This window comes from Pollicipes pollicipes, unplaced genomic scaffold (genome assembly GCF_011947565.3).
Source record: "Pollicipes pollicipes isolate AB1234 unplaced genomic scaffold, Ppol_2.1 Scaffold_7231;HRSCAF=8579_pilon_pilon_pilon, whole genome shotgun sequence".
In the NCBI taxonomy this organism is placed as follows: Eukaryota; Metazoa; Arthropoda; class Thecostraca; order Pollicipedomorpha; family Pollicipedidae; genus Pollicipes; species Pollicipes pollicipes.
Window position 1 is genome coordinate 20868537 of NW_023597034.1, and position 56334 is coordinate 20924870.

Here is a 56334-nt window from a genome sequence, read left to right on the forward strand (position 1 = left end):
GCAGTGTTTAGTTGGTACGTCCGGTGTACTATACAGTAGGACGGCTGCAGTCTTTAGTTGGTACGTCCGGTGTACTATACAGTAGGACGGCTGCAGTCTTTAGTTGGTACGTCCGGTGTACTATACAGTAGGACGGCTGCAGTGTTTAGTTGGTACGTCCGGTGTACTACAGTAGGACGGCTGCAGTGTTTAGTTGGTACGTCCGGTGTACTATACAGTAGGACGGCTGCAGTCTTTTAGTTGGTACGTCGGTGTACTATACAGTAGGACGGCTGCAGTGTTTAGTTGGTACGTCCGGTGTACTATACAGTAGGACGGCTGCAGTCTTTAGTTGGTACGTCCGTGTACTATACAGTAGGACGGCTGCAGTCTTTAGTTGGTACGTCCGGTGTACTATACAGTAGGACGGCTGCAGTCTTTAGTTGGTACGTCCGGTGTACTATACAGTAGGACGGCTGCAGTCTTTAGTTGGTACGTCCGGTGTACTATACAGTAGGACGGCTGCATGTCTTTAGTTGGTACGTTCCGGTGTGTACTATACAGTAGGACGGCTGCAGTCTTTAGTTGGTACGTCCGGTTGTACTATACAGTAGGACGGCTGCAGTTTTAGTTGGTACGTCCGGCTTGTGCTATACAGTAGGACGGCCTGCAGGTTTTAGTTGGTCCGTCCGGTGCTGTTTGGCCTATTACAGTAGGACGGCTGCAAGTCTTTAGTTGGTACGTCCGGTTGTCCTATACAGTAGGACGGCTTGCAGTCTTTAGTTGGTTACGTCCGGTGCATCTTACAGTAGGACGGACTGCAGTCTTTAGGTTGGTACGTCCGGTTTTGCTACTATACAGTAGGACGGCGCTTGCAGTCTTTAGTTGGTATTCCTGGTGCGCACTATACAGTAGGACGGCTCTTCAGCTGTTTAGTTGGTCACCGTTCCGGTTGCTATAACCACAGTAGGACGGCTGCAGTCTTTAGTTGGTTACGTCCGGTGTGCTTACTTTACAGTAGGACGGGCTTGCAGTCTTTAGTTGGTACGTCCGGTTGGTGTGCCTATTACAGTAGGACGGCTGCAGTCTTTCGTTGGTACGTCCGGTGCTATACAAGTAGGACGGCTGCAGTCTTAGTTGGTACGTCCGGTGTACTATACAGTAGGACGGCTGCAGTCTTTAGTTGGTGCGTCCGGTGTGCTATACAGTAGGACGGCTGCAGTGTTTAGTTGGTACGTCCGGTGTGCTATACAGTAGGACGGCTGCAGTCTTTAGTTGGTACGTCCGGTGTGCTATACAGTAGGACGGCTGCAGTCTTTAGTTGGTACGTCCGGTGTACTATACAGTAGGACGACTGCAGTGTTAAGTTGGTACGTCCGGTGTGCTATACAGTAGGACGGCTGCAGTCTTTAGTTGGTACGTCCGGTGTACTATACAGTAGGACGACTGAAGTCTTTTCAGCTGCATGGCCAGTCCCTTAGCTTTGATTTTTTTATTATTTCCTCTTCTTGGTCAGGTCTCGTTTGTAACCTTTATCGCACGATGTTTAAATCCTTCCCTGAACAAATTCAGCCTGGCCACCTCTGTGCATTTGTTGGTGAAGGTCATGCAAGGCACTTTCAGGGCTGTTACCATAGCAGTCGCACCCAACATAAAACACCAAATGCTCCCGATAGACCATCTTAAATGAAAAAAAAAATATGAAAGAGCGACGCCATCAAAGCACTATCCGACGTGTTGACACGCACTCGGGAGAGAGTCAATTTGACTCCCCGAAGGTTTTTCCGGAATGGTTTCCGAACAGCGCGGCGTAGTCGCTCCAAGCTTTGCGCAGTTGTAGACAATTAAATAGTGGATCGTTTGGTGGCAACAGTTTAAATGTTCCTTGTAAGGTTACTGACCTACGGCAGGTCAAAGTCGAACCATGGATTCAGCGAAGTCAATTTCTAGGGAATCATTCAATCTGATACAACAACGGAGTGTTAGACGGAGCCATACATCCCTGAGACACTTTCTTAGGCAACACAACAATTGAATGAACAGATTCCGATTACCTATGGGCAGGTATAGAGGTCAGATCAAGGCGAAAACAAACCTGCTCTATTACTCCAGGGATTGCTATATGTGGTAATTTTTGGTGCTCATTTCGAACCTATTGATAACAGGAACCGCATTATACATCTTCCATGGACTTCTTAAAGGTCAAAATAGGTCACTCACCTAGAATGACTCCGTTCAACATTTTATTTTGAAACATATGGTCTAGCGTAACATTTGTCGCGTATTCAAATGCAAAACTCAAAAGGAATCTTATATGATTTTGGTCACCATGACCCTTGGAAAGGTCAAACAAGGGCAATAACCTCAAATGAGCATGTGACCTTTTGCTTAGAGCAGGTATCTAGGTTCTGGGGTACTTTGGAGATTAACCTGGAGTTTGACCCGGAGGTCATGACCCAGGAATATCAAATTTAGACATTAGTTACTAAACGCAAACGCCAACACGCCCTATGAATTTGGTGTCTCTTGCTCTCTTAGTTCCTGAGATCGCAGGTTGCGGGGTCAAATTGACTCCCACCTCACCCGAGCAAAGGATGTCCAACCGGCCACACGTGCGCGTATTGACACTGCACGATTTTTTATTTTTATAAAACCTCGTCTCGGTGTAACCCGACGGCACAACGGCAGACAGTGGAGACCAAACATCCGCCCGTCACCTGCCCGACAGTCAGGACCACCAGAGATGCCCTCACCGATACTGGGTCCGGTCAGGTCACAGTCGAACACGTCCACCTTGTAGGAGAAGGTGTCGATGTAGTACATCCGATCGCCGCTTGAGTTCCAGGCCAGCCCGTTGGAGCATGTGACGCCGTCCAGCACACGTGTAGCGGCGCCCTCGGGCGATATGTAGTACAGCGCCCCGGCGCCAGGTGGCAGGCTGCCCGGCTCACTAGTCTGCAGGCCCATCGAGCCTGCCACGGCGACCAACAGGGTCGACGCCGAAACTTTGGAAGACTCAAATGCAGTGGTATGTAGATGCGCATGAGAAGCATGAAACAGCAAATATGGCGCAGTTATGTCTGCTTCTTCCAAGTTGAAATATAACTCACGCCGTGACATGTGATGACACGCATTTCTGCAACATTGTTTCTGCGGTATGCTCTAAAATCATGCCAGAATTCCTGCTTTTATGAGTGATGTCTTCCAGGTCAGTGAGGGCGGCAACGTCTTCCCTAAAATAACAGACAAAGCGTCTCATGAACAAACCAGTTCTCTTACCAGCCCACAGATTGCCTTGGGGATCACACTTTCCGTCGTTGAACCTGTTGGTAGGCCTGTGGTCATCGACCTGGACAAAGTCGCGGACCGTGTGCTTCCCGCCGCTCCACTCGAGCACCGAGAGTGCGCGGCCCGTGCTGATAGCGTAGGTGTCCGGCTGGCTCTCAATCGGCACCACCAGAGACGTCTGGCACGCGTGGGGGTTCGAGGCGTCGTTCTTGAAGTCTGAAAGGATGGCCCATTGCGACTCAGCTCATCCGGGTCACCAGTCGGCTAGGTCAATCAGATTAGGTGAACATTACATTTGACAGGCCAATCCGCCGTTGGATCAACCATAGCAGGTGCAGCGTCGCATGACTCCACGCCATGGCCGGCTGCAATGCGCGTGCTGGGACTGTTTGATTATCGGCATCACAACGGCCGCTCAGCCTCGCATAAGATACGTCCTTATCCTGCCGTATATCATCGGCAATCACATCGTAGCAGTCTGAAGTCCCTGCACATTCACGGACTGATCTGCGGCTTTCGCCAGGGCTCGGACGCTGCGGCGCTCACCGATGTGCAGCTTCTCCTCCACACAGCGGCGCTCGTCCCATCTGTACACGTCCTGTCCGGGGATGTCGACGCTGAGGAGGCGCTGGGTGGGGGCGTCCCAGTGGGGGCCCTCGCCGCACTGGCGCGGCCCACTGATCCGCTCCAGACGGGCCATCCTGCGGCGCAGGCCTGACGTCACGTCCCACTGATCCGCTTCAGACGGGCCTTCCTGCGGCGCAGGCCTGACGTCACGTGCGCGACGCACGCCCCCCTCCCCCCCCCCCCCGCCCGCCCACGCTCCGTCCAACCGTGCCAGCCGATCCCACTTCACTTCAACAGCAGTGTTAGCGCACGTCGCGGTGTGAGGGCGGGGGGGGGGGGATGTCAGCGCACGGTTTCGGGCTACTTGGTAGATTCAGCAAATCACGAGGGGTTTGGAGGGTTTGAACACCAAAAGGAGAATGTCAGCAAGGAAATCGCCTCACATTTTATGCGGCTTTCATGCGCTCCCAGACAAAAAGGCTCTGCTGGGATCTCTGCGAGACATGCCAGTATTTACAGACCCAAAGTCTTCTTGAGCATCCAAGCGTATGTTACATGGAATGCTATCGGAAAGTTCCTTTTCAAAAAGGAAAGCAAGTGATGTAGAAACTGGTCTAATCGCCCGTCCCTCGCCACCCCTAGGTAGTGTACTACCGGAGCCCACCAGCGTTCTTTCCACACCGAACACTCCAAAGCGACGGAACATTAGGGCAATGAGTAAAAATGATTATTCAGAACATCACTTGCCTAGCTATTTAAACAATGGTAGACTCTAGTCGTTACTCGCCATAACAAAGCTACCTCTTTAATATTTTCTTGCATCCGCCACCTGCGCACTTCGCGTTTACCCTCATGTCGGTATCAGATACGGTTCTACATAAGTGCTTCAATAAAAAGTCCTATCAAACGAGTGCTACGACGTTACGGCTGCTGCAAATACTTCGCACAAAATTGGTGCCACGCAATACAAATTATGTTGCAAAAAATGTACCCTTCCAAACTCTTTTGCAGTCACCTACGTAGTCATTGCTTATGCACGATATTAATTTCACTGGAAAAACTTGGACACGCTGTTATTGTTACACAACTACACGCATACTTAATAACCTCATGCCTGTCATAAGCGCACTGCGAAAACTTATTCAGTCCAGTAGCCTTGATCCAGTCTTTACGCATACGCAAGCTTACTTTTACTGCAAATACTTGCCATACAAAATGCGTGGACACTTAGCAGGGCGTAGAAACAGCGCACTGGTTGTTAGTGAACCCCAACTAGGCAATGCTACAATTCAAAGTTCGTGGTGCCCATGCGAAGGCAATTCATTACGTTACATGATTTTGTCGATTTACTGCGCTTGGCGCATGAGCGAAAGCCGTAGCTGTGGTAGAAGAATCCCGATGACGCGTAAAACTTAATGAAATATTAATTTTGTTGTGTAGCACTTGAGCCTTGCATAAGTCAAGGTCATGGAAGTCACGTCGCGTTTCAGTAAACACCAGGTCAAAGGTGTAGCTCCATATTCAGTTTCCATCCACCCGATATGTGCCATGGGAAGGTATCTCACATTGTAGGCAAACGCCGTGTTCCATGTATTTGGAAGCCGTCTCGGCCGTCTTTCCCTGCTTAGCCCCTTGACGTTGCATTGCGATTGCTGCGGCAGTGCATCATAATTTCAGTAGAAGAAATGTCGCTTAGCACCGTTGCCGTCGTGGGTCTGTCGATCGCAACATTCGCAGCAGCAATAAGATATTGGCGCCATGGAGTGGGCACTTCTAGTCTGGAGGGACCGCCCGTCCACGTGCTCCCATGTAAACGTTCCCTTCTGCATTCTGGTGAGGGCTAAACTATGGGCTGGAGCATTCACGGCTATAATTCTTGCAGCATGGCCTGTATCGCGGTGTACAAATGTCGCGTATAAGTGTTGGCCGAAGAACTGATATCACAGATTAGTCAACTGCTGCATAGGCTTTGCAGTGAACATGGTGATATGAACTTTTGTATTGGAAGTTTGTCATAAGTTTTCAAGTTTGGTCTCACGGCACTAAAGTCGCATGTAACTTGCTGCAGGAGAAGAAATGTCGCATAAAATTAATGCTGTATAAGTTTTTGCTGTAAAGATCATGACATGTTCTGTTGGAAAGTTCAAGTTTTGTCCTGCATCACTCACGTCGTATATGAGTTTTCGAAGTAGAAGTGCTGTGACGTAAAAGTAAAGACTAAAAGATCTTGCAGCGAATGTAATCACTGGCATAAGTTTTTGAAGTATACATTTTGTCCAGGAGCACTTTTGTATAAGCCATTGCAGTAGAAGTGATGCCGCGTTTAAGATTTGTGTGCAAAAGTTCTTGCATTATAAGCAATGTCACGTATAACCAAGTTCGTAGCACTCCTGTTTTTGCGGTAGCACTCCTGTCAGTAGGGGTTTTTGCCGTAGCACCCATGTCCAATGTCATGACACCATTAAATTAGTTCTTCTGACGAGCTTGGTCGGCTCAGGTTTTGGTGACATTGCATTACAAAGGTTAACCATGGCAGGCCCTTCCACTCCTTTCCAAAGCCTGATTAGAATCGTGCAGTAAAAAAGTAATTTCATTGCTGAAGAAAAGAAATGAGGGCGGTAGCAGACCAACGTTCCCCTACCTATCTTAGCACGAGCAGGACGATTTGGACTGCAGTTCCACTCCGAAGTTTCGTAAGCAGCCAACCGGTCTTCGAAACACAGTGTCTATCTGTCTTGACACGATGCCTGCCGCTCAGCCACTCGGCCGTCTCACTGCGCCCTCGGAAAGCCGCCAATGCGTTTATCTATAACTATGGCGATTAAAGTGCAAAAACCGCGCGATAGCTGTCACCTCCCCGCGCCTAGATAGGCATTTAGGGTGTGTCAGCGGGCCGTGCGTTCATTCCTCCCGTTTTCGTTACCAAACAATTGATTAGAAGAAGAGCAGTTTCGTGAAGGACTGACGCAACAGTAAACACCTAGAAGCTCCTCTCAGAAGGAAGAGTGCAATGCGGAGGGAAGCAGGTCTTGAGGAAGAGGACGCGCCGACCTCATCCCCTGTCCATCGACACGTGACGACCGCTGAATCAGCCACCGAGTGCCGACGCCTGGCCGTCAGCAAGGAATTATTGGGTTGAAACGGGAAATAGATGTAAATATGAAGACATGGTCAAGATCAGTGCCGAACAAAACGATATCTAGTTTGCTTTGTGAGGCTATGGGGTAACTGATGAAAGCATCACTCGCCCCATTGCAGAGCTGATGTTTACGTAGTAATAAGGGGAGGATGAGTTAAAGCGTTTCGTGCCTCTTTGCGATGTCCACATGAGCACGAGGGTCTTTTAATTTTAAGATCCTAAATACGGGATTAGTGGTATGGACATTTCCAGGCCGTTTGGTATGGACACTTCCAGGTGTAGTATGGTGTTCATTCAGAGTCTGCTGATTGATTAAGGTGTGGATTAGATGTTCAGAATCGTCCCAACTCAACGCGAGAAGTATATATTTTTGTATGGCTAGGGTAGATCAGCCCACACTCTGACAGCTTTCGATGTGCAGGGACGTAGGGCATAGGTAACGAAGGGAGGAAGGATTAGAGGTGACCCCCCCCCCTCCCCAACTTTCTGAATGTTTAAAATTACCCCATTGGGATTAACTAAAGAAAAGAAACTGGGTGTCTTCCCCTCTTCCAACTCGGGAGACCTACCGCTGCCGCTGTGGGTATTTACACATGATCTCTTAAAGGTTGCCTGATAAAAAGTCGAATGGGAAAGGTCTAACAAAGAAGTCAAAGCGAAACAGTCCACTGGGATGCAATTTGACAAAGGTAGAGACAGATACGAATAGAAGTTGACAAGGATAGAAGTTGACAAGGAAAGGAATTGACAAGGATAGAAGTTGACAGGGATAGAGGTTGACAAGGATGGAAGCTGAGCCAGAAAAGGCTGGATGACAAAAGTAAGAAGGGATAAAAGCCAAATCAGGAACAATTCGGAGGGCAAAAGGGCGAGATAAAAAACTGGACTGGGATGAAAGCCGATTTCGATAAAAATCGAACAACAAAAAGTGAAATAAAATAAGTTGAGGGATGGAGAATGGAATGATAGCGATGTCGCCTACTGCACCCGGTTATGCCCCTGGATATCAATGGGATTCTATGCCACATCGGTGAGCTCTCTAATCCAGGCCCGCCCGCTGTCACCCGGAAAACGCTCCCGGCGGCATCAAAACGCCGCACCTTCACGACCGAACCCTGCGCAGCGTGCTCTGAGGCCGTCAGGTGGCTGGCCTTGCTATGATTGCCTATCTAACGTCTGCCCACTCTCTCTCAGCTAGCTTCTGTCCGCTCTCCCAGCTAGCTTCTGTCCGCTCTCCCAGCTAGCTTCTGTCCGCTCTCCCAGCTAGCGTCTGTCCGCTCTCCCAGCTAGCGCCTGTCCGCTCTCCCAGCTAGCATTTGTTCGCTCTCTCAGGTAGCTTCTCTCCGCTCTCCCAGCTAGCGTTTGTTCGCTCTCTCAGGTAGCTTCTGTCCGCTCTCCCAGCTAGCGTTTGTTCGCTCGCTCAGGCAGCTTCTGTCCGCTCTCCCAGCTAGCGCCTGTCCGCTCTCCCAGCTAGCGTTTGTTCGCTCTCTCAGGCAGCTTCTGTCCGCTCTCCCAGCTAGCTTCTGTCCGCTCTCCCAGCTAGCGCCTGTTCGCTCTCCCAGCTAGCGCCTGTCCGCTCTCCCAGCTAGCGTTTGTTCGCTCTCTCAGGTAGCTTCTGTCCGCTCTCCCAGCTAGCGCCTGTCCGCTCTCCCAGCTAGCGTTTGTTCGCTCTCTCAGGCAGCTTTTGTCCGCTCTCCCAGCTAGCGCCTGTCCGCTCTCCCAGCTAGCGTTTGTTCGCTCTCTCAGGTAGCTTCTGTCCGCTCTCCCAGCTAGCGCCTGTCCGCTATCCCAGCTAGCGTTTGTTCGCTCTCTCAGGCAGCTTTTGTTCGCTCTCCCAGCTAGCGCCTGTCCGCTCTCCCCGCTAGCGTTTGTTCGCTCTCTCAGGTAGCTCCTGTCCGCTCTCCCAGCTAGCGCCTGTCCGTTCTCCCTTCTAGCGTTTGTCCGCTTTCTCAGTTAGCTTCTGTCCGCGCATCCCAAAATTCGCACATGCTCTTGTTTGGCTGGGATGGCAGTGAGCGACAGAGGCGCCCACGACCATGGCGACGCACGGCCCGTCGTTGTTAATCCCGATTTCTGTACTTATCGTCGTGAACAACCCCGTGGGTGGTCCCCGCTGTTGGTTTCTGGTTCTCACTCCCCTCCTGAAAACTAGATCTTGGGGTCCTGTTCTCGGCTGGCTATTTTACGAAACGCATCCCATGGTTCTTGGATGCCCTTGGCTGTTTTGCGAACACCGCACCCCGGCTCATGGCTCTCGCTGATCATTCATGGTTCCCATTGGTTCCTTCTCAAACGCCAAAGCCAAGTTCCTTGTTCTCATCAGCATTCCGCAAACACCGGACCTTGGTTCTTGGTTCTCACACAAACGCCAGGCCCTAGTGCATATATTCCACTAGTTCCTCACACACACAGCTCTGGTTTCTGGCTTACAATAGTTCACTCAAGAAAGGCCAGATATCGGTTCCTGCTTACCCTTGGTTCATTCGTTAGCCTTAGAGTGAAAATGTTGGAGGTCGCCCACGTTTCCAGCTGATTGTGCGATGATGTCACATAACCAAGAGTTTATCATTTCCAGGTGCTTGTAGGACCATAATAATCGGTGGACGTATGGTTACAGAGATGCAGTTTTTGCAAAATACATAGGACTGATGGAGAGAGAGTAGGGCAAGGTGTGGCTCACTATCATTTCAGAGTCGGGAGCAGGGATTAAGTTTCTCAGGCTTTGCGGGACCTGAACACCCAAAAATTATAAATGATGAAAAAGAAGAAGAAATGATAAGTAAAAAGTCCATATTTCTGGCTGGGAGCGCGATCCCCTACCTCAAAAGAAAAACAAACACCGCTATAGGGCTAGCTATGTAAAGTAAACCCTTTTCGGATAGTTTTGTTAGACTAGTCTCAACAAGCTTTCAGTGTGTGTTAACTTGATGCGAGTCTGTCTGCATATAGTTAAACACACGCGCACGCACATTAACATGGTGTGTATTTATGAAAGTAATTGGTTAAAAGGCGGCTGCATTTCAGTATGTAACTGATAATCACCCTGCTGTATGTGGCGTAGTTAATATCAATCAGCGAAGGATGCGGTCAGAATTTACTCAAGGAGCCAAGCACAGATCTTGGGCCGAAACATTTGCTGAAAGTGACCAAGTTGGTACTATTTGGGACTCTTGCAAAACTTATCATGCTGTCTTACCCATCAAATCCAATAACAGCCCCCATGATGTCGGATCCCTTGGGTGCTTTTAGTCCGCGAATTTTCACCTTTGAATGTCATGGGGTTGAGGACGGGTCTGAAGGTTATGGCATCTTCAGGCTTATGTGCGTGCATGCGGCACTTACCTAGTTTGCCATCAAGTGACCTGTGCCGAATATATTTTAGGCATGTTCTTTTCTTTTGTTGTTAGGGCAATGCCATTAAGACTACACAGGTGAAAACGCGAACTTGATGATGAGCATGTCAAACACGAAGTTTGGTAATGCTCATTCATTAGCCCTCGACCTGATTCGCCGTTTTTTCCTAACGCAGACTGCTGCAGGTGGGTTGCGTGGTTGCGGGCGCAGACTGCAACGCAAATTGTTGCAATGAGACCCCTCCCCGTTTCTAAACTAACGTAGGTAAAGCGCGAATAAAAAATCATCAGATTGGTCTTAACTAGAGCTCACAAACGGGAAAACTTTTATTCCAGATAAAAAAGATCAAGAGTCAAATATTCCCGAAAATCGAACATTTTCAGTTTTATGTGCTCCTACGTACGAGGCCATACCCCGAAATGACACTTGATCCGAACAGACGTGTCCTTTTTCTAATGGTGAGTACAACGGTGTGTTATTTTATGTATTTTGAACATAAATTTATCACGCAAGGTTCCGTCAATGTATCAGTGTCACCTTGTCACACTTACCGTCTGTTAGGTGCCATGTAGTGTTCAGAAAAAAACATCGACTTCTAAAAAACAGGAATGCTACGAACAAGTTTCTCCCCCCCCCCCCCCTTTCTCTATCAGTCCTCGTTATGAAAAGCGGCGAGTCCGGGCTCCGCAACCCGGCATTAGTGCTTCTCAACCCTGTGCCGGACACGCGGCTGCTCCAGGGCCGAAGGCGTGCTCGCTCTAGTGCTGAACAACCACTCCTGTGTCAGACACGCGGCTGCTGCAGTACCGAAGGCGTGCTCGTTCTAGTACTGAACAACCACTCCTGTGTCAGACACTCGGCTGCCCCAGTGCCGAAGGCGTGCCCGTTCTAGGGCTGAACAACCACTCCCGTGTCAGACGCGCGGCTGCTCCAGTGCCGAAGGCGTGCCCGTTCTAGGGCTGAACAACCGCTCCCGTGTCAGACGCGCGGCTGCTCCAGTGCCGAAGGCGTGCCCGTTCTAGTGCTGAACAACCACTCCTGTGTCAGACACTCGGCTGCTCCAGTGCCGAAGGCGTGCCCGTTCTAGTGCTGAACAACCACTCCTGTGTCAGACACTCGGCTGCTCCAGTGCCGAAGGCGTGCCCGTTCTAGGGCTGAACAACCACTCCCGTGTCAGACGCGCGGCTGCTCCAGTGCCGAAGGCGTGCTCGCTCTAGTGCTGAACAACCACTCCTGTGTCAGACACGTGGCCTCTCCTGTGCCTGATACGCACCCTCTCCAGTGCCGGAAACACGGCCGCACTAGCGCCGGACGGCTGCCGTTGTACCGGAGATGGGGGCTCTCATGTGCTGGAACGCGACCTGTCCAGTTTTGGCACGCGGCGTTGCCCGTGCCTGACGGCCGCTCCTGAATCGGACACGCGGCTCCATCGGTGCCGGACAACCGACCGCTAGTGTGCCGGACGTTCGACAGTCAGTGATGGAAATAGCGACGCTCCAGTGAGTGGCTCACTGCCGCTACAATGAGGTGCTGGCGCCGCACGCTTTGTTATGCTACAGAACATTACAATGGCACATTGCGGGTTAAGGCAATAAGTATTTAACGCATTGCTGTATTTTTATCAGCTCGTGACAACTGGCCGTTAGATTACAGGTCCATAGCTGGGGCACATAGTGTGCTGTACGTGAACATGCCCATAACAGGCCAGCGGGGAAATGTTGAAGGCGGTTATAATATGCACACCGCCCAAATGCTACTTTAAAAAGTGGCGTTTTTGGTACATAAGCGATGCTGAAGCCCGAATCATCACCAAATGCTCAACAAGGTCATCTTATAACCAAAAAGTCGCAGCACCCTAAATCCAAAATAATCAACCAATCTTGCTAAGCACGGCTCGTTACATGGACATTGACCAGCCATTCACGTAACCCAGGCCATGAAAAATTATCCAGTGTTGGATTTCTGGTTAGTTTTTGTAGATTGAAAAGTAAGAGCTCCTCAGACGCGGAACAAACATGCTATAAATCTGATTTTTGAGCATTATGGAAAGCTACGAAATTTTTATTTCAGACACTGCACTCATAGACATAGCCTATAGCCGTGATATAAAACACCACAGCAATTCTCAACTCAAGTTCACGTACTTCGTAGCATCAAGAAGAATATATAGCCGGTGACAAAGCGGTGGCGAGCAATGTTTTATGGGTGGATTAAGCACTGTAAAATTCTTCTCCATCACTAGTATTGCCCCAGTATGTCGTGAGATAGTGCATGGAGTTTGCGATGTGCCATTTATGGTTGTGATGCTGCCGCTGACCAAACACGTTATCGTCTTTTTTCGCACATCCGACATCTTAGGCTTAATCCAAACCGACGTGTTTACCAGCCTTAAGCCTGCTGCGCCGGCCATTCATGCGCTAAGACCTACGTCTGAACCACCAAAGCTTTCGGCATGGAAAGTAAATGATACTTTAGTGCAAATGAACTATCCAAAACGAAAATATTCATGCTGTTTATGACTCATTACACGTAGTTTATCTTTGTTTTGTGTGGCCTAACACTTTTATCACTATATTGCGACGGTTTTTGATGCACTGGCTCCAAGTGACAACCAAGGCTGTTCCAAATTTCATTGGCAACAGAGAAAACACTTGTCCGCCCTTGAGAATGCGCACAGAGGATCCTCACCTTACACATAAATGCTTTTATACGCGATGTTCAACCGCACGGTATACCTTGTAACTGCTCTAGGACTGTACAACATATCATCATCGCGCACCCACAATATCACAACCATCGACTTCAGCCGATGCACTTTTGTCATGAAGAAGGTATGGATTTCACCTTTCCTATCGTGCTCGGTGAGGAACACCACAATCTACTGTGCATCACTTTTCTTTTTTTCTCGCAACTAAGCTTTTCAAAAAGTTGTTATCTCATTTCTTAGTGATGAGCTAGCATGAAATTCATTACACCTCGTTGATTAGGCGTCATCTCGAATCAACATACATGGTGCGAAATCGCCCGCTTAGTCAGAAGCACCTCGAGCAAAATAAACTTCGGCGAAAAGGCGCTCGGCTGTAACCTGCACAACTTGCTCAACATTTGTTGAGAGCCAATTGAGGTGCACTATATTTGGCAGTCGTGCTTACGTGCGCCAGATCGGAACGGCTCGAGAATATTTTTCTTGGCCTTCAACGCTGCGTGGCCTATGGGGCGGCAGGCTTTAAATGACGTTTCTATGACGCCACGCATGCTTGAATGTCCTTGAAATAGTCTGCGCGAAACAGTCTGCACAGCTTCTCGGGCGTGTAGCTCAGAGGCTAGTGTTTTAGGTCACATGAAAGGCAGGACTGTGAACTGCACTGAGTTATCTTAGAAATGGTTCCTTGAGTTCGAAAGTCCCCCTTCGCGCGCGGGCGGGGTCAGTTTGACCCTCCCCTGAGATAACTATTTGTATTACATTAGAAGATGGCTGGAATATATAAATATATACATATAGAATAGGTACAGAAGATAGCTAAAACACCAAAGTCATAGGGCGGATTACCTTCCACGTATACTCACTTGTTTCAAAATTTGAAGTTCCTAGACCATGACCTTATGGTCAAATGAGGCGAAACACGGCCAAACTCCAGGATGCTGTCTCAAGTGCCCCCAGACTTCCTCTTATAACCGCTGTGAAGCTAGATACCTGCTGTAAGCAAAATGTCAGTGAGGTCAGCCACCTTTTTTTACCTTTGCATGGCCAAGGTGACCAAACATCCATGAGATGCTGCTGTTATTTTGTCATGCGTATAAGCGCAGGGATTACGATAGGTGAGGTGTTCCCCAAAGCAAGATGTTGACCTGGGTCATTTTAGGTCTGGCCTACCCTGATCTTTAAAAAGTCCACGTCTGTTGAACACGACTGTTGCGATCCCTGTCATTCATATATCAAAAATGGCCACTAGCAACTTTCTCATAAAAGCGAGCTCTCGAGTAAAAAGCAGCTTAGTTTTGACCTCGTTCTGACTTTTATACCTGACACTAGGCCAATGGAAGTAGCTGTAATGCTAAATTTGACTGGTTTATTTCCTAACAAACTAGCTCAGATGTATATGGCCTCATTTCACACTCCGCTGTCGCATCGCATTGAACTATTCCCAGAAATGCCCTTTGCTGACAGCAACGGCCTGACTTTGACCCGTCATTGACCAGTGATCTTACAGAGCTTTCTCCATTTTTTACATTAAAAGATGCGCTATGTAATTCTCTACAGCTATGCAATGTTCAACGCGGCTTTGCCACGCTGCTCGGAAATCATTCTAGAAAAATCTTGGGGGGTGGAGGGTCAATTTGATTCCGTCCACTCGAGCGCGTGTTGAGGTATAATTGTTGTTGAATTCTTGGTTTTCCAAATGTGCTTTCGGCATTGACAACGGTATAAGTGCATGCAACCTGCCGTGGTGGCAATAAACTTGTGGTTGACAAGTATGTGAAAAATAACTAAATAAAATAAATGAACCATGCTTCGTAGCAGCAAATCAATCTGCTCTGCATGAACGTCTGGTTTGACCTTTGGGCTATCAGAAGCGGGTTAGAATAAGATTCGATTTCGACGTCTTCACACTCATCGACAACCCCAAAACGATAATGCTTAGTAGCAGCCTCGGCCTCTGTGGCGTCCAGGTTTGCAGCGGGAAACAACGCGACCGCAACATAGCGGTGAAGTTTACACCACCTCCCACCTGAGCGCTCAGAAACTAAGAGAGCTAAAACACCAAATGCGCAGCGTGTGCTGGTCTGTGCGTGAACTTTTTGTGTCAAAATTTTAGGTTCCTAGGTCCTTTGGTTTAAATAAGGTAAACAAGGTCACATTCCAGGTGGACATACAAAGTGCCCCAGACTTTTTCATGCAACCACCGTGAACCTAGAAACCTGTTCCAATCAAAACGGCCACTGATAATATTTTAAGGCCAGTAGCCATGTCCGACCTTTCGTCTCGTTGACCAACATCACACAAGACTGCTTTGGACAAACTTTTGCATTTGAATAAACGTCAATGATTACGCTGGGAGGTATGCCATAAAACAAAATGTTTACCTGGGTCATTTTAGATAAGTGACCTATCCTAATCGTCAAAAGTTCATGGAGATGTGCAATGTGGTTCCTGTTACTAATAAATTCAAAATGAGCACCAGAAATTACGCCATACAGTAAGCCCTAAATCTTGTTCAAGCTCAAAATGTTGTAAATCTTGCTAAATGTACGAATTACAACACCAGGAGCAGTGCGGCGGATTCAGAGGGGAAGGGAATGGGTCACGAGGTCACGCCTCGAAGATGTCCCACGATGGGCTCCATAGTGGTCCTTAACCAGCCAAATAGACACAGTTTTTAAGCACAAAACGCAACAAACCTGGGCGTCTCTGACCCGCCAGGTGATCACGAACAGTCGGAAATGAAAGAGAGGAGTGCACGAGCAAGCAACGCAATTCTTTGCTGATTGAGAGCGTGGTGATTGCCGAGATTTTGAGCCTCATTGCATTGTACAGAGGTCCTTCGCTGTTGCCAGGGGCTCTATATGTACACTAGCAGGGACAATCCGATTGTTAGGGAGCCTTCCACGCTGTCATTGATTTTTTTTTTGCATTTTCTTGGCGGGTCCCACGCTGTTGTTGAGCCCTATCTGCTAGCATGGTGAAACAATGCTGTCGATCAGGGGCCCTCCACGGATTCTTCACATTCCCTGGAAGACCCTATACGCTATAGCCGGGGGCCCCACAGGTAAACATGCCGGGGCACTCTCGGCTTCTCATGGGCCTTTCACATTGGTCTATGCTGACCTACCAACACACTAGCGATATGCTCATAGACCCTCTACGCCGATTTAGGGCCCTTCCAATTTCCTGTCACTCGCGGGGGCTTTCGCTTCTGTCAGCGCCCCACCTGCAAGCTGCTCGAGCACGTTCGATCGTTCGGGGGCCCTCCACAGCGGGTCTTGGGTACTTCCTATTTGAATGGAAGGCCCTGCGCTCAAATCGGGTGCTCGTCCTTTGATTTACTATCTGGATGCCATCACAGACGCAATCTTCTAGCTGCATGTCTACCCGGAAATTGAAGATGTTTACTTATATTGACGTACTTGGTTTTCATGCCTTTCGTAAGTTATTCCATTACAAGTGTTATTTCTGAAATGTCTAGGATCCGTACCCAACTCCCATTATTACGTGGCACAAAACGTGATCAATCTTTAAAATTTACACAGCCTGCATAACATTGATTTAGAGCCAATTGACATCCGTGATATCCAGCAATCGTGCTCACGAACACCAGATCTATGCAACTCGATTATTCTTTCCTTGGCCTCTAGCGCCGCATGGCTGGTGGGGTTGTAGGATTTGAATGGCATTACTATGGTGTCATGCATGCCTGCACAACCTCGAAAGTCTGCACGAAATAGCTTGCACGTCATCGCGGGCGTGTAAGGCAGAAATCAGAGAGTTTTAAGTCTTAAGGGCAGGGCTGTGAACTGCACCGAATGATCTCGAAGAGGGTTTTTTTTACTTAAAAAACTTAATGTGAACACTCCCGTTAAAGGGGGCATCCCACCTTTTGTACTTTTTCTTATGGTTACATCAGACGCATACGACTTGATCAGTAATACCAGTTGTCTCCAAATCTTTCTCAGCCGCTCAGAATTGCGATTCAAAGTAGCCGAACCTGTGGGAGAAACCTTTTTTGACTACTCACCACTATACAAGTTAAATAGCCTTTCTTTTCCAAAGTGTAAGTTCTGTAATGTTTGCAACACTTATGTGCCAAAATGTTTGTGTAATAAATGCTACGAAAGCTTGAAGCACTCTGTGTAGTCAAAAAGTAAAAAAAAATGCGAACATGAAGCTATCTTCCGTGAATTCAAAGAAATGTTATCCTATGGCTTTGATTTCCCCCCTATGGCGTTTACCAGCGGCTCTTGTAGTTAAACACTTTGACTTTCAGAGTTAGAGTATCACGTTACCGAATGTGACACAATGTTTGAAACATCCACTGGCCCTTGCCCGCTGGGCCAACCACAAACATCCACTGGCCCTTGCCCGCTGGGCCAACCACAAACATCCACCGGCCCTTGCCCGCTGGGCCAACCACAAACATCCACCGGTCCTTGCCCGCTGGGCCAACCACAAACATCCACCGGCCCTTGCCCGCTGGACCAACCACAAACATCCTTTTATTCGCATCATTAGAGGTGCGCACGGAGACCACCATGACGGCGGCGGTCGCGACTGCAGAGAAGAAGTGTGGAACTGCTGTAAAAACTGCTGTAAAGCCCTGTTGACGTAATTTGGGGTGGGAAAGAACTAAAATTGAGATTTCTTTATGTCTTCATATGCTTAGACTTCTGTCATTCCTATTCATTGCCAAGGTTCATAAGTACCATACATAAGTGTATCGCCAAAGGCTTAAAGGCAAGTGCTATTCACGTGGCGCGGAAGAGACAGGCTGACTTACGCAACCTTGACTGGCGTCGGCGTGCCTCGTTTGCTCTTGCTCGGTTTACCTCATAGATGTGCTTTTGGAGATAAGTGTTGGGCTTGTTTGTTTGATTTGTATTGCTGTATTTAAAATGCGTTTTCAAGTGTGTTACGTGCGATGCGTTTTTGAGTGCATTAGGAATATGTAAGCCTCTGAGTAATGTGAATGGAAGCAGTTTTTCATTTTTTTCCGCGATTCTAGTGAAATATCGCTTTCTGGCTGTCTCTGGCAGCTTCCAAGAAAGTGGTGCAGTTATTTAGGACGACACTGGCACATTTCTATGATTATCAAACCACAGTATGATCGTTTTAAGTACCAAGTAGACCAGCACTTCTTCTGACACTTGCTGCATTTCATACACCCAGTATTGCTTTTTTTGCCGATAGGCAGGTGGGAGTCAGAAGAGCATTGACGGGGCTAAGTCTGAAAGAGGAGTAGTGGGTAGGCCATCTAGAGTATGCAAGTTGGCATTTCTTATCAACTATGATGTTACCTATAGGTGATATTACTACCATCGGTGCCTGTGAAGTTATGTGCTCAGCATGAAAATGCTGTGAAACGTTCTGTATACTTGGATTGTTTTTGGTCTCATGCAGTACTAAAACAAGAAAAATATATTTAATGATATCACAGGTTGACGTTATTGACAACTAGCGGACATCGCAATGTTGCAAACATTTATGAAAAAGGTTGGGTGGCAATCCATTTTAATCGCATATCATAGATCCCATATCCTGTGCAATTTTTCATTATCACGGCATCTTTCTTAAAGTGCATCTTAGTAATTATACGTCATGTGATAAAAATAATTTTCATTCAAGTGATCAAATACTGAATTCATGCAGCTGTCCCATTGTATGCTTTTACGTCCAGGCCCATCAACCTACTGAATGAGTTTGGGTCCAACGTTAGGTACCATTTTTATGTGTCATTAAAAACTCTGGCTCAGTTCCAGTCCGACCATGTTCTGTCTTTGGCTTTATCGTAGGTATGTTGACGAATGCTTCTGTCTGTCTCATTCCTTGATTTTTTGAAAAGTAAGCATCCAAAGATTAGATTTACGATGGAAGAGGAGTCAGACGGCAAATTCCCTTTCTGGACGTCCTCATCCACAAGGAAGGTGGTCTTTTACGCGTTTCGGTGTACCGAAAACGTACTTTTACTGGGTTGGGCACGACTTTTTCAGTCCTACCACGAATTCATTCAAGCTTGGTGTGACATGGACAGTCATCTTTAGAGCATATGACACCATCTCTACTTACCAGTTCTTTCATGCTAAAGTCGACAATCTTAAGAGACATTTTTGGAACAACGGTTTCCCGTTGAATATCATTGATTTATTAATTTGTAGTTTCCTCGATTCTAGGCATCTCTTCCCGCCCAGAAGCTTTGACGTTCCGAAACTTAGGACGGTATTTTGTTTCGCCGTACTTTTCACCATTTTTAGATCGTGGATTGTTCTGATGGATTTTCTTTCAGCAGGTTCCTTCTTCAAACGTAAAGATAGATTACATAAATGCTGTCGATCGGATGTTGTGTACGAGTTGAATTATTCCTGGTGTGAAACATCCTGCATAGTTTCTGCCCTTCGGAACCCGCACAGTCGCATTCAGCAACATTTTGGTAAATCTATCCTGACGGGATTTTTTGCGTTCATTTACATCTCACCCCAGTTTTGGCGTCCAGTTTTAGTATCTTGGGTAGGATACCTTCCTCGCTTGATTTGAGAATCTTGGAGCCTCAACACATTTTTGAGAAATGTCCAGCGCTAAACAACATCATTTTATCATATCCATTATAAATTGCGATAACATGAGATGTTTTTTGTAGAAACCGGTGTTGCCGTGTGTCACTGCATGTGCAGATGTGGCATTTTCAGTTTGTCGGTGCGCGTTTTTAACTGTCATGGTTTACACTGGACGTGCTTGTTTTTTTGTCTGATGATGCAGCCATTGTTCTGGTAAACTTGCTGCGTGCAATATGAGAATATATATATATATATATATATATATATATATATATATATATATATATATATATGAGTGCGTTCACATGTTTGTTGTGCAGCATATGGATCAGCCACATCTGGTTTTATTTGCACGATATTTTAGAGGTCATAGCCTGAAACATTTCCCAGATGCGGGTAAAATGGCCCCTAGAAACCAGATTTAAAACCAAATTGGTCCTTTCAGAAGGACCAAATAAAAATGTTCTTTTACCCACGCCCGGCCGGGAGGAAATTTGACTTCTCCCACCCCTACGGTTTTGAGCACAAGCCAAAAACGAACGCTCACAGCGGCAGGAAACTTTCAATACCTGTTTATCAAGCAATTAAGCATACTTTGTGCAAATTTCAAGTTTTGATCTACCAAGATCAGTGACCTAGGCCGGGTCAAGGAGGTCAACCTCTAAAAATTGACCTTTTATCATGTTTTAGTGGGTCATTTGCCGTTGTTTACGCTTGGCATAATAAAAGAACGTAGTAGTACCTCTAAGTTGCATTCGTTCAGATTGTTCGGAAAATACGAGGTTATTCACCTGAAACCAGGTAATTTTTCATATCTGTTCGTAAATAAGACAAGTTTGTGCGTACTGTCATTCGTAAAGTTTTGCGTTGTATATGAGGAAAAGAATACAAGCTTGCATACGCAACGACGAATGACCACAGAGCACATTACATTGGTCCAGATCATGGCCTATTCCTAAAGGTACCCTCTGCAAAGCACATGCTGGGCTGAACATAGGCAATTTTGCAGTGTAATTTTGGACGCAGAATTTGAATGACCCACTGAAAAGATTTTTAGATATAGTCATAATGCATAATATAGTCACGGTACGTCACGGAAGATCATATGAGGTCATCCAAAGGTCAATGAGCTATGCTGTCAATAGCGGGGAGGGTAGATGAACGAGGGCAACGCGTACAACCACCTCCCTGCCGTGTTTGTAAAGCTGGTGACGTGTAACTTTATACACTAACGTACCTGTTCTCAGTTTGTTACAAACATATTGGCAAACGTCGAAGGGACTATGTATGATGTAAACAACAGCTTTATGATCTTGAGTGCCTGCAGATGTCTAATACACCATTTCTGACCACAAAAATGTATGGTACTGGTCACATAAACCCAGCTTGCACTTCAAAAATGTAACTTGGACGGCTTAAAAATTGACCTTAGTTGACCTCTGACGACGTCTAAATTACTCTGAAATGAAATTGTGTCAGGAATACCTTTTCCTACAGCTACAAGTAATAAAAAACACTTAATCAGAAGCACGATGTGAAGAAAAGTATCGTCCTTGCAGGTTCCTGGCAGATCAGTTTTGAGCTGTGACGTGGTCTGACCCGATCCATGTGGGTGGGGGGGGGGGGGGGGGGAGATGGCCGGAATGAACCACGTTACTGTTTTGTTATTGTTTACCACCTTATTGCTTTGACGCTTTTTGCCGTGCCTTTCATATGCGTCTTGATGCGTTACGATAGGTTTTAACTGCATCCATCAAAACGACCGTTTTTGACCCTCCGTGACATCTCATGACCTCACATTTGACCTAAGGTCAACAATTTAAGATGGTTTCTTTATGATTTGACGAGTCCTTTGAGAAATAGTATCTTTTTTCTCATGCGGTATATGGAAGCTGGAGGTCCCGGAGCGGGGAGGGGGAAGCCGACTTTCCCCCCGCCGGGCGCGGCCGTCTCAGACCCCGGCCGGGCGCGGGATAACACGCATCAGTCGGGTATCGATTTGGCCCGCCTCCGCAGGGTTCTAACAAAATGGTTTTCGAACAGCGCGGCGCAGCCGAGGCAAACTTTGCACAGCTGTTGATAATTTAATTAATAAGATTTTCATGTAAAGAGTTAGACGTTACTTGCGAGGTCGCTGACCTATGGTAGGTCAAAATCAGGCTGTAGCTGTCAGCTAAGGCAATTCATAGGGCATTGTCCAATCTGATTCCGCAACGGAATGTGTTAGACAAAACCATACATACCTGAGGTAGTTATTTAGGCAGTAAAACAACTGGCAAGACCGAGGTCAAAACCAACCTGCTTTTTACCGACGAGCTTACTGTATGAGGTAGTCTCTGGTGCTCAGTTCAAATTCCTTGATGAGAAAATAGGGACTGCACACTGGAGCAAATGGTATTCAACGGACACCCGAGCGCGTAACCGGCCACCTGAGCGCAAGTTAAGGCTTGCTTTGGGTAGAAAAGGGGTGACTGTAGTTTTCCGCGTTTCGAAAAACTCATTGTACCTTACAAGCGGTTAGAAAAGTTCCTCATTTAGGCGAACAGGTCACGTCTTTAAATGTAAGAAGACAAAGATATAAAGATAATTTGAGAGCGCATTGGATCATCTCAACATCAGCTGCCTGTAGTTATTTACAATTATGATGACTGTGTAACCATTAAACTTAAAAATAAAAACAAATTTAGCCAATTTAACTTTAGCAGTCATGATAGCTTAAGAATTCTTATATCTTTTATTGAACCAGAGGGCCTCAGAGACAATGTTGAACGCTGTCGAACGCCTTAGAGGTGTAAACGGTAACTAATGACGTCACCATGCCTCCGTCCGAGTCGTCAAGGTGACAGCTGCGAGCAGCACCGCCTGCATGGAGAGGCCTGACAAAATCCATACCATTGAAAGCAGAGTTCATCGTTCGAGGTCAACGGGTCAGAAGCTAGGTGCACACAACTCGCTCACAAAGGGCTGCCATGACGGTTAGGAAAGAAATGGGCCGGTGATGCTCGAATCGAGCCGCCATGTTGTGCCAAGTGAGGAAGCGTTGGCTAAGTTTAAGTATGCTCGTGTTTTTGTTTGTTTTAGCGGCGGCCCAGCAACGTGTTCAAGCCCACATGCGAAGGCGGGAGTGGTTGGTGCCGTCAGATGTGCCCGGGCAGGCCTGGGGATCGGACCGTGTGTCACGCACGCATGCGTCCAGCGCATGCGGTGAGTCGTAAGTGTTTGAGCCGAGCATACGGTGAGTCGGCAGCGCTTGGCCCCCAGCACATGGAACAAACGGGTAGAGATTATTGACAATGTGTGCGATAATACTAAGTGCGAAGCATTGCTCAGATCACAGCGAGTGAAAAGTCATAAGTTATGCCAGCAGGTGATTAGAGAAACAACACGAACTATTGGATCTGACGTGACAGGAATGATTTTGCATGAGCGCTGTTGTATGATCATGAATGATTACAAACCATGACAACATCTATTGATGTTTCGTCCAAAAGGACAATATTTGACGAGTGTCCGCCTTGTTCTCCCTACATCTCTCTGAACTGAAACTCCGCAACCCCAGCGCCATCTACAAAATAAGAAAGGGTTGTGATAAAGAGGAATTTCGTACACCCAGCACACCTAAAGAGACTGCCTGGCTAGGGGTGAAAAAGCGTCTTATAAACCAGCCATGATCGGAAACAAAAGCCAAAACTTTTACCAGCCAATTGGTGACAAAATTGCGAAAATAAAAGCCTGAAAACCTAACGCCTCATTGCCGCTGTATGGGACAGACCTGTGCAACTAGTGTGTCATTAGAACGCCCGTTGTTATTTCCAGCCTTGGCTGTGAAAAACACCAGAGCCCAAGCCAAAAATCACTGTCATGTTCAAGGTCAAAGGACGTGGCGGGGAAGGGCAGTTTTTTTAAAACCCAGTCTGAAGTAAGCGACAGGCTTTTTCATGACGCCTTATTTGTACAAATCTGTGCCATGCAGCAGCAATACGACGCTACTCCGTCCTTTGACCTCTTAAATTTGCTTTTTGAGCTTTTTACTACTTAATTGGGCTTTGATGTTTGACGCTTTGGAAGCTCAAGCTGGAATCGACAACGGGCTTTCTAATGATGTCTTATCTGTAGAATTCCGTCCACTATAGTGGCAGTGGAACGCTGCACCGGCCTTTGACCTTGATTATTTGTTTTTGGAGCTTTTCGCACTACAGCGGACTTAAAAGTCTGACACTTTGATATCCAAGGTTAGGATGGACCACGGGCTTTCTAATAATGCCTTATTTACACAGCTCCATCTCATACAGCGGCAGTGCAGCGCTTCTCCGTCCTTTGGCCTTGATTTTGACTCTGGGTTTTAGCTTGGACGCTGGTGTTTCGGGGAACCCAGGCTGGAATCCACAACAGGATTTCAAATGACGCATTATTTTTTACAAATCCATCCCACACAGCGGCAATGCAGCGCTACCCCACCCGTCAATCTCGAAAATCTGTCTTTGGACCTTTATTCACTACGGTGGACTTTGAAGTTTGACATTTTTTATAGCACAGGCTGGAACTGCTGACTGACTTTCAGATCAGATCGTTTTTAAAGGCATGAATGTCATACAGCGGCGGTACGGCGTGCTTACTTAGTTAATCGATATCTGGATGTCAATCTGGTTGAGGTAGAGGAAAATGGACGTGAGTGTTGTCATCAGCGGGTTGTGTTCGAATCTAACGTTCATTTGAAGCGGCATCGGTGGTCACCGCTAAATTTGAATACGAATGCGTAGTTAACTTAATAGATGTCATACTGGACCCATGCACTTGGGGTCGATATTGCGACTCATAATTTTAATTCGCCTCAGCATTTCGCTGCGAAATGTATCAGCACAGGTTGACCGTTGTTGGAAGCATAGCAATTGCTTCATTTTCCTGCTCATGTCATTATTCCCCTTTACTGGTTACTTTTCACGCCATGCTCCTTGTAACATATGCAGATACTGATGACATCGCGGTGATTTATCTTGCCACGTCGGATTGGCCGGAAAAACTAATGCACCCGTTACATGAAGAGCATCCGTCCTGAACAGCATCGCTGACGCGTAAAACGTGTTTGCCGATAAAGCATTTCAGGTTGTTGGTGTATACACGTTTACGATTATCCGTTTGCCACCTCGGGATCCTAGAATACGGCGCTACACGGACCAGAACCAACGCTGAGCACACTACAGCAGCGCAGAATCTGGGGCTTATTGCCATGGCAACCGGGATTAATTCTGTGACGGCATGACTTACTCTGAGAAATAAACCACGACCGTGATATCCGAATTCGCGGCTGCTCTCAAAGCCATAAACTCCACATTTGCGGAAACGGGAGACCAGGGCGTTCTGCATTATTGCCCTGTAACTTTGATTTCAATGTCGCACAAAAATAAAGTTAAACCCCTTTTGGTAGAAACGTTTATGTCTGAACCGGACATACCACAGAATAACGAATAAATTTGCGTTAAATACAGGAACTGAATCGGTGCATGCGGTAATGCAAAGTTCGCCGCGACCCCACAGAGATGAAAGAGTGCCTTTTCTGTCACCGATCAAATTAAGAGTCGTTTAGGGGTCCCCTGGAGCTAAATCTGTCAAAAACCCTTAAAGAATAATTATAAATGCGATACACCACATAAACAGACAAAATGTAGTGCGCCATAACCATGAAACATGATGGTTGAGATTAAACCAATCAAATTATCAAATAAAAGCATACTTAACATAACCAACCTGGACGTGCATTATTTCCTTTTCATTTGGGGGGGGGGGAGGGATTGTGTCTCCTAACCAGGGATGTAGTTTAAGATTTTTATTTATCATTTTGTTTTGCATTATTTTCATTTTAATCGAAATTTTTAGTGTTCAGCCCTCCAAAACAAACTTTGAGGAACCACACCTCGGCTCTCAGTTTACACCCCCACACCCCTGCTGAAAAGAAAGTGTGTCTTATCTGAGGAGACAAATTGTTTTAAGTTAATTTCGGAGGCAGACCCAGACATTTGTTCCTTCTTCCCCTCCCCTCCCCCCCCCCTCCCTCACCCCAGCTGTTTGAACGCCCTTGGGAACAACTGTTTGAAAGAGCAGAACTGCGTTCCTGTGGCCCTGTATTTACTGATAACATGACCCTACGAACACCTGAAAACAATATCACTTTCGGCCTTGGGACGTCAATGTACAATCAGCTGAAAATGTTGGCGACATCCGCTATCTTCGCATAATCATTGCCGGTGCAGAACTCACTTTCTAACATGATCCCGATTATTAAGTGCAGAGCCCATGAAATTTTGTATCAGCAGATGCCAGCGACATTTTTTAACACCTCCAGCACCTTCATTTAGGCTTATGTGCAACATGATGATAACAAACGCGTTTTATCTCACGCCTGCTCATCGATCAGTATGCTCAGTCTGAGATGCAACGGGCAGTGTGGGAGACATATACCAGCGATGCTCGGGATTTTGCGCCGAAAACTCAAGGACAGTTCAGCACAGCACATTTAAGTACAGGCCTCAAGCTACCGCCGTACATATGTCTACTCCAGCTAACGGCATTGGCCATGCGCTACGCAAGGCCAGCACGTGTTTTCATTCGTTGTGTCTTCATTCATCGTGTTTCCTTCATTCATGTCATAATGTGTGTTTTTACCCGTTATCGTATTGAACATCTCTGCTGCGAGCAGTCGAAATGTGCAGTCGTGCGAAAGCAATTGTAATGGTAGCCTTGAATCAGCGTGGTGCATGTTAAGTCCACTAATTGACCACAACACATTGCAGTGCTGCCCTGCGCGAAGCTCATACCGGCGATTCGCCTGCAAGTAAGACGTGAATAGAGGGGAGAACCCCATCGCCCGCCGGCTGACTCGGTCCGGTCGGGGCTGACGGTCTCCGAGCCGACGGCTGGTGCGCAGCACGGACCAGCGGACCCTAGCAGACCTCACACCTACTTCGGTGGCGTCAGCGCGACGATGCTACCGTTGGTGGCTGTTGCCGTGCAGCTGTGGCTGGCTGGGCCGGCGTGTTCGGCTCGTTCGTGCTGGAGGCGACGCCGTCACGTCTGGTTCGCGTGCCGCGGCTGACCACCAGCGAGGTGACGTTCACCGTCTACTGGGAGGGCGGCACCACATCGGCCTCGGCCGCGCCGCTGCCACCCGGCCACGCAGTCCGGGTGACGCTGACGCCCGGCACGGCGTGGCGCACCCGACTCGAGCCGGCCGCCTGGACTCTGAGCCAGGCCGAGCTAGCCCAGGGAGGCAACAGGACAGTCCGTGTCACCGGACAGTACCTGGGTCGCGACCACGTCGTGGTTGTCCTGGACGTAGTGAACGAGGCTGAAGAGCTCGCCTTACCGGCTTCGCTCGAAATGACCCCCAACAGCTTCACGTACCACGTCAGCTTCGTTCGCACTGAACAGTCTCTCGGCACGATATTTTTTGTCATATTTGTAGTGATTTTGGTATTCGGGAGCGGCATTTTTGGCATGCAACTTGATGTAGAGCTGATCAAGAAGGAGCTGCAGAAGCCCGTTGGGCCGACGGTGGGATTTTTGGGACAATTCATCTGCATGCCCCTGGTGAGTAGCTCGTGTTTTTTTAATCTACATGACCATTTTATTACGGGAGGTAATTTTGAATGTAACTAAGGAGGATGCGTCTAAAGTATCTGTGTTATATGTACTGAGAACAGTTATCACATTATCATCAACATCACGCGCCTCAATTTCAGATAAGGGAGGGTTTGAGTACACCGCATGTACAATCTTCGTAATCTTGTCTGTACAGCTCTCTTTCCCTCTATCCCTCTCCCTCTCTCTCTCTCTCTCTTTCTCTCCATCGCGACTCGCTGGCTCTCTCTTCTACTCGCCTCTCTCGTCTCGCTCTATCTCGCTACTCTCTCGAGTCTCTCCTCAGCTTTGCTAGACTGCTTCTCTCTCTCTCTCTCGCTCTTCTCTTATCTCTCTCTCTCTCTCTCTTTTTTCTTCTTTCTTCTTCTTTGTCTTTCTTCTCTCTCTCTCTCTCTACTCTCTCTCTCTGTCTCTCTCTCTTCTTCTCTCTCTCTCTCTCTCTCTCTCTTCTCTTCTCTCTTCTCTCTCTCTCCATCCTCATCCTCTCTCACTCATCTTCGTACGAGAGGTATCCTTAAAAAGCCTTAGGAAGATCTCGTCACAAGCGAATCGTTATTTCGAAGCGCTGGGTGTTGTGCACAGCCTACCGGCCTCGAACCCCAAGCGTATCCACGAAACCCACCTCATCGCGGACCGAAAATCAGTCCAGCAGCTACCGCAGACGCAAATTCCAGCTAGATCTTTATCCATTCCGCTAAAATACAGAGGCTGGTGAAGGCATTATGTGCCCAATTCACAATCTGACTCGGCGCTGAGGACTGAGTGACACCAGTTTCAATCATGAGGCGCACCTGCTGACTGTCGGGCCAGCAGCTTTGGACCAAGCCACCAATGCCGACGACCCAACCAGGCCGTGGGTGGCTTCAAGTGCAACTCTGTTGATCTGGCTCCCTCCAGAGCTCGGCAACCCGCAGATACATACCACGCCCGATGAAAGTCCGACCCACTAACGCTCATCGCTGTCTCTCAGCAGTGGATTGATGGAGTTTAAATATATGGACCCATAGACTTTAATCGTTCGCCTGGACATAAAGCCAGCTTATCTTCTAACACAGGCTGATTAAATGCTTCAGAAACTTACACTTGAGTCACAACCACTTGTACTGACTACGAGGAGTAAAATGGGTAAAGCCCTAGTACCAACCGAAAGCTCTTTCAAGCAGCTGCTCCCGGACCCCGATAAACGTGTCATTCAATCACAGTGTTATCATGGAATCAATTTAGCACAGGATCACATCCATGAAGGTTACTGAGAATTTAATAATCATGTGGCATTCGATTGAATGGAGCCGCTATCACCACAAAAATAATCAGCTTAACCTTCACTCTGGTGGGGGGGATTCCCCCCACCTTTCCTAAAGTTTTCTGTGGATGCCTCTCCGGTTTATTGTGCAATTGCGCCCAAGTTTTTCAGCAGCCTCTGAGGCATTTATAGTGCGTACTTTGGCACAAGCTAATTTTCCGCAACATTCCTGTTTTTGAGAGGCGATGTTTTTTAGGAACACCGCTCGATGACCAAGGGAAGGTGCGGGCGGTGGACGACGATGGCCCATCGACGGGAGCCTTACATGATAAACTATGCTCAAAACACATAAACCTACACACCATTGCATGCAAAACTAACGACGAACACGCCTGTTAAGATTCTGTGTCACTACGGAGCATGGTATCTTACATAGAAGCATGGAAACTGAGAATGTTTGATTTTCAGGAAAATTTGACTCTGCATATTTTTTTGTCTAGCATCATCAAACTTCTTACAGTCACGAGATCTAGTTAAGACCAGCCCACTGTTTTTTTTTTCATCATGCAGCTTATATTTTTACTCGTGTAGGCTTGAAGGCATTACCGTGCCAACGAAAGGAAAGGGGGTGTCAAGAAATCTAGCAGAGGTCATTTGATGAAAGCATGGGTAAGCATTGCATGCACGCACATAAAGCCTGAAAACGCCCCATCTTTAAAATCTGACATTAGCCCCATGGTATCCATAGGTAAACATTTTCTGGCTGCAAAATATCCAAAGGATCCGACATCACTATTTGCTGGGAGATAACTGGATGTGATGGGTAAGACAACGTGACAACATCTGAAAGCTGTATCACTTCGTCCAATAACCCGTTGCAGCATCATATAGAATAATTATCTGTACATTGCCTGACTTTAACATGACATAGTCAAGAGCCATACAAGATGCGTTTAATTGCTATATACCGAAAGATCGGTCATTCAATTGTTTACAGCACTGCTTAGGTTGGCGCGGCTGATCGGGACTGTTCGGAAGCTGTTTTGAGAAAGCTTTCGGGAGGTCACATTGACCCCCATCCAAGCGCATACGCATGGATGATATCGTAACTGACAGTGGCATCGCCACACTGACGTCCGAAGAATGCCCTCCCATCAGGGCTAAGCGCTAACTGTGCTCGTGTACACAATATATGGTACTTATTCATGTATAGCAACCATGTTATTTCACAACACGCCCTAACATACCTGCCATTGTTGTGTTCCATTTAGCCGAGTCCGGCTGTGTGGCATTAGTCCATGGACAGATGGCGTTACCATTACCAACTATGCCCTTCAAGCCTCAAGATAGATGTCAGCGAGCAAGCAAGCTGTCACTTTGCTCCGGGTAATGAAGCGACTTTCTTTTACATAACCAAACCATTTGTCCACCAGGTTGCCTACACCGTAGCCCGTTTGGGATATCCGCATGAACCGTTCTACCAACTGGGGGCGTTTGTAATAGGCATCTGCCCAGGCGGTTCGGGAAGTAACATGTGGACGGTTCTGTTCCGGGGTGACTACAACCTCAGCAGCACCATGACTTTCGTCTCCAACGTCGCTGCTAACGGTGAGAACTACATCGTGTATACTACTCACCTGACGCCTAGATGTGTGCAGGTACTGCTCGTGCTTCGCCGCGGCTCCCGCTGACGCCGGCCTCGCTCTGTTGGCAGCCATGATGCCGCTGTGGCTGTACACCCTCGGCCTGACGCTCTCAGCAGGCAGCGAGGACATCAGCATTCCGTTCTCGGGTCTCCTGCGTGCTCTCGCGGCAATGGTGATTCCATATGCAGCCGGGATACTTCTCCGACGGGCTCGTCCACACTGGAAGAAGCACTCCGAAGTAATCCTGGTACCCCTCACCCTGTGCTCGGTGATCTTTATTGTATCGGTAAGTAAGGAGCACCCAGGCACCACAGGAACGCTGCATCCCCGCAAAAAAACGCATACCCTATGGGGATCAGCGCGCTTTTCATGAGTCCCCACGGTTTGGAAGCTCAGGATCATCTAAGGGAGCTGTTCATTGTGCCTAGCGAATTTCTGAACGTTTGCGTAATAGACTGTTGAGAACCTACTCGTGCCAGTCTTTCTCGCGAGTCAAGCAAATATATTGCATGAGTAATGCTTCTATTGGCTGCTTTTTCACCATGACTAGCACCCACTCCACATTACAGTGTCCGCAGGTTCAACTAGCAGCAGTCTTACGTCCAGGGTTGCCGCTTTGCGTTTTTCATTTGGGTCATGCGGGGTATTTGGCGATAAAATTGCGAAAAACGATGCAAATTTTAACAGATCATCTCAGTTAGACGACGCTCAAATCCTAGTGCTCCTTCACGCTTACCGCGAAAACGTGTGTACACAACATTTCGAAACATTGAAGTGTCGCTGTATGGGCTACTTGAGGCACAACATGTCTCCAAACATGGCAGTTTCAATACGGATAGCTTTTAGCAAGCGATAGAAGCATACTACACACTATACGATATCAGTGTTAACAGTCACAGATCTGTGGTGACCCAGTCGTTTTCCAATGTCTTCAGATCAGTGCTTTTCACATACTTGTCAGCTAAGACTCACATCGCACATTAAGCAGCATGAAGTATCAAATAGCTTGGCTTATGACTGGTCGTAGGAAACGTTGCAGGCCTCAGCACCTTGCGACAAACGTGATCAGTTTACCACGCGGCGTTTTAGATCGTGCCATTTGAGATAAATGGCTTGAAATGCTCACGACGCGGCTTTGGTTTCCGTCAATGCGCTTTTTTTCTGCCGACCTGTTTTATTTGGCGTTCAGTGCAAAGATGTAGCTGTCGTTGGTTGTGTTCGTGTCGTGAGAAACTCTTCGGCTAGAAGGACGTAGCTTTTCGTCAGTTTTTTTTTTTTAACACGCGCCCGGGTGGCCGGTTGGATACCCTTTGCTCGGGCGTGGGGTCAATTTGACCCCGCCAGAGATGTCAAACTAAGAGAGCTGGAGATACCAAATTGGCAAGGTGTGTTGGGCTGTACGTGAACTCACTTGGGTCAAAGTCTTAGATTCTTAACTCATGCCTTTTTGGTCAAATAAGGTAAAACAAGGTCAAATTCCGGGTTGGTCTCCGAAGGGCCCCTTGAATCCAGATAACTGTTCTAAGAAAAAGGTCACGTGCTCGTCTAAGGTGAGTGACCTCGTTTGGCTTTATGAAGGTCATGGTGTCCAAAATCACACAAAACCGCTTTGAGTTTTACTTTTGAATAAGCACCAAATATTACGTTAGGCAGTATGTCCCTAAAAAAAATCCTGACCTGGGCCATTCTAGGTCAGTGACCTATTTTGACCTTAAAGAAGTCTATGGAAGGTGTATAATGCGGTTCTTGTTATCAATAAATTCGAAATGAGCACCAGAATCTACCCCATGCATCAAGCGCTTGGGTAAAAAAACAAGACGGTTTTGACCTTTGTCTGACCTAGACGCCTGACCTTAGGTCACTGGATTTCGTTGATTTAATTGTTGTGTCGCCTAGGAAAGTATCTCAGAGATGTATGGCTTTACTTAACACTCTGTTATTGGCTCAAATTGAGCGATTCTCCAGAAACTGACTGCTGAATCCATGGGCTGACTTTGCTCTGCTGTAGGTCAGCGATCTTACCAGATAAATCTTAATTTTTGACGCCAAGCGATCCACTATTCAATTGCCTATAGCTATGCCAAATTTGGCGCGGCTACACTGCGCCGTTCAGAAACCATTCTGGAAAACCTTCGGGGGCGGTTCGAGTTGACCCCCCCCCCCCCCCACCGAGCACGTATTAAGGCATTACACGGCTATTCTAAAGATTTGCCTTGGAGGGCGTCCCTGGTAGTAGCGTTATTGCTGACTCGTCGTTTCAGTGGTCGCAAGGTCACTGGGCTGCTGCGAAATTACCGGCCTTGTTGCGCGCCACGACCACATTGGCGTCCTCAGGGCTTTAAATGATCCCCTGCCACGGTGGCGGTCCGGTCACTGTTCACCGCTCGAGCCGCTGTGAGTGAGCGCATCATGAGCTAGGCGGTAGGCGGCGTTTTGTAACTCCTCCCTCCCCGGCTGTCCATATTGCGAATGGTGTTTTCATATCAAGCGGCCCGTCCTGGTATCACCCGCCGCCGGCCGTTATGACCTCCAGGAGCCGTGCTACGCTCATATCTCAACTTGACGAATGTGAAGAAAAGGGTTTTGTTTGACTTCGTAGGTCTTTCTTAAGCTCTTGATGTCATCATCATCGCCGCAACACTTCGTTTTTATCGTGTAAGGTGTAACTGATCGACTCGTATCAAACATTAAGCTGAACATATGGGGCGATTCGTAGTAAATGCATTGCATGACATGGGATTCAGGTATCAAATTTAGCGCCACTGTAATGTTGAACATACTACAGAAATATTCACTAAAATGCTCCAGTTTACCTTCGTTACATATTTCAACAACAAAACTAAATCATGATATTATAGCAGACACTAAGTTATTGGATTGCATCACACAATTTTTTCATAGCAGCCATACCATCGAAGAAAGTTGCATAAGCCCAGAAACCCAGCCGATAACACGCCGTTTCCAGTGGAAAACCCTTCCCCTGCGAGTACGTCACTAGGTTCATTATGTGGCTACGTTCGCATAACCAATAGACCCAGTAAACGTGCATTCAACCATTCAACGAAATATGATCATTCGGCAGATTCCACGCCGAATGCAATATGAACAGAGATGGCGTATGTCCTCCCTCATACACTGGTCAAAGACAGTGCTCAGCTCCACTCAGTCAGATACGAGTCTGCCAGGGATGTCCAAAACAGGAATATGGTCGCAACAATGGGTGTCATCTGGAGCAGCACGCTAAGGTTTTCGGGATAGCGCCAGGTTCGCGATGCAGGTAGCCACTGGACCCAAAGAGGCAGCTGATCGCAAGATTTCAGTATCTTAAAAGTAGGGAACATGCAGGCTAATTTGAATACCCAGACGTCTCCGTCGCCTAGATTATGGGCTGTCAGGATTAGCCCCATTGCTATGATCATCATCAGTACTTTAGATATTTAACAAATTGTATTGAACTGACCGCAGGGTAACAAGAAACATCTGCATACATGCATGAATACAGATGCTGTTTGCTGTGCGCTAACAGTGATCTCCCATTCCATAGGTGACGGTGTTTCTTAACTTGGAGTTGTTTCAACTTATGGACTATCGACACCTGCTGTTTCCGGCGGTGGTGGCAACCTCAGGGGCGCTGCTCGCAACTGGACTGGCGGTGGCTTTTCAACTGCCCATGAAGCAGGTGACTGGATTACAGAAACTGCTCCACAGCTGTATGTGGTTTTCAGCCGCAAAAGCTATTCCAAAGATCACTCTCTGCGGTTCGCAGTTATGCCCTCTGTAAGACTTCAGATCTGTTCGTTTATGAGCAAGGTGCACCCAGATCCGTGCGACTTTTACGCTGCCTTATTTGAAACAACCTGAGGTATATGATACCGTGCATACGTCACACAAATTTTGCCTCATCAGTGGTCACGTTGTGTTCAAGGTCAAGAACCAGGGATGGATTCAAACCAAAAACAAAACAAAACAAAACAAAACAAAGCAACACAAAACAAGCCATCGCTAAAAGATAAACCAGAGTACTACGGGAAAGGAGCAAAATACGCGTACATGATAAGCCATTTTTTCACACGCATAAATTTAAAACCCCTTACGGGGTTTTACGGCTCGTACGACAAAAAAGTTCCTAGGCGTAATCAAACGATGATGCCTTGAGGAGCAGATATACTAGATAGTCAAAAAACGTTGTCCAGACCAGTCTTTCGCACTCAAAGGCATACCGATAGTTTAGGTTTGATTTTTAACCACACCTCACGCTTGCATCAATGTCTATAGAATTTGGAACATTCCGGATTAAAAATTCTGACTATCGTCCTCGGGCGGTGTCTTAGTACTTATACTATCGGTTCCTCGGGGCGGTGTCTTAGTACTTATACTATCGTCCTCGGGCGGTGTCTTAGTACTTATACTATCGTCCTCGGGTGGTGTCTTAGTACTTATACTATCGTCCTCGGGTGGTGTCTTAGTACTTATACTATCGTCCTCGGGCGGTGTCTTAGTACTTATACTATCGTCCTCGGGCGGTGTCTTAGTACTTATACTAAATTTTGTGCTTCATTCAAAGTTTTCAGTTTACTCTCTGTCCATGAGCAGGAGCTTTGGAAACCTGAAAAGAGCTGGACGATGTTTGACTTTCAGCCATGCGCGCCTTCCAACCCGCGTTACTTCCAGGGAGTCTCTGCGATTCGAACCATTGTTTCTGATTGCGAGTCTGGTGCTCTACCGGCTTGGCTAAGCGGGAAGGCCAATCCCCTATAAAATAATTGGATTAATTTATTTCCTGAAATCGGCTGCCATTTTGGGCTGATATGTAATTGTGGCCCACTGATGTGGTTGATAACCAATGTCATGTGTCCTGCTTCCTGGACACATGGTCTTATTGGCACATGGCACATGGCATCCTGAACCAACGGCAAGGCCTCTCACTGTCTGTGGTGGTTACTTTATCCCATGCTGGTCGGTGATAGCTGTCTGCACATGCATGCTCTGTCACACCAGATTTCCGAATTTCACCTTGGATGGTTCCCTTTCTGTGCTCTTCCAGCCTGACCGACAGAGGGAGCTTTGTCTCTCCTTCGGGGGTGCAACCACAGCCTCAGTAAGAAGAATGGATACACAGGATTGACACAGCAGCCCCCTTATGTCGTAAGCCCCATTCTTGAAAAAGGCACGCGATTTCGCACACTTGATTTTGAGATGGTGCGATTTTTCATTTCGATTTCATTTCCGGTTTCTTTTTAACTGGGATATAAGTCAAAGAAGCTGCCGGCGATGCAAGAAGATGCAGTTCAGTCTGTTTTTTTTAAGCGATTGAACGGACGGAAGCTGGTGTTCAATAAATGCATGGAATAAATCACCAGGATAAGTGATTTTTCGATGGTGGCTACATAGTCTTTGAAAACCGACAGAACTCTGAGGCTCTGTCAGGAGTGTTCATAGTTTTACAGGAATCTTCAGGAACCCGGGGATGCTGACTGCAGATGGAAATGAGATAAAACAAATTAGTGCTGCTGTGGCTAACCCATGCTGGTCTGGGATTGATCCACCCTCATTCAGAATCGATCGGTATAGAGTACATAGCATAGTTTGGAACATGCGTAATCGCACGCCTTAAAAAGCAAAAACACGACGCCCAGTGTTGCTGTCTCCAAAGTCGCGCGGAGTCGACCCTGCGGCCAACACCACCCGGTGGCCGGTGGCTGATGAAAGTCATGGTATTTAGAATATGTATCTTTGTACGCTCTAGGTGCTGGAATCTGGTAGTGGAACTGAAGGAGTGTGGGCAAAATCTCTATTTTCGTGTTGCTGTAGCTGTGATCTGGTCAGGGTTCAATAGCAAAATTATGAAGGTGATATACACCTCACCGTAATCTTTGAACGAGATGAGCTGATTTCGAAATACTTTCGGAGACGAGACGGTCGTTTTTGACGACACATTTCACGACAGTCGTCCCCGCCCACTAAACGCCAGCCATCTTATCTGCAGCGGCCGACGCCGCTTGGTTTTACGGAAACTGGAACCCTGGTCGCGGCTGTCCCTAGCATTGCTAGCACGCTAGAACACAGCTTTTCAAGTTATTTTTCACACATCGATTCTGCAAGAGAGTGGATGTTGCCAGGCACACATGGGTTGCCCTTTTCTTCACTGTGACCTGATTCGATTCTCTCTATTGAACACATTTTCCGGGCAAGTGGCTCTGTAGGTACCACACCAGGGGCCAAATGATCATTAAATGCCAGGGGCAGAAGGGCCATTCCGTCCAAGGGCGAAGTGCCCATCGGCTGCCATTCGAGCGACACAGGACCTCGGAGCTGCAGGACCTTAGAGCTGCTACGGAGTGGGAGCGTGTGTGGACATTGCAGAGCTTTCGTGTAGTGTGCAGCTCAGGGAGTGTTATGGTATAGGTGTGTGTCTTAGGAGATGTGGGTGGTGTGCTATCTTTTTTTTAGTACTTTTTAAGGTGTTTCATTGTTATTTTTTAATAAATAGCCAAATTCTCTGGGTTTACCCCGTCACATCTGCGCCACCTTTGCATTTGGTCAAAACAGGTTACATTAGGAAATAGGTAGGCGTATTCTGAGTTATGGGGGTAGTGGCTGCAATTTTTGGTTGATACGAAAGGCGTCAAGTTATCTTCTTGTCAGTTGTATGGCTTAGTAGCCAGCAGTAAATGATGCATTCTGTCTTCAGATGATCTGTAGTATTACAGGTTCTAGTACAGTACCACGTGCAGGCAGGGTATTCAGCCAATGTGGATACCTTTTCATGGTGTAATAGTCTTCTTTCTGTATTTCAGTTCAGGTGGTCTCAAGTGAGCATGATTATGCTGTGTTGCTCTTATATGCTCCTTTAACCATTTGTGTGGAGCTCCAGAGCATGGGGCTGGGTAAGGCAAGGTTAAGCAGGACAGGCTTGATGAGGGTAATGCAGGGTACGGGTGCAGATGTAAGGTAATAGACACCGGGTATAATGAAGTTCAGCATAAAAACGGCGGTGTGAAACTAAACATACTCTGGGTTGCGATGTAGGTAATATTTCTAACTCATCCTAAATATTTGGAAGCCGGTGGCGGAGATAGTGTGGTGTCGGTGCCACAATAGTGAAGATACTTCAAATTTGAACGAGCGTTGTGCCTAGACCCTCTGAAAGAAACTCTCCAGGAGCTGTACACTTCTATGACACTGACAGCATGTATTGGCTGAAAGCAAGCGATATGTCAACCTCCCTGGCTGAACGTAGATTTTTGCCAGATATCAAATTGTCACAACATATTTTTCCTTCTTTTAAGAACATTGTGTTCAGCAGCTGGTGTGCGACCCCAATAAGGGGATGAAGGCTTGACTTGTCATGGCTGATGATGATAGATTGGTGGATGCTTTTGACAGGAGGTGAGACACTGGGAAATAGTGAACATAATATTGTGCGATTTCATGGCATCTAGGTTATTGATGTATGGCTTGTCATGCTCATATTTCAAATTTTGCTCGGGGTGAATCTTAAGAACTTTTTAAAGCCTTTGTTGCTAGCTTGCAGGGGAAAGATATTCAAACTTGGGATACTGCCCATCAGATGTGTAAAGTGTTCAACGATATTTTAGAAGAAGGTCAGGGAAGATTCATTCTCTTCAGGAAAGCGTGAGAAAATACCTCAAGGAAGCACCAATAACTGACACAGAAGGCGCGTAACTTGATAGCAGTGAAGAAGGCGGCATATGATGGGCAAAAAATGAAGGACAGAGAAACCTTCAGGGGAGTGTATAGGATCGCTACAAAAATTTTAAAAATAATCAAGAGGGATATCGAGGTAGCCGAAAGATAATCCGAAACACCGCTAGCATACAAGTGCTCTGGCGATATTAATAACTGTTTTCGATACTTCAGATTCAAATCTAAGGGATCTTCTGTGGGCCCCGTTGAGGAAGATGGTAAGTCGTTAGTGGATGACGGGATATTGTAGATGCTCTAAGTAGACAGTTTTCCTCGTTTTTTCGAAGACGAATGTGTGTGCTCTCCTTGGTAATAGACAAAATCCGACAGAAGGCGGTTTTGTAGATTTGGTGATGACCGAGGGTATGGCAAGGGATAGCTTGATGAAAATCAGGGTTAATAAGGTGGCCGAACCTGACCAGATACATGGTGAAGTACAGAATCAATGAGCTAGGGCTTTACCTTATGCTCTTATGTTTATATTTTAAAAAATCAGTGAGTTTCTCAGGATCCGAATTCTGACGCAATGCTAAGTGCCGATGTTTAAGAAGATGACCAAAAATGCATCACTAGTCAGCTAGATAAAGACAATAGCTTAGATGCTGTTCATCTAGATTTTAGCGAGGCGTTTGTTAACGTGCCACACCAGCGTCTGTTATACCAATTAAAATTGCATGGCATTGAGGAAAAAACTATTGCAAGAGTAATGGTTTGACTGCAAAACAGGAAACAACGAGCGGTGTTCTATGGTACTAAATATCAGGGGTATTTAGTGAAGAGTGGGTTTCCTCAGCGGTTCGTGTTGGGTCTTTTGCTTTTATAATGTTTATGAATGGTACTGTGATAGGATTAGAAAATGATGTGCACAAATTTGCTGACGATATTAAATAGGTAGGGGTGTTGAAAAATGCCGACCAGGTGAAATTTGACTTATAGAAACTAGTGAACTGGGGTTCTCTATGGCAGATGTGATTTAATTATGATAAGTATAAGGTGATGCATTTGGGTAGCTGTAGGGGTGAGGGCATTAGCTTTTAACGGAAAGACCGAGAGTTGGACCAGATTGAGGAAGAAAAGGACTTGAGGGTTATAGTTTCCAAGGATTTAAATGCTGAAAAGCGAAGTGGGTCTGCTTAGAACAAGGCACTTCGGATGCTGGACGTATGAACAGGAATGTCTATTTCAAGAGAAGCAATGTTGTCAAAAAGTTGTACTTGGCTTATGTCAGACCACACCTGGAGTATTGTGTACGGGCTTGGTGCTCATGCTTCCAGGAGGTTGAGATAAGCTGGAAGCAACTAGGATGATAAATGGGATTGGTAACTTCGAATGTAGGGACAGGCCTAAGGCCGTGATCTTGTATTCACTTAAGTATTGTAGACTTATAGAGGATCTGAAAGGCGTATCCCAGATTATGAAGGGATAGACAAGATAGGTCTATAAGAAGCGTTGTAAATTAGGTTGTGACTTACAGGGAACTACTTCCAAGTAGCAAAAGCTGGAAGTAGAACTATGAAGAGACAGATGTCATTAGTCAAAGAATAGTACATCATTGGAATGAACTGCCAAACGGAACTGCAGGAAGTTACTCTCTAAGCAACACTCTAAGATCTTTGGACAAGTTCTGTCTGTCTGAGGATCTTATTTAAAGCTAAATTCAGGCAGGTCAGGCGGTGAGATTAATGTTGAGCATGTCCGCGGAACCTAGGGTAGGTCAGCCTCGATGGGCCCTTGTGACTCTTTGTTGCTCTGATGTATTTACGTCTCTTTGTCTTTATGACACGGGAGCCCCTGCCGAACAGGAGATCCTGGGGGGCCGCGATCACGTATCGGCCTGCTCTCTGACACGGAAGACTCTCTGACCCGGACAGCTGGCCCCAGATCGATACAGAAAGCGTTATAGTTGCAACAAGATTCCTTGTCGCCCGCAGCCTGTCCGAATTGGCTCCAATTCTCCAGTTCGGCCTGAAGGAAAGTTCCATATCTGTGGATATTGAGGCAAGCATCTGGTATTGGCACCCAGGGCACGGACCTACTCTGGAGTAGCATTCATTGACAGGGAATCGAACAGACAATCATCCTGTGTGGATTGTAATGTCGCACGTGCTGTTTGCCACGCTTGCACGAGCCAGCAAGATGGATTTAGCCATTTCCAACTGTTTTCACGTTCTTTACAATATATATATATATATATATATATATATATATATATATATATATAGGACAGCTGGATGGACTGGTCTACTTGCTAGTACGTGAAGCCGGCCATCAGATAGGCGCACCCAAGAAACATGAACTAACTCGGACGGAGCCATTGCAACCCATGGGGCGAGGTCTCTGTGAATGACCGTGGAAGGAAAATTAAGGCTAGAGCCGATTTTAAGGGCTTCACGAGGATAAGATGATGCCAATGATCTTATAACATATGTTCCTTGCATTTCACCGTTCAACGGGTTACCCGCATGGGTAAATCTTCGCCACCGACTCCACGACCGCTTCCTACGCGGACGGTCCGCCGTGCTCAACCGAGCGATGGTGGAGGCCGCTACTCTCCCGTTTACCTGGCGCTCTAGAAACTGGCAGAGGTCGGCTTCAGTCGCATCCAGTGTGTACGGGCGACATCCGTTCGGAAAACCTGTGGAGCGTGGGCAGGCCGCTGACGACCACCGCCGCGGCGCCGCCGCTGTCCCGGATGGCACCGCCGCGCTCGCGTCAAGCACAGGCGATGCTGCTGTTCTATCTCGATAAAAAACGCCCACCAAATGAAATAAATTACGCTGACAGAGAGGCGTGGGTGTGGTGTGGTAGAGCTTAACTTGGCAAGTACGCTGGCTGGGGATACACCTCTAATTTTGGGGAAATGCGAAGCAGGAATTAGGACAAATAAGAAGGATAGGTAGAAAGAAAGGAGGATAAATTCTTCTAGCAAAATCCCCTCCATGGCCACCAATTAGCAAAAAAGAATAATGAACTTAGAATGGTCTCCACCTTCACCTTAAACTAACCGCAGACTGCGGCACTTTTAATGCCACTATGAATGCCATACACTTCTAACATGCCGTTAATTTTCATAACAAGCAAGTGTCTCAATTTTATGGCCTTTTTATGGACAAAAGGTACGGTTTGGAGCAGGGTAAATGGCAAATGAAAAAAGAAGGCACAGTTAACGGGTTTGCTGTCAGTCATCACATTGAGCGCTCCGCCAGCACGCGTGACATCACGCATAACAACTGACGATCTCGCTAACAAGAGATCGAACAGGGCCCAGGATTGTTTGTCAACCCGTCAGCAGTGAGTGAAAGCGCTACTAGAGTAAATAGGTCGTTCCGATCAATAAACGCCAGATCGATATGGTAGAACTTAATCTACGAACACGTGGTAGGAGAGTGGTATTTGTGTGCTGGCTGTCACGCTTAATGTATTTCTGGTTACAGCAATGACTAGCGATAATGTAACATCCAACTGATTGTTGTGAATTCATGATCGTTCAAAAATTGCAAAAAGTGTTCCACATTTGGATGTAATTTTGAGCTGAAAAAGCCACCTTGAGAATCATTTGGTGCAGCTCAAAGCCCTGTCCTTCTTAAGACCTCAAACCTTCTAGTCTCGGAGCTACACGCCCGCAAAGTTATGCAGACTTTTTCGAGGAGGCTATTTCAAAGTCACCTGGACGGCCACAACGTCATTATAACGTCATTAATATACTACCATTTCATTAACCATGCGGCGATCAAGGCCAATAAGAATATAACCGTCGAGTCGTTCATGTCTGGCTTTCGTGAGCACGACTATCAGATCTAATGGCCACCAATTGGCTGTTAATCAGCGTGTTGCAACGCATGATGACGTGTTCAAACAATGATGTGTTGAGAAGCATGCTTACTGAACAGAAAATCTGTGTTGTTAAGACCAGTCTTTTCCAATGAAAAGCATACCAATAATTGTAAGTGCGCTTATTTTATCATATCCGAAGTTTGCTTTAATATCTTCAATTGTAAAACATTTCCGTTAACGTAAATTCATGTCCAGATTAGTTCACTATCAGCACGGGTCCGGCGGCTGGTCTAATACCCTTCGCTCGAGTGCGAGGGCTCAATTGACGCCCGAGATATGGAAAAGCAAGGTACCGAAAAGCACAAAACTCACAGGGTAGGTTAGCCTGTACGTGAATTCGCCTCCATCAAAATTGAATGTTCCTAGATTATGATCTTTGAATCAAAATAGGTCAAACAAGTCAAACTTCTGATTGACGCCTCAAGTGCCCTAAGGCCTTATGCAACCGTCGCGATGCTAGATAAGTGGTCTAAGCGAAAGATCAGCGGTGTTCAGTTAAATTATTTGACCTTGTTTGACGTCAATAAGGACAAAGTGATCAAATACCCATGAGATTGCTCCTACTTTGCCATTCGAATAAGTGTTAGGGATTACGCTAGGTCGTGTGTTCCCTAAAAACAAAATTTTAACCTGGGTCATTTTAGGTCAGTGACCTATTTTGGCTTTTAAAAAGTCCATGCACAAAGTATTCCTCCTTTAGGAAGTCTGTTGAGGTCTCTGCCATTGGTAAATGCGAAGTAAGCACCAGAAACTACCCCAAAAACCATATTGTCGAGTAGAAAAGCAGCTTAGTATTGACCTCAGCCTGATCTTCATACCTGACTCTAGGTCAATGGCATTGGTTGTAGTTCTAAATTCAATTAGTTTATTGCCAACAAAACTTTCTGAGATACGTACCGCTTCGTCTAACACTCCGCTGTTGTATCATCTTGAATATTGCTCTGTGCTGACAGCCATTACCTGACTTCAATGCGTCAGCGATGTTACAAGATACCTCCAGTTTTTTTATATCAAACCATTCACTAATCAATATTCTACAGCCACGCAAAGTTTGGCGTGGCCACACCGTGCTGTTCGAAAATCATTCTGGAAAAACATTCGAAAGGTCACTTTGACACCGAACGCGAGCGGATGATAATACACTTAAAAATGAGTATGTCTTGACGTAGAAATGTCGCCCACCCTGGTGCTCTGAGGGTCGTGCGATGACGTCAAGCTTTTGCGTTGTTGTCACGTGCCTTTTGTGGACAGAACACTCTTCAGAATGTCTGCATGGGTTAGCAATGGCTTGCCGTGACTGTCGAAGTATAGGTGATAATGCGGTACGGCAGTGACTTCATCAGTGTGTGTGCGTGCGTGCGTGTGTGTGTGTGTGTGTGTGTGTGTGTGGTGTGTGTGTGTGTGTGTGTGTGTGTGTGTGTGTGTGTGTGTGTGTGTGTGTGTGGGTGTGTGTGTGTGTGTGTGTGTGTGTGTGTGTGTGTGTGTGTGTGTGTGGTGTGTGTGTGTGTGTGTGTGTGTGTGTGTGTGTGTGTGTGTGTGTGGTGTGTGTGTGTGTGTGTGGTGTGTGTGTGTGTGTGTGTGTGTGTGTGTGTGTGTGTGTGTGTGTGTGTGTGTGTGTGTGTGTGTGGTGTGGTTGTGTGTTGCAATCAGTGTAATAAGCGTGATCGGTCTGTAGCCAAAGGTATCAAGGCGGCTTAGACACGCAGCGCCATCAGCAAATAGCATTCCTGTTTGTGCTATTGATGTCTCCTGCTCTTTCAGCTATCTGTGGTTAACGCAGAACATGTACTTGCACTGAACTTATTTGTTAGAGTCAGACAAAATGGCTGGTTGCCAGTCTGTTAATCCCACGCTGTCTCCCTCGTAGGTGGTCACCATAGCTCTGGAAACTGCGATCAGAACGCCAGCATTGGCCTTGGTGTGTTGGGTGGACGAATCTCTGCCGTCGCCAGAACGGTGACATGGTGAAGGTGCCTCCATCATGGCTCAGTTTTTTCTGACCTTTATCATGTGTGCTGCCGCCCTCATCGTGTTCGAATCGGTCCGGCGCTGCCGACTTCGGTGCGCGAAGAACCGGGCACTCGGTGAGCAGACACTGGTGGGTCAGTTCAGGCACCAGGACGACCCGAATGTCTTGCTGAACTCGGAGCTGGAAGATCTCAAGCAGCCGCTGCAGCTGGAGGCGGCATGAGTGACCGACAAGCCGAGACGGGTCCGCTCCCGATCAATAATGACGGGAGCAAGGGAGTCGCCTGTTTATCGATGTTGCACGCGTGCATTTCAGTGCAAGTTCAGGGGCAGCGGCATTGCGCCCTGGGTACAGATAATGGTAGGCCTTTTTGGACACGGAAGAGTGCATTCGCTTTGTCCCAATGCAAGGTGTGACGTCCATAACTACGGCTTCTATGTGCGCTGTAAACTGTTTTTGAAGTTATTCTTTATTTCAAGGTATTTTGGTGATCTGCGGCGTTATCAATCGCATGTTAGTAGCCAGTGTCAGATTAATAATTGATGCTGACCATGACTATCCATTTCATCTTAACATGTTATGTCGGTTGGTAAGATTACATTTCCCAAGTGGACGCAAACGGCGAAAAGTCGTCCCTGGGTGTAGGGTTCATCCGTCCGTTTCGGTGACGTCACGACCCGCTGAGCATCCCGAGCGACTATGAATAATCCTGCATACTATGCAACTTTACGGTGCTTTGGGTATTCTCGTGGGCCCTCATTTGAAAATTATAGAGTGCTGAACAAGTTTGTTTCAGACGGATGTCGCAACCGCATCCTGGCTTTTGTCGGGATGGGCTTGGGGTGTGTTGTACGTTGTCGAACTATGACCCTTCAAAGCCGCAGTAGTGGATATCTTGCGTCGTGTGTCGTCACCTTTCACTTTGCATACCCAGGGCCGGTGCAGTCGGGACCGCGCCTGCCCTGGCTGGAGTACTATGGGGTGGTGCGTTTAGGTCTCTTCAGATAACGTAACAGCGCTGTCGAAGACCGACAGGTTAGGTTGTGAGAGGATTATCCGGATGGCAGCTGGGAGAGAACCAGGTGACAAGGGTCCATATTTGGCGGTGTGCCGTGATGAAACTTTGGGGATCGGGGCAACACCTGGCAAGTCGTTTTCTGCACAGCTAGCGTTCACTTAGTCCCTGATTGTTCCAATGGTAACTGCGCCTTGAGCGGCTAACTGTGAAACATCCTTATCTTGAAACATGCTTTAAATAACAGTCCTTTACAACTTACGTCACTCGCGAAAAGTTATTAGCATGTATAACGATATGCTGGTCATCATTCATTGAATGTCGACTGTCGGTCCCGTTAGATATGCTTTCACAGGTCGTACTAATGCATACAAGGTCCATCGCATTAACTCGGTGTTTGCTATCCATCGCACCTGGTCTCATGTGCCTGTGAAATATAGGTTTGTATAATGTGAATAGCTACAATGTTGACAATCATAAACACTCAAATTAACAGCACATGCAAATGTATTCATATTTACATGTGGGCCTACGGAACATGTTTTTGGTTGCATTTCATTTGGTGGGTTATGATGTTCGTGTTTGGATCAATGGTGTTTAGATGAATATCAATGTTGAAGGCTAAATACAGTATTGAACATCGTGGAAAACATCGTACGTGATCATATGGATGTGTTGCGAAATCCGATGAGATATCGAGCTGAACTGTTCGTCATCCGTGAATTATCGTCATAGCTTTCGGTAGGGGTGTAGAAGCCTCCCAAAATGTAAGTGGACCAAACGCTGCCTAACGACAATGCCTTCCATGCCTCATTGTATAGCTTAAGGAATTGGCGCGGCGAAAGTTTTTTTTGTTGGGCGAGTTTGCTCTGTTGATTCATGTGACGTTCTCTTCTAATCCAAAAGAAGTATCTTTACGCCTTATGACGTTGCAAAGCTTTGATGCTGATACAGAACAATCTAGGGAAGAAAGCACCACGCAATGACTTGCTATAACGACGTTTTACACCGCATAGTTTTATTGTCGAAGGCAAAGCGAAAAGGTGGCAATATGTCAAGGGTTCTGGGTTTGTTGCGGTTTAAAAGCACTTCGCACCACGCTGATAACAAATCAGAAAGTTTTGAGTATTCTACGAAAAATTAGTGCTAGACGACTCGTCGGCAGACCCCAACCTTTTGATGTAAAACTCACGTCAAGAATGGATTGTTCTTGGCCATCCGGGCTGTTCTCCCACTCTTATATTTCTAAGAACAGCGCAGCGTTGATAATTTATTGATCAACATACGTTCACACAATGATTTAGCCAAATGCAGTATACGTCATTTCCTGAATGAACTGCTACGTCCGTTTACAAGCACCAGTCCAATGGCGAGTAGAAGCTGTCTGCTCACACGAACAAATGGTGATTGCATGTCACCGGATCGTCATGGTAGTACACCTGTCAACTGCAAACAATCGGATTGTGGGTGTCTGTGAAGCAACGATAGACAGAGGCAGGTATAATCGCTTTACTTATTGTTCTACGTCCACATCAGTACTTCTAAGAATACAACACAACATCCAGTAACAAATAAAAACAAGGTCGTCGGCACGATGTGCAGCTTGAGACACAGCACATCAATTGTATCTTACAACTACGTAACAGCATTCATCCTGAGAAAAACAAGTAAGAAATACCATGAAATGATGTAGAACAGAACACGTTCAAAACTGGCGGTTATATATGAACAATCCAAGAATAATGAACCTTTAATGTGTCCACGGATACTGGCTAAGAGTTTGTATTTGCGTTGGACTTACACATATGACTATTTCTGTGCCGATCATTATAGATGGTGAATTAGGTTATAACTGGTCGTGCAAAAGAAGTTATCGGTTGTCAGACAAATCATATATGATCGATATCGGGGGGGATATTACATGTGAATTAGTACCTCGGGGGTTCTCCAAAGACTACGTTGCGCGTTTCAATCATTTTAAACCCCTTGGCTGCACAGCGGTTACGTTGTGAGCCCCATTGCGTTCCGTTGTGGGAAGGGTATATTTCAAATATATGTATATATATATTATATATATATATATATATATATATGTATATATATGTATATTTTGAACATTATTTATATTTGAATATTATATTATATATCATGTTCGCTTTGCCCTTATTTGAGTAAGAGGTACAAATTAAAGACGGGCGAGCTGGTTGCCGTCGCTGGAAGCCAGGGCGGCCGGTTTTAAGGCTTGAAGTGTTGTCTAATGATTTCGCCATGATTTAACACTACGGCTAAGTGCAACGTTACGTTGTCCGAAACCCTCCCCTTGTTGCGCTTCGGTTACGCTCCATCAAACCCCCTACCCTTCATGCGTAGCTTATTTAGCCCCTAGTCCGCTGAACGTTGATCATTTGAATTGCGTGTGCACAGTGCAATTTATATTGCAAATGCCAAAAGGCCCAAAAGCCGAAGACATGGACGGCGCCGGTCACAAGAAGTTGGTACAGGTTTGAAACCGCAGCGAGTATCTTTCAGTGGGGAAAGGTAAAATATCCCAATATTTTGAGAACAGTGTGGCCTCTGGCATACTAGCTATACCGCATTTCCCACCGCGTCTGAAAGCTTCTTAACCACATTAACTAGGAAACTTTAAACAAATACAATATGGCGAAGACATCAAATGAAAGCGACAGTGGTACTGCGAAAGGATGGCGAAGAAACACTGACGGCCGTGGATAGATAGAATGAGGCAACAACTTCTTTGGAGATTGACGATGAAGAGCATCAAATTAGCGAATTTTGTTTTCAATTAACAAAACTTGATTACGATCAACTCAATCAATAAAAACAAACAATGACAATGAAATGCACGAAGTGCAATGATTATCAGTTTTGCATTTTCGTTAGTTGATTTTTGCATTCGTATTTTTTTACTTTGCGTGGTAAACAAGGTTGTAGAGGCCTAACTGGAATATCATCGAGTGTTTGAGTGCATGACATTCGGAAGCTTGCCCTACTTTGGGGGCCTATCCAGACTGTCCTCTCCTCGGGCAGAGAAGGCTGTTGCCTGTTATCCTTTTTGAAATGTGCGCAATGTACTGCTTGCATCATGTTTTGCTCGAATATCGTTGGGATCAGCGTCCATGACAATCATCAACTTGTTGTAGAGAGGCCGCCCCGCCTCCAGGTGCTCGGAACTAGGATAATACTGCCCAAATCAGACTTGTAACATGTTACTGCAGATGTTGGAATAGTTGACATGGATAATCTGTTTTCCTATTTGTCTGGGACAGGTGATGCCGAAAGCGGGAATCAAAGCCAACTGTTAAAATCAGATCAAGAACATTTGGGAGGATTTAGTTAAACATTTGGTATGTTAATGTATGTCAGCCAAATAAACGTTAAATGGGCCCTCTGAAATCCAAGAACACACTTAACAATGCCGGGGATCAAAACAGGTGGGATATTACTGCTTGCATGAACGTAACACGTCCACGTGCCATCACCCATTCCATCTCCATCTTCTACAACTACAAACAACTACAAAGTTTGCTTTCACACCGTCGATAGCTGCCAAAAAAGTTAATGACATCGAATACGTGGTTCCCGGTCAACACAGCGATACAGCTAGCAGCGCTGGGCGCAAGCCTGGCGACATGGGAGCTGGTGCCCTCGGCGGCGGGGCCGGCACCAGCTCACTCCCAGCCGGGGACGCGGCGGCCGGCGGGCCCGACAGGCTGCCGGAGCGCCGGCGACGCCGCCGCCGCGGCGTACTGGCTCCGCCTGAGCAGCGCCCAACACGACCCGCCGGACATCCAGGTCAGAGGCCGGCGGGCCGGGCCGGGCCTCGCGCTCGGCGGCCGCCCGCAGCGGCAGCCCGAGGCGGCGCGGCAGCCGGGCAAGCGCCGTGTTGGCTCGGGGAGTGCTTACTCTCCTGGCTGGGTGGAACTGAGAAATGCGCGTGGATGAGGACATGCGAACGTGGAAATATCAGAGGCGTTAAATGAAAGAGGGGCACTGAAAGTTGTGCATACGGCGGAACTAATTATAGGCAGTATCACATGCGTGACAGGGCTATTCTGTTACCGAAACAACTCAAACGGAAAGTGAATGGGCCCAGGAGGAAGTGGCTTATTCCAAGGAATAAATGGAGACGGCCTTTCGTCTACATTTTCACTTTAAAGCGTACGAACAGTTCAGTGCTCGAAGTCAGTTGCGCCCGTTCACCAGGGGCCGATCAAGAAGACGACACATCTATCAGTTTGGCCTCATCTCCCGTCAAAGGAGCAACTAGTACAAAGCCCCCACACTGCAAACCACACGCTCAACGCACTACCTCACTAGTCGCCAGCACGGCGGCAGTTCAGGTCCCGCCAAACCACTTCACTGTCTCTCGTCGACCGATCGTCCACTCCCAGGCGTGCACGTGGGCGCGAGCAGGCGGCCGCCCCCTTGCCGCGCCCGCTCAAAGGCCCATCCACGCGACGAAGCCGGAGAGAGACTTGCCCTGCATGCGCCGCTGCACGCGACTAGTCATGCCGCCTGTCAGCCAGTCGGCGAAGGAACGACGCCGGTCGGCGCGGTTCGTGCCGTCCTGAAATGGGCCAGCCCCGTCAGCCAGCCAGCCAGCCAGCAGGCTCAGGATTGGCACATTGGCACAGGATTGGCACAGGATTGTGTGATTGGCGCAGGACCCTGAGTCTTCCCCGATTCCGCGGCCGGGTTCGCCCGCCACGTCTTACACTGAGCCGTCACACATAGCGCGGCGCTGGTGCGTTGGTGTTGTGGTCGTGGCTGCCTTGCGAAGTGAACTGAGGGCGCGGCTCTAGTTCATGCAGTGAGCGGTCGCAATCACCTTACCCTGACTGTGCAGCTCTGATAGGCGCGGTCCAGGTCTATGTCGTTCAGCCCCAGCTGCAGCAGCGCGGTGAAGGCACGCTCCAGCACGAACGGGTGCGGGTATTGTTCTCGGGTCAGCAGCCACACCGTCTCTGACAGACGCGCGTACCGGTCAGGCTCACCAAGCAGCGAAAGCGCAGTCAAAGGACGTGTGTCCAGGAAAAGTACTGACAGATTTCCAGCCAATATTGGTAGAGAGAGGGAGAGAGAGAGAGAGAGAGAGAGAGAGAGAGAGAGAGAGGAGAGAGAGAAGAGAGAGAGAGAGAAGAGAAGAGAGGAGAGAGAGAGATAGAGAGAGAGAGAGAAGAGAGAGAGAGAGAGAGAGAGGGATGGGTAGAGGTGCAGAGCTTGATACAGGGTGAAAAAGACACTCGGCCCAAATTACGGGAACAGCCCACTTTATTTCATGGGCGCCAATTCTCTTTGATTTTTATATCCCCTTATTTGTCCCCTCCCTGACACAGCATGCCATCTGACCGAAGAAGTTGAGCTCAGATCGACGAAAGCGACCACCCGCAGACGCAAAATGATAACTTACCGGCAGAAGGGGGTGCAACAATTGGCACACGAAGCCCATTTCGGCTTATTGGGCTCTGGCTACAACGGGGCGGGGGGGGGACGTTCGCTATCGGGGCCCCCGGTTGACACGGGGCCCTTTCATCGTCTCGCTGTTGACAATTTCTATTTTCATTTCTCACATTGCATTGCCAGCTCTTTCAACGCTGCCGACTGTGCCAGCGTGCGTACCCACCCCGTCTGTTGAGGAAGTTATTGCCGCTGCACTGGTACTCGATAGTGAAGTTGGCGTAGTCGGTCGCTATCACCTGGTAGTCTTCCTTCCTATTGTCTGTAAAAGAGCACTGCATCATACTAGCCATGGAGCGTACCCACATGAAACGCCCAGATCCTTTCACATATCCTCCGTGTGTGTCATGTCGCATAGTATGACCCTCCACCTATGTGTGACAAATCAAATTACGTAAAACCGCACTCTGGCCTCGGTGGTTGGCGCGCATTTTGGCTATAACATTTAGTTTGCTGTATAAACTTGCTACAATCTGATTGGAAAGAAACAGGTTATGGGTTTTACTTCAAAATTTTCTTTTTGTCAACATCTTTGTGGACTGGCGTTGTAGCTAGGCCTTCACCTAGAGGGGGAAGGGGAACAAGTCGGACAAGTCACTAGTCTTGACCCCGGGGCACTTCAGCAGCCGAGCAACGCGCTGGACGTGGAGCAAACCGGCCCGGCAACATAGTGGACGGAGGCGGCATTCCGGCCAAGCGATTGGACCCTGCGGAAAAACAAGTGAGGGCCGACCCAGTTACAAGAAATTACAAAAAGCAAGCATCGTGCGAAGGGCCGAAAAAGAAAGAAGCTCAGAGACCAAGGGAGGGAGTGAAACTACCTCAGTGGAACATACAATGGCTGCTGGAGGACCCCGACGCCGGGCTTAGCAGCCATCAATCCAGACATGACGTCTCGCACCACACACAACTAAGTCTACAGGCTTGTCTTCCCCATCCTGTCCGGACCATGCATGACTGTGCACCACGAAGCTGGTTCCTTGGACACTGCTCGCCGTTGGGCGTGGGTCACAGCATATCTCCATCGCTCTGCGTGACGAATGAGGGAGGGGCGACACGTTGGGCAGTGCCCAGCCCCGACGTTTGTATGTCTCTGTGAACGGGTCAGCGGGCTACGATTAAGCAGGGCTATGTGTGAATGAACGTGTAGCACGAAGAGTGGGCTATGAAAGCGTAGGACGGATAAGTCAGTGTCTGGATTGAGTGTGATTGCATTGAGTGCGATGTTGTAACTACAGGAAGTGGGTTGCAATTCAATTATTTAGCGTTGAAACGAAGATGAGTCCACGCAAGTGAAGAACTTGAACGCATTGCTTGCCGTGACGCGCTCGTGACGTGGCCTCCAGCCGTAGATGCGAACGGCTAGCAGAACGGTTAATCATGCGTCGTATTGGCTTTCGATTTGAGTAGGCAGAGCTCCCAACACAGAGCAGCCAGACTTTCAGTCGGCTCGCGTCATGCTCTCTTTTATCCAGAACTGAGCCGCAGGAATGGTAATGGCCGTGAGAGGTGACCAACGGGGAACACACCCGGGGCATACGGCTCGGCTGTGGCCACGGGTCAGGAGCCAGATGACCGCAGTCCTGCCATTACGCAGATACACGCTTGATGTGTGACGCGACTCGAAGGCACGGTTTCATTGATGTTTGGACCAGGAGACGATCGACTCGTTTCGTTGTCTTCCACTTGACCTCAGGCGTAACGGCATGAAGAGTCGTAGGTCAAGACATGGCCAGGGACCAGCTGGGACTGTCCGGGATGCAGGATTATGCACGGCCGTGACTGTATCTATCCGTTGGTGTACAACGTTTCGGGAGGGATTGCAGCACATCCCGACGCATCTGACGTGGTGTACACCAGGCCCTACAAGCTCTTGGGCGCGGGATGTTCAGTGCGGATTACGATCCCACCATCGACGCTCATAGGAAGGGCGGCAAGGGACCAAGCTGTCGGATAGGCCGTTCAGGCTCAATCCCCAGTGTGCGTCGGCCGCGGAGACCGTAAGGCGTAATCACAGGCCACGCCGGGCGCGCGTTGTCTGCCGAGGGGCTACCTCTGACGTGTCTGCACAGGACGGAGCGCCAACGAAAGCGTGTGCGCAGCAGTGGTGCAGTAGTGGAAAGCTGCGAGCGGTAGGCGTGGTCGAACGAGTGGCAGACCGCCGTATCGTGGACGAGCCGCGCGGGAGCGTTGTCCAAAAGGGAGCTGTCGCCCTGGAGGTCAGGCGGGGGAACGGGTCGTCGTCCAGCTTCGGACACCTGACGTCGACCCAGAAGCCGCGTCAGTGCCAAGCTGACAACAAATTGACATGATGTGTTAAATAGGGCAGAAACCTTTCTTCGTTAGATGTCTGAAATGCGCGTAATTAAGTTGATTTCGCTCAATGAGAACTCGAGTATACATGATAAATAGAATGTCAGGGCACTGGAAGGGGGGAGGGGGCGGGGTCCTATCCGTGTGCGAGCCAAGAACAAGTGGGCTGACACGGGTGTGTAAGCTTGAAGTGGGTGTGGTGGGGCGTCAAGTGCATGAGGTGTGAGTGGATTAGTTCAGGACGAGGGGCCTACCAGGGTTGATCGCCAGCGGGCCCTTGCTAATGTAACTCGCCGGTTGCGTGAGATCCCTACCGAGCTGGGTGGGGGTGGGCTCCGTGGTTAAGAGCGCACAACCATGTATGGGGAAACAGTCTTTAATGGTGCCTGATCGAGCCTGCCATTCCGCCACACTACTGGTCAACCGCTTTATCCCAGCCCTGTGGCTCACACTTGTGTGTTGATTTCGGGTGTACCAAAGTCATAACGTGTCGAATCGTGTGCGTAACATTATCTGGCTCGTATGCTGTCCATGGGCTCCTCATTACTAATTTGCTCTTATGAAGAGGCGTGGTAGCGGGGCCGGCGACGTACACCAACGACCGGCGACGGCAGCGCCCGCGTCCGCACCAACCACAGAAAATACCCCATATCTTCAGCCCCGGGAGGCCCGCTCGGCCGCCACATGGCCCGCTTGGCCTCAAGGAGAGCATGGTTCCTCCCTCCACACACGTCTCGGCTATAACCGATGCGTCACGCTATCGGATGGAAGGGTCGATCGTCGACAATACAATGCATCTTAAAATACACGCGAACACGTTTATGAAGAACGAGCATTCTTACGTTCGATCTGGCTACGTCTTCGATCCAAACAATGAACGCTTAAGATTCACTAGCCATGTTCAGTGACGAAGTGTTTTCACGACCACTAGTGTTCAGACCGGCGCAGGAGGCGTATGAGCGGCCTGCGCGCTCAAGACCATCAGCACCGGTATGCACCCGTTCATAGCGTGCACGTTCCACGCGTGACCAGTGTGATGAAAGGGGAAAAACTGGCCAATTTCCAGCATGTTGTGCGGTACCGCGGCTGCCGCGGCCCCGCCAGACTACCAGGTCTGCGTAGCGTGCTTCTGGATTGGCACCTCTATGGTGAGCCGTTACGCTGCGCTCTCTGCAGGGCCACTTGGCTAACGCTGGACTGCGACCTCAGAGGCTGACTAGGCACGTATGAGACGGGGGTTGTGGAGGTGGGGGGCGGGGGGGGGCGCAACTCGGCGGAAGCTTCAGTGCCGCTGAGATCGAACGCAAGGTTCCGTTGTCATGACTGCATGGCCGATGCCTCCTAAAAACTGCGTGTCTGCTTCCGCATCACTATCGGCTTGAGGCATTGGAAACATACAGACGACTGCGATACATCCGCGGTCAACTGACCTCAAACGCCATGTGTATCTGCCGTATGGTGGCCGGCGGTCGCCGGGGCCGCTTCAGGTCAGATCAGGCGGCCATTTGGGTCGCGCCCGGTCGACGCGGCACCGCCGGGCCGAAGTGGGTCAGTGACCCGGACCAGGGTCGGCGGCGGCACGCGTGGCCAATCGGCGTGGCGAGCCGGCCGCCGCCACAATGGCGCCAGTGGGCGCGGTGTCGCTCCCGACGCACAATGACGGGAGCAGGACGCCGGCCCACCGGCGGCGGCCAGGTCACACGCGCCCGGCGTCCGGCCGTCCGCGGCGGGTCCTGGCCGCGATCGGCGGGGCGCCGGGATCGCTCGCGGCTGGCATCGCGCGGGAGCGACGGCAGGCGTGGGATCCCAGGGCCGGCGCAGGAGCCTCCGCTTGCCTGGACGCCACGGCGCGTGGAATCCTGACGTGTTTACGTGCTACGTGTGAATGGTGTGTGTGTCAGCTGCGGAGCCGTGATGCCAAGCCTCGCTGGCGTCATCAGCTCCAGCGTTTTGTCAGCTATTTGAACCCCTTCGAGTGTTTTAAGAGGGTTTTAAACCATTCATCGTTGGAGCATTGTGATGTCTGAGCATAATTTACTGGCAAAAATTCGTTCCAATCGTTCATTGCAGGGCATCTGGACGTTTAGGTACAATGCAATCATGCAATGCGTAGGTGCATCGGATGTACGCCTTGGTTGCTGCAGAAGCCTGAAAGAGGGTTCCTCGAAACCTCGCGTGTGATATAAGCACATATTTTTAGAAACAAGTGAGGGAGCTTGGGAATAGGGGAGGGGGTCGATGAGACCTCCTATCGTTTTCAAAGTAAATAAGATAGGGATTAGTGGAAAACACCAGAGGATTTTTCTCAACCATATCTCATGGATGGGAATAAATTTATGCTCAGCTTTATATGCCAGGTCCACGGCCAAATTTTCCCGAAAATCAACTTTTTCGGCTTTAAATGCTCATATGTACGATATCACACCTTGTACGGACACAAAACCTTAACAGCCGTGTTTCTTGTTCAGTTCTGAGTCAATGGTGCATTATGTCGGTTTTGAACACACATGTATCACGTTCGTCTCCATTAATGTAACAATGTCTAACTATGGTTACACCTGGGAGGGCGGATTAAACTGTACAATTATGGTGGGTCTACCATGGTTACACCTGAGAGGGCGGATTAAACTGTACAATTATGGTGGGTCTACCATGGTTACACCTGGGAGGGCGGATTAAACTGTACAATTATGGTGGGTCTACCATGGCTACGCCTGAGAGGGCGGATTAAACTGTACAATTATGGTGGGTCTACCATGGTTACGCCTGAGAGGGCGGATTAAACTGTACTCAACGTCGTCCACGTGTTGATAATCAATAACCACGTCGTGCTGACAATAAAAGTGTCTCATGATATGAGCTGAATGCCTACTAGAGCCTCTTCAACCGCTTGCAACGCTGATTTTCATGTCGACAATTCACTGATGTGGTTGAAACCTGTGTTATCACGTTTCGCTCTGGCATCTTCGCTTAAACCCTCAATGCTGAATGCCGTACTTGCCTGGCGATTGATGTGTACCGTTTAAGTGTTGGCACACTGTCTTTGGCGATAAGACAACAAGTTTACTTGCGCAATACTTACACAAGAAGTAGTTGAGCTTGTAGCGCAAGCGAGACGGCTCGGAGGGATTCTTCATCCAGAGGCGGCTCTGGTGGTTCGTCACGCGGTTCGTCCTGAAATATGCGTAGTCATTGTGGCCGCATTCCAGCCCATGAAACAATGCCGCCAAGACGAACTGTGAACGAAGCATGTGGTTTTATGAGAATACCTGGAGTTCCCGACCGAGGGACGTAGTTTCCATACAGATAGAGGGTGTGAAGTACCGTGCGTTCTCCCAGTTCCTCGCATCCGTCCGACAAACACATCGACCGTCGCCTGAGTTTCTAATGTGCAAGGGTCAGATCGGAGAACATGCTCCGTTTTCGGTTTAGTTTCAAGAACAAATGCCGTTTACCCATTGCTCAGGGCCGCAACGGTCTAGTAAAACTGCAACACTGCTTACCCAAGACGATTATGCAGCATATGTGTCACGACAGGGCGTGACAAGGATGTGGGAGTGTGTGAACCCACGAAATACGGTCCCGCAGCGTGCACGATTTCATCAGCTTGTCCGCTGAAGGCCTGAGGATACCGAGAGCACCGGGTGACCGAGGCGCGCTCTGGCTCGGCCCGCGCCCGTGACGGACACTGCATAGAGCGCTTCCGGCGAAAGCCGGCGCGCGGGCGGCTCGAGCCGGCGCCGTCACCATCGCCCAGGCCACGACCTGGTCGCGGTCGGAGCGCGAGCTTTGTCCGCGGTTCTCACTGGAGCCGGGACAGGGCTCTCGCTCGGGACCCGTGGGCGACCATCTCGACCGATGACAATGCACGCCGCCTCGGCCCGGCGCCGCTGGCTGCAGGGC

At 48.1% G+C, this 56334-nt stretch overlaps 3 protein-coding genes across 6 annotated transcripts; 1 reads left to right on the top strand and 2 right to left on the bottom strand.

Annotated features, from left to right (window-relative positions):
• Positions 1–2732: 2732 nt before the first annotated feature.
• Positions 2733–6597, bottom strand: LOC119110544 (regucalcin; the record flags this gene model as incomplete). 4 transcript variants are annotated; one of them, XM_037234408.1, is given in 4 exon segments in its annotated part: positions 2733–2951; positions 3259–3483; positions 3814–3968; positions 6476–6597. In XM_037234408.1, coding segments are annotated over 3 exon segments (598 nt in total), but the record flags the coding sequence as incomplete, so codon positions are not given.
• A 20054-nt stretch (positions 6598–26651) lies between these two features.
• LOC119109834 (P3 protein) lies at positions 26652–43847 on the top strand. Its single transcript, XM_037233587.1, has 6 exons — positions 26652–27175; positions 29903–30077; positions 30184–30401; positions 33660–33794; positions 43524–43574; positions 43728–43847. The coding sequence occupies exons 1-6, from the start codon at positions 26966–26968 to the stop codon at positions 43845–43847; spliced, it is 909 nt and encodes a 302-aa protein (XP_037089482.1). The 5' UTR covers positions 26652–26965.
• Positions 43848–48500: 4653 nt separating this feature from the next.
• LOC119110555 (apolipoprotein D) lies at positions 48501–55605 on the bottom strand (the record flags this gene model as incomplete). The annotated part of the gene is given in 4 exon segments (XM_037234430.1): positions 48501–49228; positions 49495–49625; positions 50285–50380; positions 55514–55605. Coding segments are annotated over 4 exon segments (448 nt in total), but the record flags the coding sequence as incomplete, so codon positions are not given.
• Positions 55606–56334: the final 729 nt, after the last annotated feature.

What these genes read in the sequence shown, in the direction of transcription:
- LOC119109834 (XM_037233587.1), top strand. Translation starts at nt 26,966, where the DNA reads ATGACCCCCAACAGCTTCACGTACCACGTCAGCTTCGTTCGCACTGAA. An exon ending in AATTCATCTGCATGCCCCTG is followed by an intron (nt 27,176 to 29,902) that starts GTGAGTAGCTCG and finishes TTTGTCCACCAG; the next exon opens with GTTGCCTACACCGTAGCCCG. An exon ending in CGGTGATCTTTATTGTATCG is followed by an intron (nt 30,402 to 33,659) that starts GTAAGTAAGGAG and finishes CCCATTCCATAG; the next exon opens with GTGACGGTGTTTCTTAACTT.